This window comes from Aedes albopictus, chromosome 2 (genome assembly GCF_035046485.1).
Source record: "Aedes albopictus strain Foshan chromosome 2, AalbF5, whole genome shotgun sequence".
NCBI classification, from domain to species: domain Eukaryota; kingdom Metazoa; phylum Arthropoda; class Insecta; order Diptera; family Culicidae; genus Aedes; species Aedes albopictus.
In genome coordinates this window covers 86,527,415-86,599,503 of record NC_085137.1, presented here as the reverse complement: position 1 = coordinate 86,599,503, position 72,089 = coordinate 86,527,415, and the positions used below count along the sequence as shown (strand labels likewise).

General features: G+C 41.9%; 3 protein-coding genes, 1 long non-coding RNA gene and 1 other non-coding gene across 5 annotated transcripts; 3 read left to right on the top strand and 2 right to left on the bottom strand.

The window, feature by feature from the left end:
- Positions 1-4,229: 4,229 nt before the first annotated feature.
- On the top strand, positions 4,230-5,737 carry LOC115264733 (uncharacterized). Its single transcript, XM_062854901.1, has 2 exons — positions 4,230-4,961; positions 5,124-5,737. Exons 1-2 carry the CDS (start codon positions 4,684-4,686, stop codon positions 5,215-5,217), a joined length of 372 nt encoding a protein of 123 aa, XP_062710885.1. The 5' UTR covers positions 4,230-4,683; the 3' UTR covers positions 5,218-5,737.
- A 4,319-nt stretch (positions 5,738-10,056) lies between these two features.
- On the bottom strand, positions 10,057-10,264 carry LOC115262471 (small nucleolar RNA U3). The gene has a single exon (XR_003895284.2). It is a non-coding gene; the product is annotated as a small nucleolar RNA U3 (small nucleolar RNA).
- An 11,490-nt stretch (positions 10,265-21,754) lies between these two features.
- On the top strand, positions 21,755-48,454 carry LOC109428139 (acidic amino acid decarboxylase GADL1). Its single transcript, XM_062850029.1, has 8 exons — positions 21,755-21,944; positions 22,007-22,197; positions 22,259-22,384; positions 22,455-22,551; positions 45,183-45,434; positions 45,509-45,763; positions 45,956-46,198; positions 46,261-48,454. Exons 1-8 carry the CDS (start codon positions 21,831-21,833, stop codon positions 46,441-46,443), a joined length of 1,461 nt encoding a protein of 486 aa, XP_062706013.1. The 5' UTR covers positions 21,755-21,830; the 3' UTR covers positions 46,444-48,454.
- On the bottom strand, positions 34,978-40,379 carry LOC134287655 (uncharacterized). Its single transcript, XM_062850028.1, has 3 exons — positions 40,276-40,379; positions 40,114-40,199; positions 34,978-40,038 (listed from the first exon to the last, which is right to left on the bottom strand). The coding sequence occupies exon 3, from the start codon at positions 39,766-39,768 to the stop codon at positions 34,993-34,995; it is 4,776 nt and encodes a 1,591-aa protein (XP_062706012.1). The 5' UTR covers positions 39,769-40,038; positions 40,114-40,199; positions 40,276-40,379; the 3' UTR covers positions 34,978-34,992.
- LOC109422922 (uncharacterized) lies at positions 40,086-40,368 on the top strand. The gene is made up of 2 exons (XR_002133121.3): positions 40,086-40,215; positions 40,268-40,368. It is a non-coding gene; the product is annotated as an uncharacterized LOC109422922 (long non-coding RNA).
- Positions 48,455-72,089: the final 23,635 nt, after the last annotated feature.

The following is a 72,089-nucleotide window of genomic DNA, read 5'->3' as shown; positions in this document are numbered from 1 at the left end:
GTCAAAAAACGCAGTAGGCAAGACAAAGTTTGCCGGGTACAGCTAGTATATATATATAAATGTAGTGGCATACGTGGGACCGCGCATAACTTGCGAACGGAAGGTCCGATTTTGGTCGTGTTAGTTTTGTTCTGTTAGATTCCACCCAAGGAAGGTTTATGAGATAAAAAACATAGAAAAATTTAGAGGTTTTGATAATCGTTATTCCATACATTTTGAACGGGGACTTGGTCTTGGCTAGAGACTTGAAACGTCAAAAAACGCAGTAGGCAAGACAAAGTTTGCCGGGTACAGCTAGTAAATTATAAAAGAAATACTTTAAATTATTATCCTGAGCTTTGCGATCCATTCTCTTTAGTTGAGTTAAATCTGGCTTTAACTTTTACAAAAAAATACAGCTCCTGGTATTGATAACATTAAATTTATTGTTTTAAATAAATTACCTGATGAAGGAAAACTTCATTTACTTTCAATATACAACACTTTCTTGTCTCAAAATATCATTCCTTCTGAATGGCGTTCCATTAAAGTAATAAGTATCCTTAAACTTGGTAAAGATCCTTCATTAGCTGATACCCTCGCTGATAGCAGAAGGCCTATCAGTTTGCTATCATGTTTAATCATGTTTACGTAAACTTATGGAGCGAATGATTTTAAATCACCTTGAATTTTGGGCTGAAGGAAACAGCATTTTTTCTACTTCTCAATTTGGATTTAGAAGAGGTCGTGGAACCCGTGACTGTGTTTCACTTTTAGCTTCTCAAGTTCAACTTGAATTTAATAAGAAGCAAGACGTAGTAGATACTTGTTGAGAACCACTGGATTGGATCTCATGCTCTCGTCGTTCTGCGTGCTCGCCGATAGCATTGTAATATGCCTTCGGCCGATGCACAATCGCAGAGATTAGATTAGAAGAATTGTAACCGCCGTTTTGTCTATACGTGTCGTCTTGTAATGTATTTTATAGTGTAATAAAGTATATTTTAATTTGTTATTCGCTACGCCTGGGAGTTTAAACAGACTGCTATGTCTCCCGGCCACCCCGATCTCGAGGATGTAACAGTGGCGACGAGAAATCCGTGCGTGCAGTGAGGACCCGCGACACGTTAAGTTTTCCGCGGAGGAGAAGATGGGCGACGGCGACACGATGGACATCGGGCGGAGTGATGAAGCACACCGCCAGCATTCGGCTTCAATGGCTGGACAGGATCTGCACCAGCGTCAGGTGGATCAGTGGCAACACTCGCCGGTTCTGAGGTCAGTATACCAGGACCAAAATGCTCCATTCCCATCAGTGCCCGTGGAAATGCATCCTCAGCAGCACCAGTTCATCGATCAACCCTCGCATCAAACCCCAGCTGGAATCAATGAATGGCCCATTGATTCGCTATCATATGATGGGCAGTCAGCGGTACAAGCACCACCGCCGCCATCATCGTCAGGCCGGTTTCCACTCGATCGAGAGCAGTACCTCGAAGAACAATTTCGGCAGATGCGAGAAGCCAGCGATAAATACTACAGCAGTATGAATCGGCTGATAGAGCTCCAATATCAAGCGTATGTGGAGCGGATGAAAACATTCAACCAGCAGACTCAGTTGATGTTTTCTCTATGTTGGGCTGCTCGAGCACTGCAGCCAGCATACGAGTCACCAGAGTCTTCCCCGATCAGCACACAACAGCAGGAAACACAACACCAAGCACCGTTTCCAAATGATGCCGACTCTACGGCGGCGGTAATAAATGAAGAGCAACCGCGGCAGCCACGAGTGGATCAGCTGTTTGTTCCCGTGTCGACGTTTCATCGTGACGAACAACAGCAGCAGAAGCAAGCAATTAAAAACCCTATAGACGAGTGCACCGATGAACTGAATTCATCGCGGTCCGAGAATTTTGACACTACAGCGGGGTCGTTCCCAATCAGAATTGTTCAATTCTGATTGGAAATCTTTCACTTCTGATTGGAAGCGACCCCGCTGTAGTGTCAAAATTTTCGGACCGCGATGAATTCAGTTCATCGGTGCACTCGTCTATAGACGAGTGCACCGATGAACTGAATTCATCGCGGTCCGAGAATTTTGACACTAGAGCGGGGTCGCTTCCAATCAGAAGTGAAAGATTTCCAATCAGAATTGAACAATTCTGATTGGGAACGACCCCGCTGTAGTGTCAAAATTCTCGGACCGCGATGAATTCAGTTCATCGGTGCACTCGTCTATTGTCGTACCTGCACCACACGACGACAGTAGTGATGAGGTTTTCAAACACGCTCAGCAGAACGAGTGTGCGGCAGAGGTGTTCAAGTCGTCCGTTGTTGGATCACTTCGGGAAGAAATCATGATCACCGATAAGTGCCCACCGATCGGCGCGATCGAGTCGGATCGAAAGTTCATGCAATACTTTCTGGATCGACATGGGCGTCGGATGGATTTGGCACGTGGACGTGCCTCAGTGTTCAGCGACGTCTTTGAGTGGATGATCAACCATGGTGGAGTGAGAGTCAAACTGCGTGTGTGCACCACAGTCCTCCTCGATAACATGATCACCGGCCACGCTTTCACCACTGTCCACCATCATCGCTCTTCCTGTGCCAGAAGACCGCTGTAATGGTTTATCGCCAAACCAATTAGAGGGGGAGATGTTGAGAACCACTGGATTGGATCTCATGCTCTCGTCGTTCTGCGTGCTCGCCGATAGCATTGTAATATGCCTTCGGCCGATGCACAATCGCAGAGATTAGATTAGAAGAATTGTAACCGCCGTTTTGTCTATACGTGTCGTCTTGTAATGTATTTTATAGTGTAATAAAGTATGTTTTAATCTGTTATTCGCTACGCCTGTGAGTTTGAATAGACTGTTATGTCTCCCGGCCACCCCGAACTCCAGGACGTAACAATACTTTTCTTGATGTCTCTGGAGCTTATGATTCTGTGCTTATTGATTTGTTGTTCAGAAAAATGAACAATTTGAAAATTCCAAATATCATTGCAAATTTTATATGTAATTTATTCTCATTCAAAATTATGCATTTTTATCACAATGGTTCTTCAAAAACAATAAGATATAGGGGTAGGCGGGGCATAATGAGCAGGTGGGGCATAATGAGCACCTTGTATTTTCACTGTAAATCTTCAAATTAACAAAACAAGTTGCTTGATTGTAGCCTTATTATCTAAAATCCAATGAGTTGATGACAAAACATTAGTCAAAAAATCCGTTTACCTTGAAATATTAATCAAAATGCGTAAAGTGGCCATATAGTGGGAAAATATTATAAGAATCAGGTGACCTAAAATAAGGTTTTGGGTATCGAAATCACAACTTAGTGGGCCTCTATCGATTTTCTTGATATTCCCTAGGCCAATGAAATGTCTTTGTAACACTTTTGAACTATTTGTTTAATTATTTTGTTGAAAAAATATGCTTCAAAGAGTTGGTAGTAGGGTGGGGCAGAATGAGCAACTAGTGAAAAAAATAATGAAAATGGTAAACATCTTTTAATTTTGGTTTTCTCTGTTTTGATGCATATAGTAAGGTTTTGTCTGTAACTTTCAATTTATTAGCTTTAAAATCTCAGTATCTGTATATTATCACCGTTTAAAAATTCCTCAATAGAAGACTCATTGGAACCCCACAGTTCCCAACAAATTAAACCCCGTAATCCCTTCAAATTCTCATTGATGGTTGCCGGTATGCTTTATCATTGACAAGAATAGTCAATTAGCATTTTATTGTGTACAAAACTGATATTGATCATACTGCCCCACCCAGGGTGCTCATTATGCCCCACCCCCAAAACGCAACTCGCGATTTTATACGTTTTTAAAAACATAAAATTCTACAACATTTAAAACTTTATTCGGAATTTCAACGATTAGCTTTTGTCAGTTAAGGTTCAAATGAGGATTGAACGATAAAATTACACATTGGTTGCACTTAATTTACTGGATTTGGTGGCAAAATGCTTAAGCTGCTTATTATGCCCCGCCTACCCCTAGTTATTTTGGTCTTCCACAGGGTTCATGCTTGAGCCCTTTTTTGTACAATTTATTTACTAGTGACATCGAATCCATTATTCCCAATGGATGTTATTTACTTCAATTTGCAGATGATAATGTTCTTTCTGTTTGTGAAAAAAACAGAGACGTTCTTGAACATTTTATGCAATGTGCCTTGGATAATTTGGATATGTGGGCACATGAAAATGGATTTTCATTTTCAGTCGAGGGGGGCGACATTTATCCGCTGTGCCTTGACTATGCCGCATTTTTATTGAAACAATGCATTTTATATTCATTTTCGTGATTTCAGTATTTTCAATCGATTTAATCCGATTGTCTCGGATAATGTCGGATTTCTTCAATTTTCATTCGCTAATTTATTTTCAGTGCATTTTGTTCCATGCGTTACACACGTTACACACGCACACACATAATCGTCAAACAAATACTTATAAATCAAACGTCAAAACAAGTTCACTCTGTTTACGTTTACTCTGCGCGCACCAAATTCTCGTCCAAAATCTCGCAATTATTTCTGTTTAGTGCTAAAAGTGGCGAAAATATGGACTATTTTTGGAGAGAATTGAGCAAAGTGGTCGGTCCGATTCCAGTAAGTATCAAGGTGATACTGGAGCAACTGCGGTGGCCTTGCCTACTTAAATGATCATGACGTTATAAACGCGATGGAGGAGGAAGTCAAACACCTTCCAGAAACAACCGGAAAATCAGATCGTGAATGGCAGAAGATGATTGGCTTCAATGTGCCTTTGAAAAACTTCCGCTTCGTGTTGGGAGAGCGGAGCTTATTGAAGGTGATATCCAATATAGTTGAGAAGCAAGGCATTTCCAAATTCACGAAGAAATTGATCAAACAAGACTCCCTTGGAAAATCTGAATCGGCCCCCGAAACACAGACTGAGCAGTCGATGAGGCAGAAAGTCATCGAATTTTACACAAAGAAGTAAGTATTTTTGATTGATTGGTATATGAGACTCGGGCCTGCAGGCTTCGGATCGAAAGTCGGTTTTTATACCCACCCATAAGGGTAAAAAGCTTTGTTCCGGGTTGATGGGATAGAATTTTATTTTTTTCATACAACGTTTACCCACTCTACTATTTTCAGATGCAGCAATGGAAGCAACACCGAAACATACTTTTTCGATCAAATAGCATCCATGAAGGTCGACATGATGAAGCTGGCACGAGGGCGGTCCTAAAGTGTCCTTTCTGCGAATTCGCATGGAAAAATCTGGCAGCTGGAAAATATCTAACTTTTCTTCACATGTTCGAGTTAAGCATGCCGAATACGATATTCCCGGTGATTTTATCTCACAGCAGCCCAAGAAGCGTCCATGTGACAGTCATCTGGAAACCACTCCGGAAGATACTCCATGGACGGCAATGGCAACACCTGAAGCTTATGAAACCGAATACCTGGAAATTAGTCAGCAATCATGTTCTCAAACCTCGACGGTCGCTGCAGTACTGACAAACGAGAACGATCGGGAAGTGAGGCGTACTTGTGAGGATGGACCTCCGACCTACGTATTGCAGCATCTAGTTGTAAAGCGAATGAAGTATGAGGACAGCGATCCATTTACCGATGATGAAGGCAATCAGTGTAGCTTCGTGATTATCATAAAGTTGTGCAATAAATGGTCATTTTTAGAATCATTTCCTTTTTTTGTTTTTTTCAATTCACAGAATACCCAATGTTTCTATTTTCAAATACTCGACTTTTATTGCGCCCAAATTGTGTCATTGTGATCACATATTGCCACACATAGAGATATGTTTTACAATTTCATTGATGCACCTTGATGCTCGTCTTGATCATATAGTTTCACGGGATTAGATGTATGTTCATTCCTTTTGATTCCCCTTTGCACACTAAACGTACGACAAGTACATCCAATAACTTTTTGGATAAGCTGACAATCAGCATTAATAAGACCAGCCTTTTTGATGAACATCACTCTAGGTACCGTCGTTGGGGTGACATTGGTCCGCCGATCACACGGATTCAATATAAGTCAGAGAATACGACGGTGGGTTCAAAGTATCTCAGAATTATGTATCCTAGTATAGTATAGTTTAGCACACAATATGCATTTCCGTCGTATTCTAAACGTATAAAATAGTCCAATGTCACTCTACTTTGGCCCAATGACACCCCACAAAACGGTACCGCCTTGCTTTCTGTTCCGATCCTGCAAGATAGGATGATGCTGATACTTTTTGGTTTCGAGCTCCAATCATTCTCAATTCGATGGCTTCCTTGAGTAATAGGGTACAAGCTGGCTGTAAATACATATATGGTTGTTTGCATAAACATGTATTATTATGCTCATGATGAAAAATATTTACCTGCATGTTAAATATTGAACATAACACAGTTTTCAGTCTCTGGCTGCAGGCCTGAATATATTTATGAAATATTTATGAATACGTATTTAGCTGTCATGGTAATTGGCGAGTAACTAAGTTAACTAAGTCTCAAATAAATTTTTTCCTAATATTAAATACACAAATGCAACCAAAGTTTGGAATGTTGTTTTGAATTCTAACCCGTGCATGCAAAACGTGCACAACACACTCTTACGTGACAGTGGTACTAGTTGTCATAATGACAGAATAAGTCAGTTCTATTATTAAAGATGTGGATGGATATTCTTACGATAAAGGGGATATGAACCATTCAGTCCGATTTGTACTGATTAATCATCGGATTAATCGGATTTCGCATCAAATTCAGGAAAAAGCTGTTTGTTTGGTGATTAAGTCTAAAATCCGGATTTATCTTGAATTGTCACCCCCCTCGTTTTCAGTTCATAAAACAAAATTCATTATTTTTTCGAGAAAGCATTCTCCCATAAGTATTAATTTATATCTCAATTGTATTGAAATAGAACAAATTTGTGAATATAAATATCTTGGCATTTGGTTTGATTCTAAATTAAATTGGAACACTCATATTATATACATTCAAGAAGAATTAATTTTCTTCGCACTATTACGGGTACTTGGTGGGGTGCAAATCCTTCTGATTTGATTACGCTTTATTAAACCACTATTCGTTCAGTAATGGAATATGGTTGTTTTACTTTTGGTAGTGCTGTGAAAAAATACAATTCCGTTGTTTAAGGATTTGTTTAAAATTAATGAATTCCACTCATACTCAATCCATAGAAATACTTGCTGGTATTATTCCACTTAAAATTCGTTTTCAGGAGTTAAATTGTAAATTTTTGATTAATTGTTTTGCAAATAATCATCAAATCATAAGCACTTTAGAGTCGTTGTACCAAATAAATCCTACGAATAGAATATTGAATCCTTTTATTCATTGTTTGAATCAAAATATTTTACCTGTGCATTCCAATGATTTCTCTGTTCACAAATTAATGATTCATACATATGAACCATTGATTGACTTGTCCTTATTTTATGAATTGCAACAAATACCAAAATTTCTACATTCACAATTTGCAAATTTACTATTTAAACGAAAATTTGAGGGAATTAATCCTACGCAGTTTTATTTCACAGATGGATCTTTGATTGATGGTATGGCAGGTTTTGGAGTATGTATATAACTTATTTTCAGCTCATTTTCATAAATTGAAATCTCCATGTTCTATATTTATAGCTGAACTGATTGCTTTGTATTTTACATGTAACTTAATCAAAGATTGCCCTCCAAACTTTTATGTGATAATGCTCTGATAGTTTCAGTTGTCTGAGTGCTCTGAATACTATTAAATTTATAATTTCAAATCACATCATATAATGTTGATGTTAAAAAAATATTATTTGATTTGCATGCTGAAGGATTTGTTGTGAAATTTATTTGGGTTCCTGCTCATTGTAATATTTATGGCAATGAACAGGCGGATTTACTTGCTAAATTTGGGGTTACTCGTGGTAAAACTTATAATCGTGATATATTTCCTTCTGAATATTTTCCTAATCTGAAAAGTCATTCTCTAGGTACATGGCAATCTAATTGGAATTCTAGTGATAAAGCACGATGGTGTCATTCAATATGCCCCAAAGTCAATAATTTTCCTTGGTTTAGAAATGTATCTGGGAGTAGAAATTTCATTTGTACTTTTTCAAGATTGATGTCCAATCATTATATTTGTAATAGTCATTTGTATCGCATTAACATACAAGATTCTAATTTATGTGAATGTGGTGTTGCTTATGAAGACATTGATCACATAATATTAAATTGTTCTCGATTTATCGCTCCAAGGATAACATTATTTGATAGCATAATTGCATTAGGTCTTCCAATTCCAATATCTATTCGGGATATGTTGGGCTTAAAATATGAACCTATATTAAAGCATTTATTCAAATTTCTTAATGAGATTTCCTATTTTGTTTGATAGGGGATTCTGGGGTAATACGCACCACTTAAGGAAGATGCGTCCAAATGCAAATAAAAAGGCAATAATTTATTAGTTTAATGCATGCATTCATTGCATATACTTTCATTCTAAGAGAAACCAAACAAAATTTCAGCCTTAATACAGTTCAGCTCTTGAAAATAACGTTTTTTGTAAAGACTAACATTACGGCTTCGTATGTTTATGCGGGGCAGTATGCATCCTTGCTCGGGGTAAAATGCACTACAACAATGGGGCAGGATGCACTCAAACAAAGAGGCAAGACGCACCACAACATTGAGGCAAGATGCACCGTCGAGTTTAGAAATCTTTTTACTTCTTAGACAAAATGCATGTTTTATAAGGTTTTAAGACAAACAATAGCTCAATTTAGTTTGCGATTACTTACAGAGCACTCATAGATATTATTACAGCTTGTTTTCTATAGGTGCGTTTTGCACCAACCAATGGAGTTATTGGTTGAACATATTGCCCCAATCAATAGCAAAAAATAAAATAGTTTAAAACATATAATTTACGTAGATTACTGTTTAAGTTATTTTTCCTCTGCTTAGCATTGCCCTCAATGAACTGAATAAACACAACAGCATTAGATGTTTTGTCGGTTTTCACCATCAAATCATTCGACAAACGATTTGGAAAATTGCATCAGAATCGTGCTTTTTAATTTTATTCATTTTTCTCACTAATTACGTAACGCAGATATGTAAAATTTTCCAGATGCTCATTTATTAAGACGTTCTATTAGACTCAGACGCGCCAACTTGGTCAAATTATTGGGGGGGCAAAGCTTGGTTTTTCGGATTTTTTGTATGGGAAAATCGAAAAATCGATAAAAAATCGTCAAATATTGGGGGGGCAAAACCATGCTTGCCCCCCCTAAGTTGGCGCCTATGATTAGACTGATAAGGTTTCAAAGCTCTAAAACCGATAATCCCTGAAAAACAAAGGGGGTGCGTTTTGCCTCGACAGTGCGTATTACCCCAGATGCCCCTACTGTTCGGTTTCCTTTTGGTTTATCTATTTTCAGCATTGACCCGAAATTTGATGTCCCCCTGACCCCACCTACCTTCTGGATTTTTGGAGAAGATTGACGATTCGCGATTTGGGTTGCTTCCCTTTTTCAAGACTACGGCTCTGCTATGGTTCACTTCCGTGTGAGCCTTTAGTTTTAAGTGATCATTATAATGTTTTGAGAAAAGATTAAGAGGTTTTGTGCCTTTTTGAGAAAGATTTCGTTTTTGGAATATTGAAATCAATTTTAAGTTAAAATAAATAATAATAGTAAGGAATAATCATAAATTCACTGAAAAAAGTAGCAAAGTAAAGAAAAATATAAAACAAATATATATTTGCAATAAAATCGTAAATAACTTTAACCCAATTTCGCGACATTCCGCGGAATTCTTCAAGTTTCGCGGCCATAGCCCAATTTCGCGGCTTCCATTGGAACTCGCGAATTCCATTGTCCCTACTGATTGTGTTACGTGGGAGTGGGAGTGCCTTCAAAGGAAATTTCGTTCGTTTCTCTTTTTAATACTTAATAACTCTGTCATGACTACAAATTCAAGAAACGCTTCTCATTACAGCTATTTTCTCATACTTCCTTGTTATTCGTTGCTTTTAAAAATGATCAAAAACACCACTCAGAATGCGTCCAAGCCTTGCGAGAGAGCCGATCTTCAAAGGAAGGGCGACCCATCTGAATCAGATGCATCAAATCCCGACCAAGTTTCACGCTCCAGGCTGGACACTACATCTCCTCATCGTGGGTGGGAAATCTTTTCCTTTCGGAAAAAACTTGTGGTGAAAACTTGCCTACAGAAATGATCCTGTGAAGCACAGTCTTGCCGGAAAGAGCGGCAAGCTAGTCAAGTCATTCGAAGAGGACTTGCTTCGCTAGCGATGAATGGATTTTATTTGATAGAATGAGAGCGCATGTCGTCGTCGCCGGGTGGAAAATTAATGAATCATCCACTCCACACAGATCCACCACAAACCATCTCTACGGCAACAGAAGCATGCGAATCGTCTCGATGAGAATGAAGGCTCCCCCAGACCGACGCGGCTCTTTTCCAGCGACACGACTTTTTGTCGCTCTGTTTTTGTCGCGAAATCGCTGCGCATTGATTTGAAGGGGACCTTCCACACTGCGACGACGTCGTCGCAGGCGACAAGCGACAGTGCAGCGATTTTTGTACTTGTCGCCGGTGTGTCGCGGCGCTGGTCGCTGCATGCACAGTTTTCGTCGCTGTCGCGGGGCGACTAAGTTTTGTTTGTGACTAGTTTTCGCGTTGGTGTAGATAATTGATGCGACGCATTTATCGCTGTAGTCGTTGAGAAAAATCGCGGCGATAAAAAATCGTGTCGCCGGAAAAGTCGCCTTGGTTTGGGGGAGCCTTGAAGCGGGTAAGTATTCGGGGTTGGGTAACCAGACAAGCACGTGTTTATGTTTACGTTTTTTGTTTATTTATCAGTATGAGTGGGACGAATTCGATGGTGCGCTTGGTGAAGTTCATTCATAAATTTGCATGCAACCTTCCATGGGACAAATGACTAGATAAAAAAATAATCAAGATGATTTAAGTTTGACTTAAGTTACGGGTATTAAATCAGGAATCCACATTAAAATTTTTTTTATGAAATTTACGAAATTTAGGATGTCTTCGTTGTAAACATAGGGTGACATTGGGTATTCGTATTATCGACAGATTTCTTCTCTTCGTTAGGGCGGTAATTTGTTAGCCAAATTGCTTGAAGCTTAAGTCGTAAAACAGCTTGGCTGGGAAAGTTGTGACGCGACGCCATTCAGGGTAGCAAGGCTAATGCTGCAACAAGACATTCATTTGAGTGATTTCGTAGATTATCTGGTGGTTATAACTGGAAAAAATGAAATTTTTCAATGTTGTACGTTATGGACTTATCCACCGATGAACCGAATTCATCGCGGTCCGAGAATTTTTACACTACACTGAACGAAAACCCCATCCCGAAATTGACTGATTTGTCCGACCATCCAGTCCAAATTACCAAAATCGTGTTTTCGAATGACGAATCAGTCATACGGCAATCATCCTAAAAAGCGGATGACGATCATCTTATTCGCGTATGAGTCGACGCACGCTATGTGAATGAATATTAGTTGCAGAGCGAAGGCCACACAGATGCACCGAAATTATTCATCGATAGCGTAACAAGTTCCTTGATCGTTACACCCGGGACGTTGACGATTTTACGTCGCATGTCCTATCCTGGACATGTCATATTTTTTGAAAAGGGTGCCCGCAAGGGTACCCTGGCCACTAAGCACATATTTTATTGGAGAAAGATAGCGGTGACATTATTGTTATCAATCGCTAAAAAACAAAGTTGCTCGACCATATGGTCGACATTCTATTTTCATATCACTGTCATCCGGTTTTAAGACACTGAGCGAAAAATTCACTTAAATTCTACTGGAAATCTGAAGTAGATTTTTTCCATCTAACTTAACATTTGAAACTTAAATGATTAGTAAGTGAAAATATTCTACTGTAAAAATCCTTTAAAATTTAAGTGAAATTTTTCACTGCCAAATCATATGAATTTAAAATATTTTTTAGTATAACTTTACTAGTTTTAGCTATTATTATTATTTTATATTAAGGTAAATTCAAAAATTTGGTTCGTCTCCATGCCATCCACTGAGAGGAAATTTCATTTTGATTTCACTGGAAAAAGTCAAGTAACCGTTCAAAAAACAATTTTTCAGTGAGTTCACATGAGTTAAGTGAAACCCGCTTGAAAGTATAGTGAATCTCCAATGGAAAGTTATTGGAAATTTCGCACTGCATCGTATTATAAATTGTATATGGTTTTCAAGTGGATTTTACTGCAGTCGAAAGTATGCAAAATAGAAGCATGTAGCTGTCAGCCATCACTAACGAACCATGCATGAGTGTGATGATGGCAATATGTTCTGTGACTTCGGGTGTTTCCTCTTTAACAAGGGAACCATTTGGTGGTCTCCGATAGCACGGAGATGAACCAAATTTTTGAATTAACCTTCATATAAAGTAATAATAAGAGCAAAAACTAGTGAAATAATGCTAAAGAAATATTTTAAATTTATATGATTTGGCAGTGAAAAATTTCACTTAAATTTTATTGGATTTTTTCAGTAGAATATTTTCACTTACTAATCATTTTAGTTTCAAATGTTAAGTTAGATGGAAAAAATCTACTTTAGATTTCCAGTAGAATTTAAGTGAATTTTTCGCTCAGTGTCGGAGACCACCAAATGGTTCCTTCGATAAAGAGGAACATCTGAATTCACAGAACATATTGCCATGATCACACTCGTTAGTGATGGGTGACAACTACATGCTTCTATTTTGCATACTTTCGACTGCAGTAAAATCCACTTGAAAACCATATACAATTTAAAATACGATACAGTGCGAAATTTCCAATAACTTTTCTTTGGAGATTCACTATACTTTCAAGCGGGTTTCACTTAACTCATGTAAACTCACTGAAAAATTCATTTTCGAAGGGTTACTTGACTTTTTCCAGTGAAATCAAAATGAAATTTCCTCTCAGTGGATGACATCATTCGGTCGGCAGGGATGCCACATATACAGATTTTTCTGTAATCATGCAGATTTTCTTGCAGCTTTTTATACAGAATTCTGTATACCAATATTACAGATTTTTGGAAATGATACAGATTATACAGATTTTTCAGAAACTTGCAGAATTCCAAACAGATTTTTCGCGAAATATTACAGATTTCATACAGATTTTTGACAAAAAATGGTGATACAGATTATAAAGATTTTTGACAGGCAAAATACAGATTCAAATGTGGCAACACTGTCGGTCGGTGGACCATACGGTTCACGCTAACTCACACCGACACAGCGGCTGTGTTGGTCGCTCTCAAATCGACTCTCTTTACATGCCGCACATTTTGTGTGTTGCATGGGCCTTACTCATTCATGTGCTGGGGGGGTGAAGGTTTCACCATGTGTGGAAAACACACATTCTGTGGAACGCCTGGAATATGGAATCCGCTCCCATATTAGGTTTTGTTTTGGGAAGTTGAAAAAAAACATGCAATTTTCATGATTTTCAGAGATTTTTCGCATCGAATAGCTGAAGCAGTTGGAAATGCGTCAAAACATTTCCATTTCCATCTGCTTTCCAGCTCTTCGATGGAAAAAATCTCGAAAATCCTCCTCATGTTTACACTTGTCAAACTGTTTGACTGCGGCTCGGGAGACGATTGACTGTTCCGTTTCCACCGAGCCGCACAAAAATGAGTATAAGGCCGGGAACACATGGAATGTGTGTGGCGCGCACACATTTTAAACACATTCGGTCATTTGTGCATGTGTTGCAGCGCTCTGTGCGTTGCCAACATAGCCGATGAGCGAGAAAAAAATAGCGTGTTTCCGACCGAATGTCGTTAAGGGGCGTGATCGTATCGCCTCTCAGTCGATCTTGGGCGGGGGGTTTCGTTCAGTGTAGACCGGGGTCTGTTCCAATCAGGATCGTCCAATTCTGATTGGAAACGGCCCCGCTCTAGTGTCAAAATTCTCGGACCGCGATAAATTCGGTTCATCGGTGGATAAGTCCACACTGAACGAAACCCCCCGCCCAAGATCGACTGAGAGGCGATACGATCACGCCCCTTAACGACATTCGGTCAGGGATGCCACATGTACAGATTTTTCTGTAACCATGCAGATTTTCTCGCAGCTTTTCATACAGAATTCTGTATACCAATAATTACAGATTTTCGGAAATTATACAGATTATACAGATTTTTCTGAAACTTACAGAATTTCAAACAGATTTTCCGCGAAATCTTACAGATTTCATACAGATTTTTGGCAAAACATGGTGATACAGATTATAAAGATTTTTGGAAGGCAAAATACAGATTTAAATGTGGCAACACTGCATTCGGTCGGAAACCGTATGGTCCACCGACCGAATGATGTCATCTTAAAACCGGATGACAGCGTTATGAAAATAGAATGTCGACCATATGATCGGGCAACTTTGTTTTTTAGCGATTGATAACAACAATGTCACCGCTATCTTTTTCAAAAAAATATGTGCTTAGTGGCCAGGGTACCCTTGCGGGCATCCTTTTCAAAAAATATGACATGTCCAGGATAAGACATGCGAAACAAAGTCGTCAATGTCCCGGGTGTCACGATCAAGGAACTTGTTACGCTATCGATGAATAAATTCGGTGCATCTGTGTGGCCTTCGCTCTGCAACTAATATTCATTCTCATAGCGTGCATCGACTCATACGCGAATAAGATGATCGTCATCCGCTTTTTGGGATGATTGCCGTATGACTGATTCGTCATTCGAAAACACGAATTTGGTAATTTGGACTGGATGGTCGGACAAATCAGTCGATTTCGGGATGGAGTTTTCGTTCAGGACGAGTGCACCGATCTTGGCACCAGGGTTGCCACATTTAAATCTGTATATTTTTCGTAAAAAATCTGTATATCTGTATTTCAAAGCAAAATATCTGTATTTTCAATCTGTATCAATACTTATTGAGAAAAAAGCAAAAAATCGACTAAGAAACAAAGAAAATCCAAATATTTATATCTCTAACTGGGATTGTCACGCAATTTTTTTTATGTTGACAGCAATATCCAAAATTTGTATTTTGACTTTGGCTCAAAAATCTGTATAAATCTGTATTGTTTTTCAGAAAATCTGTAAACATATCTGTAAAATCTGTATAATTTCTAAGTTTTCAAAAAATCTGTTATTCTGTATATACAGATTCTGTATCGGAAAATTTCCGCAAAATCTGTAAAATACAGATTAATCTATATGTGTGGCAACCCTGCTTGGCACCGATGAACTAAATTCATCGCGGTCCGAGTATTTTGACACTAGAGCGGGGCCATTCCCAATCAGAATTGTTTAATTCTGATTGGAAATCTTTCACTTCTGATTGGAAGCGGCCCCGCTCTAGTGTCAAAATTCTCGGACCGCGATGAATTCAGTTCATCGGTGCACTCGTCTATGGACTTATCCACCGATGAACCAAATTCATCGCGGTCCGAGAATTTTGACACTAGAGCGGGGTCTGTTCCAATCAGAATCGTCCAATTCTGATTGGAACGGCCCCGCTCTAGTGTCAAAATTCTCGGACCGCGATGAATTCGGTTCATCGGTGGATAAGTCCATAAGGTAATCTGGCGTTCATCACCCTTCTCTCTCAAGCAGCAGCAGAAGATAGCAATTTTTTGTTTTATGTTTTCATAGGAAAACGTTTCCCTATGAAAACAAACCTATCCTCCTTGGGAGCCAAAAAGAGAAAGGTGATTAAACGTCAGATAGCCTTATAGACGAGTGCACCGATGAACTGAATTCATCGCGGTCCGAGAATTTTGACACTACAGCGGGGTCGTTCCCAATCAGAATATTTTATTTTTCTTCATTCGTGCCGCGGGCCGCACAAACAGTCCTCCGCATCCGGCCCGCGGGCCGTACGTTGAGCAGCCCTGCCCTAAAACGCCTAAAAGTATACAATGCGTTTACAGCCGTACATATAAAGGCTCCCCCAGACCGACGCGACTCTTTTCCAGCGACACGACTTTTTGTCGCTATGTTTTTGTCGCGAAATCGCTGCGCACTGATTTGAAGGGGACCTTCCACACTGCGACGACGTCGTCGCAGGCGACAAGCGACAGTGCAGCGATTTTTGTACTTGTCGCCGGTGTGTCGCGGCGCTGGTCGCTGCATGCACAGTTTTCGTCGCTGTCGCGGGGCGACTAAGTTTTGTTTGTGACTAGTTTTCGCGTTGGTGTAGATGGTTGATGCGACGCATTTATCGCTGTAGTCGTTGAGAAAAATCGCGGCGATAAAAAATCGTGTCGCCGGAAAAGTCGCCTTGGTTTGGGGGAGCCTTAAGGCAATCTAGCGCTCATCACCCTTCTCTCTCAAGCAGACACAGAAGATAGCAATTTTTTGTTTAATATTTTCATACGGAAACGTTTCCGTATGAAAACAAACCTATCCTCCTCGGGAGCGAAACAGAGAAAGGAGATCAAACGTCAGATAGCCTTATAGACTGCCTTGAACCGCATATCAGTCCCATTTGCATTTTCGATGGTTTTGAGATTTAATCACCAATGGCTCTAACTTTTATTGTACGTGCAGTTGAAACCCGGAATTTTCGACTAGCGAAGTTGGATTTTTCTCCAAATCCGTGCGTCGGAACTAACTTCGGAAGTGGTGCGTTGTATAGCGGACCAGGTTTGCTATACAGCGCACCACTTCCGAAGTTAGATCCGACGCACGGATTTGGAGAAAAATCCAACTCCGCTAGTCGAAAACTCCGATTTTCAACTAAATTGAGAATACCAACGACTATTTATGTAGACAACTAGTTATTTCACAAAATTTATGAAATCATATCAAATCAGTTTGTACCATGTGAAAGGGAATCGCATATCAGTCTTATCAAGTTAACCTGACGTATTTTGAGCACTCAAATTTTGATGTTCATACACAGGGTCTTGTACCATCTGGGCAGGTGTACCTATTTTGGGCACTTGCCGCTATAACTAAGTCAAATTCAAACCGATTGACTTGAAATTTTGTATAGAGTTAGGCACGTACAGTATCTAACTCTGTACAAAAATTCAAATCAATCGGTTTGAAATTGACTTAGTTATAGTGAAAAGTGCCCAACATAGGTACACCTGCCCAAATGATACAAGACCCTACATACACACAGTTATTTGTTCAACATAACATTTAAGACAAGACATAATCAACAATAGTACGCCACAATACTCGTTTTGTGGCAGCTGCTCTCCATCCTCGGTTCCGCCCAATGCTCGCCAGGTCACGCTCCACCTGGTCCATCCATCGTGCTCTCTGCGCTCCACGCCTTCTTGTGCCAACCGGATCAGTAGCAAACACCAGCTTTGCAGGGTTGTTCTCCGGCATTCTTGCAACATACCCTGCACATCGTATCCTTCCGGCTTTGGCCACCTTCTGGATGCTGGGTTCGCCGTAAAGTACAGTGAGCTCGTAGTTCATCCTTCTCCGCAACACACCGTTCTTCTGCACACCGTCGAAGATCGTCCTTAGCACGCATCGCTCGAAAACTCCGAGTGCTTGCAGGTCCTCCTCGAGTATGGTCCATGTCTCGTGTCCGTAGAGGACCACCGGTCTTATTAGCGTTTTGTATTATTGGGCCGCCACCAAACCATTTCGGAAGTAGTGCGCATCTATCTCCTTGTCATTAGCAAAACAGCGCACTAGTCGCGAAAAAGTTGCGACACTTGTAGACCAAGAAACAGGCAAGTTTAAATTGAATGTCTGTCCCGATTCCAATCGGATAAGGACTGTTCATTTTATAAAGAGGACAACTTTGCAAGGCTATAAAAAGAAAACGCGTAGTTCAAATTTGAGCAGCCTTGGTTAGTTGTTCAGTACATTCACAGTAAAACCGCTCAGCACTAAAATGTGTAAGCCCTACTCATAAGTGCATATTTTCCAGACCACACAAAAATGTGTTACAGTTACACATTCTCAAAAACAGCTCGTACTCTCGTCTAGATGCGAAATGTCGATATTTTTTTTTTGTTTTCCGAGGTCATTAGTAAACCTAGCTAGATTGCTGTACAAAAATATTTGCGAATTTAACGATTTTGCGGACACAGGAGTTGATTTTGTGAATGTGCAAGGGTTACACATTTTTGGTGTAGTCTGGAAATTATGCACTTTAGTGCTGAGCAGCGTTAGCGTGTTATATTAGCAGATAATAACCATAAATAAATTGGGTTAAAATTATTGAACTTCATAGAAATGTGGCAAAGTGTTTCGAGAGATCAATTTTTCAATTCCCAAAAACTAAAGATAAACACAAAATTTCTGTAAAACATCGGTGTATCGTTTTTAATTGCATAAAAGTGTTTGCCATGCTGCAGCAGTTTGAGTGATACATATTCTGGCAAAATATAAATCTAATCGGAATAATGGTTGTTGAGATATTAAAGTTACAAGTTGGACTCGATTTTCAGAATAAAATTTATTTGTTAAACAAAAATGTATAAAAATATTAAATTTTGAATGTTTTCAATGAATCTAGTCGAAAGTACTAATAATGCAATTTCAAATGCAGAAAACCGCTTCTTGATAGCATTGTTGGCTTGGTTACTGTGCTTCATGGCAGTTACCGGAGATAAAACCGCCTCGTTCTTTGAAGGTTCTTCTAAATAACGATGTACTCTATTGCAAATACAACTTAACAATGATGTCGAAAATAAAAATTAACATGTAGTTATTTTCAAATAAGGTATATATTCTCACATAGGGTCAGACCTTGCTGAAAATAAAAAATAATAAGCTTCTCTAGAATCAAAAACTTGCATTCATGGAGCAAAAAGTATGCAATTTTTCATTATGGCCATCATTAAGTATTAAATTTATGATGAAGAATGTACTTTAAAGCATATTTTTCTTCGGTATCATTTAGAATGCGATTCTCTTCTATACTGGACACATTTTGAACTGATTCCGTAGTGTTATTGCATCACTGGACTTAAATAAGTATTTTTTATCAATTTCATTAATAACAAGGCAACTCACTATATCAAGCTGCATAATGCTTGGTGCATTATTACTGACCAACTATTGCACTCTACCTTTAGAAGAATAGTATTAGATCCCAACACATTGAAAAGTTTATGAAAATTTTTAAGTTATGTATGTGGAAAGTTGTGTAGAATTTAGGGAAATGGGGTTTTATTGAGTTTTAACGAAAACCGCTTCAGTTCCATAACTAAGGACAATTTATATAATGTTTTATTTTTCCTACACTGTAGAATAGCTATGGAAATTTATGCAAAAAACCGATAATGATTTTATTGAAAAATAAAAAAGATATCACACAAATAAGGTGTCCTCTTTATAAAATGAACAGTCCTTATACAATACATGGAGCATTTGGTGCGTGGGTGAATCTTTGTCGACCGCAGTTTCCTCTGGGGCCCATAGTAGGGCCGACTTTCGCTGATGATGCGCCTCCGAATTTCACGGCTCACGTTGTTGTCAGCCGTCGGTAAGGATCCGAGATAGACGAATTCCTCCACCACCTCGAAAGTATCCCCGTCTATCGTAACATTACTACCCAGACGGATCCGGACGTGTTCAGTTCAGCCTACATGTACTTTGTTTTTGAGGCATTCACCACCAGTCCGACCTTTGCTCTGCCAAAATGTTCTGGCCGTTCCGAATGTTCTGGCAATAATGTCCATGTCGTCCGCAAAACACACAAATTGACCGGATTTTGTGAAGATCGTACCCGGCTGTTGAGCCCGGCTCGTCGCATCACCTTGATGAGTTCAGCTGCGATACCATCCTTACCAGCTGCTTTGTTGGTTTTGAGCTGGTGAATGGTATGGTATCCTTAACTTTCCTCAGTGTGTGAGTTGGTTCATTTCCGTTCTCCACTGCACTGGCGTCGTCGTTTCCTCCGTTGCCGTGGTCTCCAGTGCCTACGTTCTCCACGCCATTCAGGTGCAGATCGAAGTGCTGCTTCCACTTTTCGATCACCTCACGTCCATCCGTCAAGAGGCCTCCGTCTTTATCCCTGCATATTTCGGCTCGCGGCACGAAGCCGTTGCGGGATGCGTTGAGCTTCTGATAGAACTTCCGTGTTTCTTGGGAACGGCACAGCAGTTCCATTTCTTCACACTCCGCTTCTTCCAGGCGGCGCTTTTTCTCTCGAAAGAGGCGGGTCTGCTGTTTCCGCTTCTGTTTGTGACGTTCCACGTTCTGTCGGGTCCCTTGCTGCAGCATTACTGCCCTCGCTGCGTTCTTCTCCTCCAAAACTGTTCTGCACTCTTCGTCGAACCATTCGTTCCGTCGATTCCGTTCCACGTACCCGATAGTGCTCTCGGCTGCGTCGTTGATGGCTGCTTTCACTGTACTCCAGCAGTCCTCTAGAGGGGCCTCATCGAGCTCGCCCTCGTCTGGCAACGCGGCCTCGAGATTCTGCGCGTATGCTGAGGTGACATCCGGTTGTTTCAGTCGCTCTAGGTTGTACCGTGGCGGTTCATCACCATACAGTGGTCGGAGTCGATGTTGGCGCCAGGTGCTGACGTCGATAATGTCGGAGAAGTGTCGTCCGTCAATCAAAACGTGGTCGATTTGAGATTTCGTCTGCTGTGGTTATCTCCAGGTGTAACGATAAGGAAGGCTGTGTTAGAAAAAGGTGCTACGTATGGCCATATTTTTGGAGGAGGCGAAATCAATGAGTCGTAGACCGTTTTCGTCTGCTGGTGGGCGCTGAACTTACCAATCGTCGGTCTGAATTCCTCCTCCTATGATGATCTTGACGTCGTGGCTTGGACAGCGATCGTACTCGCGTTCGAGCTGCGCGTAAAATGCATCCTTGTCATCATCAAATATTGAATTAAAATAAAATTCAGTAGTGTTCTTCCGGGATGTTGCAGCTTTCATTTGGTGGAGAGACGAACCAGCCAAGGGCTGAAAGTCTCTTTAATAAAGACAAATCAATCAATCAATTCATTTGGTGCTATGAGAACTGAAATCGGCAGATAGATGGCTGGGAAATTTATTATGATACAATTTGTCAACAATCTCTCAAAAAGTTAAGTTGAGTTACTCCTAAGTACTCTTAAAAAATATCTCAATAACCAAATGTTCAATCGAAATGAAATTCAATAGCATTTAACTAAGATCTAGCATAGTTTTAATTTTGTGCTAAGAGAATGCAAATCGGTTGACAGACGGCTGAGAAACATGAATGATGGTTTTTTTAAAACACACACACATACACACATCCATACATTTGCCCAGTTCGTCGAGCTGATTTGATTGGTATATGAGACTTGGCCCTCAGAGCCTTTAATCAAATATCGGACTCCCATGCGGTATTTATACCCCTTCATATGTTCATGTGTTCTTGGGTGTAAGAAAGGTAAAAAGGTGTCAATGATCGTCGAAAAACCATCCCGGTGTAAATTTCTGGCTTCGCAACAGATCCCTATTGTTATCAAATAACTAGTAATAGTATACTAAGGGTTTAATAGGACATTTACCAGTAATGAAAACTACGATTTGCACAAAAGCCTAACAGATAATGTCAGAGATCAGTTGAATCTTTTTTAGGTAAAGCCATAAAAGACACACAAAGGGCTATAAAAAACGTTCCGTTCAGCGCTCAAAAGTGTTGCATGGCACCTCTACCAATTTCGCAACGCGTATCATAAACAATTATCGCGTTTTTATTATACGTTTGCGATACATTTTCCGCAGAGATATAATGTCAAATTTGCCAACAGATTTCGATTTGCCGTTCAGTTCAGTTCGCTTTCGCTGTAGTTAACTAGCTCGCGTACCGTTTCCACAATGCAGGATCTCGAACTGTTGTCTAAAGTGTTTGAAATACTGAAGTCCGAAAAAGTGTTCGATTCATCGTCCGAGGATATAATTTTTCCGTTTAAAGATCCTGATAGTCTGAAGGTACAAATAAGTACACGGATTGTGCACGGCTTCTAACCATACCTTCAAAAAATACCATACAGAGTATCCTGAATCTGGAGCTAAGCAATGGTTCACCAAAGCTGAACTCCTCTACCCAGGAAGATGTTTTACGGAAAATCGTTCGCTACTCGATTAAGACCGCTCACCCAAACTATCACAACGAGATGTACGCTGGGCCGGATTGGTTAGGGTTGGCAGCCTCGTGGGCAACTGATGCACTGAATGCTTGCCAGTTGGTATTACGTTGAAATGCGTGTCGCAACCGAAATTGATAATCTCGATTCATATCACAGGTTTACCTATGAAGCCGCACCGGTGTTCTCGTTGGTGGAATCGTTCACCTTGGAATACTTTTTGAAACTTTGTGGCTTCGATGGTGGCGAAGGAGTTTTCTCCCCTGGTGGATCGATGACCAATATGTAAGTTTGAAATTGCTTCATCAGTAAAGGGGGAAAATGTGATCGTGATCATAATCTGCAATCTTTTTAGGTACGCTATTGCTATGGCAAGACATAAGTTAGTTCCTGGTATCAAAAGGCATGGAATGTATGGCCAACAAAAGTTGATAGTGTTCACTTCAGAAGACGTAAGTATTTGTTTAGTTGAAAATATTATTCGATTACTTACATGTTTTGGAAAGCCTGAGGTAATACAACAAAGTTCGTAGTAGCCATATAACCGAAGCAGTAAACGCATCAGGCTCCGGGTTCGATTCACGCATTCACGAGATTGGACATTTTTTTTACTTTTCTGAGCATAGACTAAACGATGACTGTTATACGAGATACTAATCCAAAAATTGTCAGAAGAAACTTTAAATTAATAAGTGTCGAAGTGTTCATAGGAAAAACATGTTTTGTCCCAGTCAGTGGTGACATTATGCCAAGGAAAAGAAAAGCTAAGGAAGAGAAAGAGAAAACACAGACAAACAGACGTCTTACTCTACCCACTTCCCATAGTTTCTCTTTCTGACGGACTATTCCAATATATTGTAGTTCGCAAATGGCGCTCATGGCACTCGCATCGTTTTTGCTGCTGTTTGTCGTTTGCTCACTACCGCCATCTACTCAGTGGGTTTACGAAACATTACGTAATTAGTTTCAAAAAGAATTCCACCAGGAATTTTTCTAGAAGTTCTTGGAAATCTTCAGTAAGAGTCAATATTCAGGAGTTCCACTGCACTGGCAATTCCTTCTTTTACTAGACACACGCTATGTACAAAGGGAAGTATTATGAAGTATCTTGGGTTTTTTTAGTAGTATTTTTTAAAAATTTTTTCCTATTTTTCCTTACAAATGCCGAAAAAAGTCATTTTAAGATCAATTTCAACCCATATAAAATATTAAATATTTGGAAGAAAAACTCTAGATGAAATATTTTAGATGGTACATATTCTGAATCTAGAGATCCAAATACGGTACTAGCGGAAAAACTTTGAGGTTCATTTTTTTTAGTAGGCTGAAAGTCTCTATCTCTCTCTCTTCTTGGCGTAACGTCCTCATTGGGACAAAGCCTGCTTCTCAGCTTAGTGTTCTATGAGCACTTCCACAGTTATTAACTGAGAGCTTCCTCTGCCAATGACCATTTTGCATGTGTATATCGTGTGGCAGGCACGAAGATACTCTATGCCCAAGGAAGTCAAGGAAATTTCCTTTACGAAAAGATCCTGGACCGACCGGGAATCGAACCCGTCACCCTCAGCATGGTCATGCTGAATACCCGTGCGTTTACCGCCTCGGCTATATGGGCCTCTGAAAGTCTCTATAATAAAGATAAATAAAAAAAACTTTTTATAATATTTACCTTTGGATATAGCGTGAGACATTTCTCTAGAAGTTTACCGGAAATTTATGTAAGATTTCCACTGGGAATTCTTTCAGAAGTTCCACTTGAAATTCACCGGGAATCAATCTAGGTACAGATCGACTGAAAAACATAATAGGAGTTCCTTTCGGAATTTCTCTCGGAATTCCTCTGAGACTTTCATCTGTAATTTCTCTGGGAGTTCTACCTGGAATTCTTCGAGGAGTTCCATTGGGAATTCCAATAGGAGTACCACTAGCAGTCCTCTAGGTCTAGACATAGCATTCCAAACAACGATTCGCGACACCCCAACCACTTGCTGGCACTCTTCGAGTGTTCAACGACAAGCGGGGCGACGACACAGTTAGGGGTGACGAGAGCGAAGTTTGGGAACCATGCTCTAGGAGTTCCACTGGGAATTCTTCTAGATGTTCTACTGACAAATCCTCTATGAGTTTCATCGGGAATTCATCATCTACTGAATTTTTCTGGTAGTTTCACCCAGAAGTTCCACCAAAAATTACTCTACGAGTTTCACTGATAATTCTTCTTGGACCCCCATCGGAATTCCTCTAGGAATTCCACCGAAAATTTATGTAGGAGTTTAGCTTGGATTTTCTCTAGGAATTCCACTAAAACTTCTATGCTAGTTCCAAAGAGTGTTCCACAGGGAGTTTTTCTAGGAGTTCTATTAGATTTGCTCTAAGAGTTCCACTAGAAATGTTTCTAGAAGGTCCACTGGGAATCCCTCACTAAGTTCTACCGTTGTTTCTTCTAGGATTTTCACTAGGAATTCCTCTAGGGATTTCACTGAGAGATCTTCAGTAGTTCTTCCGTGATCTATTCCAGAAGCTCCTTCAGAAACTATTCCAGAAGTACAGTAGACGTTCGATAACTGCAACATGTTTACGTTTCACTTAGCGAACAAAATTCGATAACTGCAACGTCAGACAGGCGTCAACAACCCGTCAATTGTCGTTAAATGAACGTAAAATTCATTCAACTGTTCAATTGGGCTAACTTGGCGCACCGGTTTGACGGAAAGCGGTGCGATAACTGCAAATTTGTTGCACTTACCGGACTTGCAGTTAAAAAGCATTGCAGTTAAACCACTTGCAGCGACCGAACGTCTACTGTATCACCCTGAATTCTCTCAAAAATTCCATAAAGAATTCTTTATTGATTTGCTTCGCCAATTTTACGAGAATCGCTTCAGAGTTCCTGGTACTCTTAAGGAGAAACATCAAAGAATACCAATATGGCTGCCACAATGGCCGACTTAGACCTCTACTCACGTTTTCAAGAGTACCAATCTTGTATATTCGTAAACAAATGCGCTCGATTTCGAAAAGCTGCCACTGTTTGCAAGTGAGCAAAGCCAGGATAAACAAGTGCGGCTTGGTTCGAGGCCTCGTTCGTTAGATTTGTGCCTCTATAGTTTGTATGCAAAATTGCAAAGAGATTTGTTGATGTTTCACCTTAAGGACATATATGAGCGAATCCAAAGATGGCCGTCACAATGGCTGCCTTGCAAATACAGAAAGCACGGATCTCGTCATCCAAGCAACAAGCAGAGCTAAAAAAGCAATGAGTACCCTTGCTCACTCATGGTAAACATTGAGTAGCATTGCCGTTTTCGAACATTTTGTGGATGACGAGATCGGTGCTCTCAAAAACGCGAGTCAAAAATGCACCTGGACGCGCTCCCATTTCACCTTAAAGAAGCTTATTGGAGGATTTTAATCATTTTTTTCTGGGAATTGTATCAAAATTTCTTCTGAAAGTTCTCCTGGAAGTTGCTCTTCTTTAAGTTTCTCCACGGAATTTTTTTTTCAGGAATTCTTTAGGAATTCTTCTGGAAATACATTTGGGAATGTATCCAGAATTTTCTACAGAAATCCTTCAGTTAAAAGTTCCTCCGGGAATTTCTCATGAAATTTTATCAGAAATTTTCCAGGATATTTTTCTACGAATATTTTGAAAGTTTCACCGGAACCTTTTGGGCAAAATTCTTTGGAAAGTTTCCAGAACAATTTTGCCGATAATTCGGCTATCGAAAACCTATTCAAACTACTCTTGATTTTTTTAAGCCTTCTCCGGAATTTTATTTGAAAGTGGCTTCAGTTTATTTCAGAAGATCATTTAAAAATTCTTCCGGAAGTTTTCTGTAAAATATCTCCACCAATTTTCCCAAAATTTTCAATTCGAGAAATTTTTCGGATTTTTTTCTGCAAGTTCCCAGGAGAGTTCTTTTGGAAGTTTCTGCGAGAATTCTTTCGGAATTGCCTAGGAAGTCTTTCGCCATTCTATCCTAGAATTTCATATAGATTTTTTCTTAAATTCAAAATTTCGAATTTGAGAAAAAATCCATATGAAATTCTAGGAAAGAATGTCGAAAGATATCCTAGGCAATTCCGAAAGAATTCGCGCAGAAACTTCCAAAAGAACTCTCCTGGGAACTTGCAGAAAATATTTTTGGAAAAATTGGTGGATATATTTAGAAATTCTTACAGCATCGACATTGACATTGCTTCGACTTTTTTCAGAAGTTTCTCCAAAACTATTTCAGAGTTTTCACCGAGTATTCATCCAGGAATTTCTGCACAAGTTCCTTACAAAATTTGAACCATGGCTTCTTCAAGGATTTTTTTCGAGATGTCTCACAAAAGTTCCTGGGGGAACAAATCTTGAAGCTCTACCGTCACTTCTTCCAGTAGTTCCTCCGAGAATTCTTCCAGAAGATGAGGACTTCTTCCAAATGTTGAGGAATTCTTTCAAAAGTTTTTTTTGAATTCTTTCGGAATTGCTTCTGGATTTCCAGCAGAAGTTCCAACAATATTTTTTAGGAGTTTCCCACGGAACTTATCTAGAAGTTTCATTGGAAATTCCACTAGGCGATAAACTTGGGGTTCCTCCATAAGTCCGACTTGGCCGACTGGACTGTGCTTCAGAGAATTCCGCGATTATGTTTGGGAACCGCTGTGATTGATGTATTGTATTGAAATGTATTGAAATGTTGATCTTTTCTAGTGCTACCGTTATCCTCAATGTATTCAGAATCTGTGTCATAATTTGTTCATTTATGTGTGTTGAATGATATTTGTTAAGTATATATTAAGTTAAGATGTTCAATTAGACCTTGGAAGTCCGTTGAACTAGAGAATAAATAAATAAATAAATAAATAAATAAATCACAAATTGTCATAATGTCCACAGTGACTTCGTAGTAATTTAAAGAGAATCGAAACAAAAAAAGTCTCTCTTTTGCAGGTTGGACCTTTAGATATAAGTAAAAGTAAAATCGTGTCTGTTCCTTTGAATTCCACTAAGAATTTGCATCCAATGACAGATACGTATTTCGACCTCAACTGTAAGGTCGTCTTCAGTGTCTTGTACTTGACTCGACTGCAAGACACTGAAGACGACCTTACAGTTGAGGTCGAAATACGTAGCTGTCAAAGGATTCAAATTCTTAGTGGATTTCAAAAGAACAGTACCTAACACGATTTTACTTTTACTTACAGATATTCCCCTAACAAGCCCAGGTTCACCATCAACCTTTAGATATGTTTGTCGCCATTTATTTGTTAGAAGTAAGTCACAGTGACTTCTACGCAACAAAAACCTGTGCCACCGTGACTCTTCTGTGACAAGTGTGTTACTTGGGAATCGGGCGCCAGTTCAACACACACCGTTTGAAAGACGCTGTGGTGAAAAGGTCCTTCATCGAGAAGCAAGGATATTCCGGAAGGTGGAAACGTAGAAGATCAATGGAGCGCTATCAAGAACGCCTACATCACCACCGGCGAGAATAATTTGGGTGAGCTATGCACCCAGAGAAAGCAGTGGATCACAGATAACACCTGTAGGAAGATAGGGGAGCGAAGGAACGTCAAAGTGGGGCAAGCGAAAACACGAGGAGTCAAATCCGTAGCGCGTCAGCGCTATTTGGTTTACGCGAGAAGGAAGTGAAGTGCTCATGTAGTCGGGACAAAAGAGCGTGGTCGGACTCCCTGGTCGTCGAAGGCGAGAAAGCCGCAAATACCGGCGACATTCGTCTCCTCTACGATGTCTCACGTCACCTTAGTGGGACTAAGATGAATACTACAATGTCCGTGAAAGACACATGTGGATAGTTATTGACCGAACTGGCTGACCAGCTGATACGCTGGTTCGATCACTTAAGAAACGACGCCATCAACATATCAACATGACCCACCAAGAGTTCGACGCATTACCCGTGTCAACACCGAAGCTCCATTATTGCAGGAGATATCTACATATAAACATCCATTCGTAGCATGAAATCGAACAGGGCTCCGGTTGTTGATCGCATATCAGCCGAGATGCTTAAAGCTAACCCCATAGTATCTGCACAACTTCTGCATCGATTATTCTGCAACATATGGAAAACCGCGACGTTTCCGGTCGACTGGATGCAAGACGTCTTAGTAAAGGTGCCCAAAAAGGGCGACTTGGCTGTATGCGATAATTGGCGGGGTATCATGTTGCTGTGCAACGTTCTCAAAGTTCTCTGCAAAGTGATTCTTAACCGAATACAGGAGAAGATCGATGCAACTCTCCGGTGGCAGCAAGCAGGATTCCGCGCCGGACGATCATGTGTGGACCATATTGTCACGCTCCGTATCATCATGGAGCAACTCAATGAATTCCAAGAATCTCTGTACCTGGTGTTCATTGTTTACGGAAAAGTTTTCGACCGTCTTTATCACGAAAACAGGTGGGGAGGCGCAAGGGTATCCCTGAGAATATCATCGGCCTCATTGAAGCACAGTACAGAGAATTTTAGAGGAATTTTAGGGAATTGCAGAGTACTGCACAACGGTGTCTTGTCTGATCCAATCGGGGTCGTTGCTGGAGTGAGGCAAGGATGTATACTATCTCCGAGAATGTTCCTCATCGTAATCGACCAGATCCTGGTAGGGTCGACAGATCGTAACTTCGGACTGACGTTGCTCTCTTAGCTTAACGACGCTCTGGTGGCTCTGATATGCAGAGTAAGCTTGATGATCTTACCGATCGCTTCTCAGCTGCAGGTCTCACCATCAACGACAACAAGACCATATCGTGAAATCTGTGCTGCTGTGTACGCCAGTAAAACTTGGTGTGTATCAGGGAAGAACAGTCAACGGCTGTAGGTCTTGATCAATAGATGCCTGCGGTATATAATTCGTGGCTTCACAATTGGATCGCCAATGTAGAGTTTCATCGTCGATGTCATCAAAAGCCGATAGCGACAAAAAAATTGGGACCTAAGCGAAGATGGGTTGGTCACACTCTACGCAGGAGCGGGAACGAAATCTGCAAACAAACGTTAAATTGTAACCTATCAGGACATCGCAGCAGAGGCAGACCCAGAGGCTCATGGCGGCGCAGTCGGTTGTCGGCTGTTCGAGTCCGTATGAAGTTGATCATCAATATTAACTTCTTTTCTCGATCAGCCTAGATAGCTGTGTAGTGTCGGTAGCGATTGTCTCAATTGGCTAAGAATAACACTACGGACCGCCTGTTCCGGTGGTAAGAATCCACCAACAGGTGACCCCTAATTCATGGTGTGATGCGGCTTTATGCTTACCGTGCCTAGGAATGAATGGCTAGGGGGGTCTAATAAAAACCTAACCGCTAACGGAGCCTGTGGAGTACCAGGGCGCCCTCCACAGTATGTAGCCCTTACTGCGCTAACCGGAGCAATGGTGCAGTGGACCTTGTGTTTCTCCGAGACAATCAGCTGCCCTTCTTTAGTCTCACTTGAGGCTAAATAAGGGCGGGATTATGAAGATGTTGTTAATTAGTTTAAATTTTCACCTATATGGTTTCGCATTATGCGATTTACACAGTGTATTCTGTGTATCCTCGCCTTTGGCGTTTTCCAATCGATACCGATTTGGTTTTATTGTTGCTGTTCTTTGTTGTGCTGTTGTTGCGAAGAGTTTAATCTTACCTAGTTTGGGTAGTGGCTACGGTTAGGATAGCTCAGATCAATCTTCAGCATAAAAGAACAGCAACGATCAATCTTTGCAGACTTATGCAAAATGGTACAGCCCAAGTGGCCTTGGTACAAGAACCTTACTTTCGTAAGGGAAATTTCTATCTAGGAAACCTTGTGAACCCGGTGTTTGCCACTTTCAGTAAACATGAAATGGCAAACTCGCGTGTCATGCCTCGAGCCTGTGTGCTTGTCAACAACGCAATAGTTGCTACACTCATCTCTGAACTAACCACCAGAGATGTATGTGCTATCACAATTGATGTATCTGTTGGAAACCTCAACAGGAAATACGTCTATTGTTCTGTGTATTTACCACATGATGAACCATCCCCTACGGATGCTTTCAAACAAGTCATCGCATACTGCACTTCAAAAGGCCTTCCGCTAATTGTTGGCAGTGATGCTAATGCTCACCATATCATCTGGGGCAGCTCAGACATTAACTTGAGGGGCTCCAGTTTGATGGAGTACTTAAGTAGTACAGATCTTGCATTACTTAACATAGGCAACCGCCCAACCTTCATGGTATCTGCTAGAGAGGAAGTGTTAGATATAACGCTATGCTCTAGCAGAATTAGTCACGAGCTGACCAATTGGCATGTGTCAGATGAAGAATCTTTATCTGACCATCGCTATATCTTTTTTGAACATTTAAATGTTACTTCGCAAACATTGCGTTTCAGGAATCCTCGGTCAACAAACTGGGATCTTTATACTGATTTGGTTGCAGCCAAATTTCATGGATATTCACCATCCATTGACACTCCAAGTGATTTAGATGATGCCGTTGATACTACAACGACCTTCATCATGGAAGCTTTTGAAGAAGCATGCCCTCTACGGTCTGTGAAGATCACAAGAGGAACCCCTTGGTGGAACTCTGATCTGGCGAAACTCAGGAAACAATGTAGAAAGAGTTGGAACAGACGACGTTCGGCTGGTTCGGAGGCTTTCAGGTCGGCTCGCAAGGCCTACAGGAAAGCTCTCCGGTCTGCTGAACGATCCGGCTGGAAAAACCTTTGTACAAATGTTTCCAGCTTGAGTGAAGTCAGTCGGTTAAACAAAATCCTTGCGAAATCTAAGGATTTCCGGGTGAACGAACTTCGTTTGCCAAATGGCGATCTGACTTCCTCTGATGAGGAAGTTCTGGAATGCTTATTCAGCACACACTTCCCTGGATGTGTGGATATTACATCTTCGGATGATCCTGATGTCTTTTCTTGTAGTTATGATTCTTTAGCTTCGGCTCGGAGTATTGTAACTATAGAATCGATTGAGTGGGCTCTTAATAGCTTTGCTCCTTTCAAATCTCCTGGGGCAGATGGGATTTATCCTATTTTGCTTCAGAAGGGATTTGATTATTTCAAACATGTTTTGAAAAAACTACTTGTTTGCAGTTTTGCTACAGGGTATATTCCCAAATCCTGGAGGGATATTACTGTAAAGTTTATTCCGAAAGTGGGTCGTGCGTCGTATGAAGAAGCAAAGAGTTTCAGACCTATCAGTTTGACCTCTTTTCTTCTGAAATGCTTAGAACGCATTGTGGATCATCATATCCGTGATGTTCATCTGGCCAACGTGCCTCTTCATGTGAACCAACATGCCTACCAATCTGGTAAGTCCACTGTGACTCTTTTACACAAGGTTGTTTACGATATCGAGAAAGCATTCGCTCAAAAGCAATCTTGTTTGGGTGTTTTCTTAGATATCGAGGGTGCCTTTGACAACGTGCCTTTCGATGCCATATTGGAAGCCGCACGGAGTCATGGTATATCTCCAATGATTTCCAATTGGATTCACCAAATGCTCAAAAACCGATATCTCTTCTCGACATTGCGTCTAGCAGGGATTAGGAAATTGAGTGTTTGTGGATGCCCCCAAGGGGGAGTCTTATCACCGCTTTTGTGGAATCTCGTAGCAGATACGCTATTGAGGCAACTCAATAATAGCGGTTTTCCTACTTATGGTTTTGCCGACGACTACCTAACATTGTTAGTTGGTATGTGCATCAGCACCCTTTTCGACCTGATGCAAAACGCCCTTCAGGTAGTTGAGGGTTGGTGTCGCCAATATGGCCTTTCGGTTAATCCGAGTAAAACATCTATTGTTCTTTTCACGGAAAGGCGAAACCGTAATGGCGTTCGACCTTTGCGTCTCTTTGATTCTGAAATCGATGTGACTGAACAGGTAAAGTACGTTGGAGTCATTCTTGATTCCAAGCTTTCCTGGACACCTCACATTGAGTTCAGAATCAAGAAAGCTTGTATGGCCTTCGGGCAATGCCGGCGTACTTTTGGTACAACTTGGGGTCTAAAACCCAAGTATATCAAATGGATTTACACAACTGTGGTTCGGCCAATATTGGCTTATGGATGTCTTGTGTGGTGGCAAAAGGGTGAAGTGAGAACGGTCCAATCAAAATTAGGCCATCTCCAAAGGATGTGCTTAATGGCGATGTCTGGAGCGTTCTCTTCAACTCCTACGGCAGCGCTAGAAGTTCTCTTTGACGTTGCCCCACTACACATTCATCTCAAACAAGAAGCCCTTTCTTGCACTTACCGGTTACGGGTACTCGGTCTACTAGAGGAAACTCCTGTGAACCGCAGTTCAACACACACCTCGTTGTTTCCACTTTTGGTGAATTGGGACAAAATTGTCCTTGCTCCAAGTGATCTTACAATTGCTTGTAATTTTCCATATAGGACATTTTCCACGAAATTCCCTTCCCGGGAAGAGTGGACATCTGGTTATCTGGAAAGAAGTATTTCAGACGGCATCGTATGTTACACTGATGGCTCCCTTCTCGAAGGTCGAGCAGGTGCTGGTGTTTATTCTCGTGAGCTAAGGCTGTATCAGTCTTATTCACTTGGTAGACACTGTACCGTTTTTCAGGCCGAAATCTTTGCTCTTATGTGCGGAGTGCAATCAGCACTTAAGCAGCACGTAATGGGCAAAGTAATATACTTCTGTTCAGATAGCCAGGCTGCTATTAAAGCACTTGCTTCGGCCAACTCCAGGTCGAAGATAGTTATCGCTTGTCGAACTCAAATCGAGGAGCTGAATTCAGCAAACGCTGTTCACCTTCTATGGGTACCTGGTCATTCTTCCATCGCTGGAAATGAATTGGCTGATGAGTTAGCTCGCTCTGGAGCATCACATGACTTCATTGGCCCTGAGCCAGCTATTCCGATATCGAAGTGTTGGATTAAGCTTCAGATTCACACCTGGGCTGTCACTCAACACAGACAATATTGGAATAGTTTGGAGTCATGTCGTCAAACCAAATTGTATAGTGCTGAGCCATCTCTACGGGTGGCGAAGTATCTAACTAATCTGTCTAAGCAGAATTGCAGCATGCTGGTCAAAGCATTGACTGGCCACTGCCGACTCAGCTATCACATGGCGAATGTTCCCGAAGGGAAACCAAAATTTCTAGAGCGGCTCAGATTTTGTAGCAACGCTTAAAACTGCAATTTATTTAATCATTCAATTAACATTCTTAATCTATTCTAGTACAAATACTCACAAGAAGTGGTTTCCAATTCTATCTTGGGATGATAATGGGTGCAGTTACCCTAACTTGATTTAGTGTGAATCTGTAGTACGGTAGATAGTAAATGATAAATAAACACTCAAACCGTTTCTGCTACTATCTACGTGTAATTACTTACAGCGAATGTCGCCGGAATGTGGACACCTTTCCTATTCCTATTACCGGTGATTCCCAGGTATCTGTCACGGATCGGATTGGCAACAGCTACGAAATAATCTTGGTGAGTATTCACACAAACATTTCACGGTCAACACTAATTAATTTCTTTTCAGGTTCTTACCGTATTGCTGATAATTACAACCGATTTTTGGAAGTATTCTCGCCCCGAATTCACTACAATTTCAATAAAATAACGCACCTTTGCACAACTCAACTAATTTGCCTTATCTATTTACTGCAATGGCGAAATATCTGCCTACCGCGCCTACCGTCATAATCATCGTCATTCCCATCATCATCATATGGTTTTTATTTACCTTCTCGCTCATTGCCTATCACACTACTACTACCACCACACGCAAGCTGTCATGCTGCGGTGGTTATGTTGCGGCTAGACCGGTACATGTTTTAGACCGGTCCAGAAAATTACAAAAACTTATATCCCTGCGGCGTTGTAACACCCCAGCCCGTAACATCCGGCATTCCCGGATTTACCTTACCTCCAATGCCGCTAAATTTACCACGCCTCGTCGCTGTACCTTACCGTCGGCGGTCCTAACGTCTACCTGTCGGACTCGGCCATCCGAGCCCTGGATGACTGCCTCGATGACGCCGCGTCTCCAGCACTTCCGGTGTTTGCCGTCGACTACGAAGACCAAGTCGCCCTCTTGGAGCGGCTGTCGATCGTCGAACCATTTCGACCGTCGGTTGATCGTAGGAAGGTACTCCCTGCTCCACCGTTCCCACATGCGGTCCGCAAGAAATTGGGAACGCTTGTACAAGTTCCGCAGAGCTTCTGCGGGTGTAGATGATTCCTCCACCTTCACGTCCGCACCAGACACCGTTCCTCGTAGGAAGTGGTTCGGCGTCAGTGCTTCCGTTTCGGTCGAGTCCTGCGGCAAATATGTTAGTGGCCGCGTGTTGATCATGTCGGCCGCCTCCGCCAGTGTTGTCGCCAGGATCTCGTCCGTCAGCCTTCGTCCATCGTCGAGTGCGCGCATGGCTTCCTTCACCGACCGTACCATCCGCTCCCAGACGCCACCCATGTGCGGAGTTCCGGGCGGAATGAAGTGCCAAGCGGTAGTTGAGCTGCCGACAGTCTCTGCGCACTCTTGGTTGATCTTCTGCATCTCATTGTTTGCTCCCCGAAAGCACGTGGCATTATCGGAGAAAATGTTGCTCGGTTTGCCGAATTTACTGCAGAAACGAGCGATGGCCATCCGACACGACTCCGTCGTGAGACTGTGGACGACCTCAAGGTGCACCGCCCGTATGGCCATGCAGGTGAAGACTGCCACCCATCGCTTCTCCTTTCGCCGACCGACCGCAACTTCTACCGGACCTAGGTAGTCAAGGCCCACGGAGCTGAATGGCCGAAGGTGGGACGTTACTCGTTCCACTGGAAGTGGAGCCATCCTCGGAGAAAGCGGCCGGCACTTGTTCACCTTGCACCAGACGCACTTGCTCACAACCTGCTGTATCGCCGGTCGCATTTTCGGTATCTAGAACCGCTGCCGCATCTCGTTGAACACGGTCTCCGAATTGGCATGTCCGAACTGCTCGTGATAGTACTGGATCAGCTTTTGCGTTACTTCATGGGACCGGGACAGGATTATAGGATGCCTTTTGTCGAAAGAGGTCTCATCCGCGTTCGCGAGCCGCCCGTCCATCCGCAGCACACCTTCATCGTCCAGCACCGGCGAACTCTTGAAGATCGGACTGCATTTCTTGACTACCGATATTGGGCCGCCCGGCTGGCGCTCCAGATTGTTTGTGAGCGCACTCATTTCGTCCGGGAAACTGTCCCACTGTGCTTGACGCCATAGGATTGTCTCCGCCCGTCGAAGCTCTTCTTGGCCCAGTGGGGCTTTCACCGATGGATAGTTGGCCGCAACGTGTTGGTTTAGCTGCCGCTGTTTTGCCGTAGCCCACGAGGTCACTATCGGCTCTCCTCTACATTTTCGCCGGCAGTTGTCGATGAAGCGCACCACACTCGCTGTCACCCTCAGCAACTTCGTCCAACGGGAAATCGGGTTGACGTCGATCGCTCCGTGGAACAACACGATACCTCTGGCTTCCTCGTCAGTCTCCTCAATGGACGCTTCTTGGGTTGGCCACTGCTCTTGCGGCCGGTACAGGAACGCTGGTCCGTTGAACCATTCTCCGTCGCTCTGCAACGGCGGACCTTGTCCCCACTTCGTCAGCACATCGGCGATATTTAGTTTGGTCGGAATCCATCGCCAGTCCGCTACCCTCGTCAACTCTTGTATCTCGCCGACCCGGAAGGCGACGAATTGCTTGTACCGATGTTGATCGGCATTGATCCAACTGCATACGGTGCGCGAGTCTGTCCAGAAAACGGTGCGGTTGATTTGATAGGAGTGCGTGTCCAGAACGGCTTGGTTTATCCTGGCCCCCATCACCGCGCCCATCAACTCCAGACGGGGAATCGATTGCCGTTTGACCGGTGCCACTTTAGCCCTGGACATCATCAGGCTGCAGTGGACGTTCCCGTCGATGACTGCTCGCAGATATGCTACGCAGCCGTATCCGTGTTCGCTGGCATCGGTGAAGATGTGGAGTTCCAACGAATCGACTTCGATGGATCTAGCGTCGCCAAGATAGCAACGTGGAATCCGGATAGCTTCGACCTCCGGTAACAAACTCGTCCACCGCTTCCACAGCTCCCAGGAATTGGGATCGATTTCCTCGTCCCAGTCGCACTTGGACCGCCACAGATGCTGGATGATGATCTTGCCGTGGATGGTGAACGGCGACAGCAATCCGAGCGGATCGAAGAATCCCATCACACAACTGGCGACTAGTCTTTTCGTCGGTCGCTTTCCCTCGTGCAGGTACGGCATCAACCCCTCGCGGTGCGTCGTAGAAAACGCAAACTGGTCCGTGTTCGGATCCCAGATCACTCCCAAGACTCTCTCATTGGCCGTCTGCTTGTCTCGGCTGAAATGCACCGGCGTCGCCGGCTTCTCCTCTCCAAGACTGCGCAGGACTATTTGCGAGTTGGAAACCCAGTTGCGAATTTCGAATCCGCCCTGTTTGTGGACGAACCGGACTTCCTGCGCCAGCTTCACTGCTTCTTCTTCGGTGTCGACGCTGTCGAAGTAGTCATCGACGTAATGCCGACGTATTATGGCAACCGACGCTTCAGGATACTGAGCGGCGAACTCTTCGGCGTTCCGGTTCTTAACGTATTGAGCCGAGCAGGGGGAGCTCGTCGACCCAAATGTCGCCACATCCATGACGTAGATTTGTGGCGGTTCTTCCGGATCTTTTCGGAAGACGAAACGTTGTTTCTGCTTGTCCTCGGAGCGAATCTGCAGCTGGTGGAACATCTCTTTCAAGTCTCCACCGAAGGCAATCCGCCATTCGCGAAAACCGCAGAGCACTTTGATGAGTGGGACGAGCATGTCCGGTCCTGACAGCAGCTGTGAGTTTAGGGAAACTCCTTGCACGGCCGCCGCCGCGTCCCAGACTAGACGAATCTTCTCGGGCTTCTTGGGATTTTGAACGACGTTGATCGGCAGGTACCACGTTTGGTCGGCAGGAGTACCGGCCAGTTCTTCGGTGGTAGCGAGATGTGCGTACCCCTTCTGCTGGTACTCGTCGATCTGCTTGCAGACGTTCTCCTTCAGCTTCGGATTCTTGTCGAGTCGCTTCTCCAACCGCTTCATTCTGCGCACCGCCATCGGGTAGCTGTCCGGGAACCGTGGATCGTCCGTTTTCCACAGCAGTCCGGTTTCGAAACGATCACCGACGCGTTTGGTGGTTCGCTCCAGTATTTCCCGGGCGCGTTTCTCCTCTGCTGTTTCCTGCGGGATTGCCACTACTGACTCTTCCAGCGCGTAGTGGCTTTTTAGCAGCTCGTGCAGGTCCTCGTTGGTAATCTGCTGGTGGTAGCCGAGATAATTACCGGCCGCCGCCGAGGTTGTTTGCCGCGGCCCATACACCGTCCATCCCAATTTAGTGCGAACCGCTATTGGTTCCATGGGCGTACCCACCTTCGCTTCTATCGGCGCGAACGAGTGGATGTTGTTCGCCCCAATCAGCAACTGCGGCTGTCCGTCGTACGACTCAATGGGCAGCCCTCGCATATGTTCGTGCTGTGCGGCAAGCTCCTGCGAATCCAACTTTTGGTGCGGCAGCATCAACTTTCCCACAGTGTGCACCGTGTGCAATCGCATCTTGCCGGCGGCTGCGCCTGTTCCCGACGCCCACAGGCTCATCCTTCGGGAATCCTCCACTCTTGACATGTTTCCCGTCCACCGGATGGTCAATCGCTCTTGTACTCCGACCGCGCCCAGACGGTCGGCGAGCTTTTTCTCCACCAGTGTGACGGAAGCACCTTCGTCCAGGAACGCCAGCACTGACACCGTTTTTCCACCGTAATGCAGCTGTACCGGAACGATCCGGAACAATACCGTGCAGTTTGTCCGGATGTGTGCACTCAGCCCGACCGTGTTTCCGACCGGGTGCATCAGCGGATTGTGGAAGTCTCGACAGTCACCGATGTTGCAGCGAATTTTGAATTTGCACTGCCCTCCATGTTCATTTAGACACACGTGGCACAGCTTCTCCCGGTTCACCAGCCTCAGCCGATCCGCATACCGCAGTTTCTTAAACTCGCCGCAGTGTCGCAGCCGATGATCCGTCCTCCTACATTGTTTGCAGGGCTTCAAAACCTTTTCCTCGCCGGCGTTGGCGGCCGATCCGCTGGCTTCGCTGTGGCTGTATAGTCCACCTCTCTCCTTCGGCATCTTTTTTCTGGATGGTGGAATTCCTTTGGACGGCGGAGAGGGCACGAACTCGACATCCACGTTGGCTTCGCAGGCGTCTGCGACGATGTCCATTAAGAAATCCGTCAGCGTTCGCAAGGTTGTTTCCCCGTGGCCCCTCCGGTAATGGACCCATTCCCGCTTCTCGCGATCTGGTAGCTTGGCGACCAGGCTTTTGATCAACAGCGGGTTAACCAGGTGCTGCTTCAGATCCGCGGCCTCCAGATGGCCACAGAGTTGCTCCACCGTATTTCCGAATGGAACAAAGCTCCTCAAATTGTCCGCCCTCGGGGGTTCCAGCCGGTTCACTTTGTCCAACAGGCTTTGGAGCAGTTGTTCCGGGCGGCCGAAGTGTCGGCGCAGCTTCTCGATGACCTGCGGGATGGATTCGGGAAGCAGTAACTGCCCAGACACCAGTTCCAGAGCGTCACCTTCCAGCGCTTCCTGAAGTCGCATTAGATTCTCGTGGTTCATGTAACCACAGGCCTCATTGGACGCTTTGTAGGCCGCGAAAAACAATGGCCACTGCGCTGGTTTGCCGGAGAATTTTGGAAGTTTATATGTTAACCCCTTCCTCGCGGCCAGCTGGGCCTTCGTCGGTCCGGTCTGCTGCTGCCCCAGCCCGTCTTGACTGACACTTCCCACTTTCTTGTACGTCTTCAGTTTCGCCTTGCGCTCCATCGACGAGTCCGAACTCTGGCTCTGCAGATCCGAATCACCGGAATCGTCGTCCTCCTCATCCTCTTCGGAGCTTTCGTAGCTTTGCGCTAGTTTCCTCACGTTCGCCTTGCTCAGCTTCAACACATTTTTGTCGACTTTGCCGGAATGGCCCGCTTTTGAAGCACCCGCGACTACTTTCGGCTCCGGTTTGGATTTTTGAGCCGACAGTTCCGCCAACTCCTTATCCATGGCTGCCATCTGCAGCTCGAACGAGTCTTGGTCCGCCTTCATCTGCCGAATCTGTTCCTTCTTCTTCTGGAGCATTTCCGCTTGCCAAGCTCTTTGCTCCTCTTGTTCCTCAGCGCGCATCTGCAGCTCTAATTCCATTTTTCGCTGCTCGAACGCACGCTGCATCTCCCTTTCCTTTTTCTGCAGCAGTAGCTCCGCCTCCATCTCCTCGTATTGGCGCTTCTGCTTCTCCTCTAGCGCTCGCACCTTCGCTTCCACGCTAGACGAAGCTAGGCGAGAGCTGACGCTGGATTTGTCAGACTCGTTGCCGTTTTTCCGGGTGCGAGCCTGCTTCTTGGCGTCCTTCTGCTTCTGGTGGTACTCCTGGGCCTTCTCCTGGCAGGCCTTGCTTTGGCAGTACCACTTCTTCGGCAGTTTGCCCTCCTCGATGCCCACGCAACGGATGTGGAACCATTCCGCGCATCCGTCACATCCGACCATAACTTCGTCGCGCGTAGACGGGCCACAGATGGCGCACGGAGTCGCCGTCAGGTCCATGATGGTTTGGTCGTGGGTGGATTCTGCATCGGAAGCCATCTTGCTGCAGGTTTTCACTCCTCACTTGACACTTTTCACTACGCGGGAATCACTTCGCGGGTGTCACTTCTTTTTTAAGAATGTTCCCGAAGGGAAACCAAAATTTCTAGAGCGGCTCAGATTTTGTAGCAACGCTTAAATCTGCAATTTATTTAATCATTCAATTAACATTCTTAATCTATTCTAGTACAAATACTCACAAGAAGTGGTTTCCAATTCTATCTTGGGATGATAATGGGTGCAGTTACCCTAACTTGATTTAGTGTGAATCTGTAGTACGGTAGATAGTAAATGATAAATAAACACTCAAACCGTTTCTGCTACTATCTACGTGTAATTACTTACAGCGAATGTCGCCGGAATGTGGACACCTTTCCTATTCCTATTACCGGTGATTCCCAGGTATCTGTCACGGATCGGATTGGCAACAGCTACGAAATAATCTTGGTGAGTATTCACACAAACATTTCACGGTCAACACTAATTAATTTCTTTTCAGGTTCTTACCGTATTGCTGATAATTACAACCGATTTTTGGAAGTATTCTCGCCCCGAATTCACTACAATTTCAATAAAATAACGCACCTTTGCACAACTCAACTAATTTGCCTTATCTATGGCGAAATATCTGCCTACCGCGCCTACCGTCATAATCATCGTCATTCCCATCATCATCATATGGTTTTTATTTACCTTCTCGCTCATTGCCTATCACACTACTACTACCACCACACGCAAGCTGTCATGCTGCGGTGGTTATGTTGCGGCTAGACCGGTACATGTTTTAGACCGGTCCAGAAAATTACAAAAACTTATATCCCTGCGGCGTTGTAACAGCGAATATTCAGCAAGCTGATTCATTTGCCTGTGATAGCTGTGAATCCGATTATGGAACTTCGTATCATTTGATATGTAACTGTCCAGTTTTCGCGCAACTGCGTTTCCGAGTATTCGGTAAACACTTATTAAGTGAAACTGACTTCAGAAACCTGAATCTTCAGGATATTCTGTTGTTCTTAACCCGCTGTGGTAAAGAGCTATAGGCTCTCTTTCGCTTTATGCGTTATTACAGTGCCCTTTTCAGGGCGCTGTTTGAACCCATTGTGGTACGCTTGTGCGTTAGTACCCTCTTCCAGGGTATTTTTCCTATTTCCCTACCTGTCCCTATCCCCATCCAAATCCTTTTTCCTTCCTTTTCCCTCAGGTAGATGATGAAATAGGCTGTTATTTTGGCGATGGCACAAATGTCCCAAATGGAGGATAACGTGCCTCTGGAGCCGGCCTTCTGATACCTGATACCTGATAGAGGCTCATGGCGGCGCAGTCTCAACAAGGAAACAAAAGAAGTCGACAGAGATTTGGTCTGACACAATGCAAAAGAAATATGACATTGATTGAAAAAAATATTTTTTGGAAAAGTCTCTCAAAAAAATTCAAGATTCACTTTTGGAGATTTTCAGGTGATGCTTTTGGAAGCATTGCAAAAGGATATCTACAGATTATACCAAATGGATGGACAAGAGCTATATGCAGTGGCGTCTTGGTCGCGTCCTTTCCGCAGTCAAATTCGCAGGTTGTGAACAATCCTCGGTACCCACTTACGTAATTTAGGTTGAGTCCCTTACTGTCAGAGCTGTCAGATCGGTGTAACACGCTAAATATAATTTACACAAAAGGCAATTTACACGAAAAAATACACGGTAATGAATATTTATTGGGTACGGGACTGGACACAGAAAATTTAATGGTTTTCTTTGGTACATCGAGGTCTTGAAATTAGTCTATGGTGCATGTTTTCTAAGTGATGATGATGTGAATCAACAACACATTACCCCAGGTAACCAATAAGCATTTGAATAAGCCGTATTTCTGTTGTATATCTGCATTCGACCTACTTACTGTATTATAGCAGTCTGACTGCTAAACTGCCCAGTATTAGCAATTGAAATGCTACTCAAAATCTGACAGCAGTTATGTAGCATTTCAGATGCACGGTATGTATTGGTCAACAAGCAGAATAACTGCTACTTGATTGCCATAAAACTGCTTAGTAAGATGAGTGATGCTAAACCCACAATACATTTCCATTTTCTAATTTACGTGCCCCGGCTGTAGATGCCATTATCATTTGCGTATCCTTTCATTTATAAAATAGCAACTTGAAAAACAATGAGAAAACATGCTTTGGCAAATAAATTCCTTGGTTTTGATTAGCTTCCTATGCTGAAATTAATTATCCTCAAATACCGACCCCATAGCATATCTAACGAAGAAACTGTCATGTTCAAGCTTTAAATACAGGGGATACTCAAAATAACTGAGACAGGTAAAATTTTCACTTTTCAAAAAATGTTCAACTAGCTTTTCAAAAAATGTTCAACTAGCTATAAGCTATAAGGCATCAAATATTCTCAAATTTTTACTGGAAAGTCATCAACTAGTTGTGTATCAGCGGAAAATTTGGAAAAGATCGGGCTATTCTACACGAAGTTATAATGGTTCTAAAAAAAGGTATAATTAATCGATAGCCAACTTTGAGCTGTAATATCTCCGGATTCAATGAACCGAATGCAATGAAATTTTGTTCATTTATGACTTATGTAATGAGCTATTAAAAACTTTTGACATAACTTAAAATTCTTTACACGAAAGAAAATTATAACGATTAGATTATTTTTCTAATATAACACCAATTTATCCAAAACTTCATCTTCGTTTCAAAATTCGAGATAGAAATTATAGTTCATTTTTATTCCCTCTAATTGACTTGAATATGTTTATGTTTCAAAGGAAAGCAACCAAATAGCTGGAATTAAATTGAAAAAGTAATGGGATGCATATGAAAAATAGATGAATTTACTAAAAAACATAGAATAAATGAAATCGCTATAACTTTTTTTCTTATTAATAATTTCAAATTTAGTCAACTGTTTCCCAAAGTTCATTATATTAGTAATAAATGAGCAAAATTTCATTGCATTCGGTTCATTGAATCCAGGGATATTACAGCTCAAAGTTGGCTATCGGATAATTATACCTTTTTCTAGAAATTTAGCGACCTGTGCGATTTTCTGCGGTTTGAAAATTCTGGTTGTCTTCATCTTCAGGCGCCGCCCTGTAAAGGTTAGTGACCAAAATGGGAAATTTTTTAATTAACTTTTCAGAAAACTAGCCCATTTTTTGTTATTTGAAGATTTTGAGTCTTCTATAGGATTTTCTTGTTTAATTAAATATGCACGCACGGTGTGCCTGATACCGCTATTAACAAATACAAATGTACTTCAAACTAACACCCGGCATTCGAAAGATATACTAATCTAGTATATTCTCAGAAAATTTAAAAATGTTTTATCGAGGGAAACCAAAGTTTTTACTGTTTTAAGATTTGAAGAAACCAATTCTATAAACGGCGTTGAGATAATTGCATATTCTAAATCTGAATTCCAAACTGAGCCTAATTCCAAATTTTCATAACTTTCGGTGCCCGGGAACTTATTTAAAAATCAATTTGAAGTTTGTATGGGAGCTATTTGTCGAATCACCCCTCGTCGCATTTTGTACTGGGCGCAGCTGTCAAGCAGTTGCTCAGCTGTCAAAACATGATTTCAAAAAATCTCTTTGAAATTGATTTTAGGTACCAAAATAAAATTCTAAAAATCTGAAAAAAAAATCATAGTGGCTCAGAAAAAGGCGCTCTTTCGTTTTAAATCAAAACATCAATTCATTTTATACAATTTTAATTAAGTGGCTCATATATGGGAATATTGCCATACGGTGCTCTTCATATCATAATACAATAATAACACTGCTCAACAAAATTGTAAAGAAAGCTAGTATCATGAGATAAAAAAAATAACAGGATTTTAGAACCCTAGAAGTGTCACAGTGAAAGAATTTTCGAAAAATATTGGAACAGGGCTTCACAGTTCAAGACCGAAGTTTGAATTGAGAACTTGGGGTGTTCTATTGATATACGCATTAGGGTTTCTAGGGTTCCATACCCCTATTTTTTTCTCATCCCATAATGCAAACTAGTGTTGAGCGGTGTAATGAGTTTCACAAATTCCAAAAGTACAATATTCAAGCAACTTCTCTGAAAATTAGACAACATTTCATTGCTAGGAATGTCAATTACCGTGGTGTGAGAATCTAATTAATGTTTATTCCGTAGTTCTACCTGCTACTCGAATATAATTAAAAATGTGGTACGCCATGAGCGTTGATTACATAAACTTTCCAAGAGTTTGGCACCCTTCTTTTTTGTTTTTAAGCGCGTTATATGTTGGTATCTTGTCGGTGAATTTGAAAGAGTTTCATGGTGAAACGAGAGTTAAAGTGAATTAACAGCAAAAGGTTTTGGTATTCCTTGGAAGCTTCGTAAATCGTTGGTATAATGTTTAAGATATTGAAGCTTTTAAAGCAAACCTAAATGCTAATCGTTTTCCTAGCCAGGTTTTATACGTCATGTTAGTAACGTGTTTAGAAATATTTCATTTGAATGAACATCAGTAACAACAATATTAAGCTTTAATTTCAATTTAATTGGAGATATGGAAACTATCGCTTTTTTTATAAACACGTTAAAAACAACTACTGAGTTTTGTAACAGTATCGCAAAAAATGTGATATATAATCAAAGTTTTAGATGAATTACAAAATATATCTTCATTGCGAGGAATGATTAACAGATATTGAAAGAATATTCTATGAAGTTACTACATTTTTAATATATTTTATCATATCTTATATTTTCAAACCCCTGTAATTTGCGATCGTTTCAATGAAATTTTGTCAAATTTTCAGAGAAGTTGTTTAAATGTTGTATCTTTGGAATGGTGTTTGTGAAACTTATCAATATTTATTTATGATTTGAAGAGCCAATGAAACATCCTATGTCATATGAGCTAATTCTATGAAAATAGAGGTAAATCTTTAGAAAACAGTGAAAACTTTCGTTTCCCTCGATGAAACACTTTCAAATTTTCGGAGGATATACTATAGTACATTTTTCGAATGCCGGGTGTTAGTTTAGAGTACATTTTTATTTGTTAATGGCGGTATCATGCACACCGTGCGTGCATATTTACTCATATAAGAAAATCCTAGAAATGGCTCAAAATATTAAAATAACAAAAACTTTAGTTTCCCTCGATGAAACATTTTCAAATTTTCAGAGGAGATACTAGAACAGTATATCTTTCGAATGCCGGGTGCCATTTGGGTGGACATTTTTATTTGTTAATAACGGTTTTTGGCACACCGTGTTTCCATATCAGCGTTCCACGGTTATATATTTTTTTTAAGAAATCGGTAGCTTCCATTTTGCAAAACAATATTCCCAAATACATGTAAATTCATAATTTTTATCTCACTCAAAATTTCAGCAGCTAATTAATTGAATGATTCACGATAAGTCTCACTACAGTGTCACGAAGAGCGTCAACTGGTTGGGCCTGGGCGAGGAGAACGTGCTGAAAATTAAAACAGACGACACGTCCCGTATCGATACGGTCGAGCTGGAAGCGGCAGTTGTGGCCTCGATTGCCGAAGGATCGAAACCACTAGTCGTGTCGGTGACGGCCGGGACCACGGTATTCGGTGCGTTCGATGATTTGAATCGCGTTGCCGACATTTGCCAGCAGCACGGGATCTGGCTGCACGTTGATGTATGTGATAGCATGCGACGGCACGAGCGCACCATTAATTTGGTTAATCCTTATGCTCTTCTCCTGGCCAACAGGCATCGTGGGGTGGCGCAGCAATTTTCTCCGAACGTCATAAACCACTGCTCGCCGGGCTAGAGCGTGCAGATTCCGTATCTTTGTGTCCGCAGAAGATGCTCGGAGCTCCCTTGCAGTGTGCGATGTTCCTGATGAAGCACTCCGGATTGCTGGTGGGTTGTAACGCGTCGTGTGCAGAGTATTTGTTCCAGATCGATAAATACTACGACATCTCGTATGACACGGGTGACATGAGTGTTCAATGCAGCAGAAAGGTGATAAGATAATGATGTTTTTTTTTTTGATAATTTACCAACAGGAAACTTATGCGTAAACATTCTCGAACAAACAAACAGTCGTAACTTTCAGAGCATGTTGGTATAAGGAAAAAAGGCCATGTAACGTCTGTTTGTCTGCTATTCCTGTCCCCTATTGGAGCTTTATGTTAATTATCCAGCTGATTTCAGATTGACTCGTTCAAATTATGGTTCATGCTGAAGGCACGAGGCTCCAACTGGTTCGGTGCTTCCGTTGACAATGCGATGAGTTGTGCAGCGTATTTCCATGCAGCGATCGCCACAAATATCTTCTTCAAACCCGTCCGTTCGGAGTATCAATTTACAAATGTTTGCTTTTGGTTCATTCCGAAACGACTCCAGTTGAGCTCTCCCGCTGAAGAAACCAAGGAGTGGTGGGCTGAAGTCTACAAGGTATAATCTTGAAGTGTTATGGGTGTATTAGAATGAAAAAAAAAATGATGTATCAATTTTAGGTCACACTGGCTTTGAAGGAGAAGATGGTGAAGAAAGGAAGCTTAATGGTTAGCTATTCATCTTATCCTCAGAAGAATTTGGGAAACTTCTTCCGACTGGTGGTAAAATGCGTTCCAGAGCCAACAATTGCAAGAATGGACTTTGTCATCTCGGAAATGATAGCTCTGGGCTATGATATGTAAGGCAGCGTCCATTTATTACGTAACGCTAAAATCGATATATTTAGACCCCCCTCCCCCCCTCCGTAACGCTTTTTTGTATGAAATTCTTAATTTTTTTGTATGGACCGTGACGCTTGGTCGTACTCCCTCCCCTCCCCCTAGAGCGTTACGTAATTTATGGACGGCGCCTAATGTACGGCTAGAACATTATTTGCACATAAGTGTGAGCTGAATAAATCACTTATTCAGAACCATGAGCGCTGACCTGCAGCGATTGATTGACCTTTATCGATATTCTATTTTGTTTATATCAGTGATCCCTAAAATGGGTGAAATCATCTTCTAGGGAAGCAACCTACATCGAAGGGAGTAAAAATTCAAAAAACTCGTAATTGTGGGGCAAAAACTCCAACAAGGGATCGATTCCAAAAACCTGTGAATAGTTGAAACCCTTAGAGCTTTAGGTTGGAAGTTAAACATAAATAATAAGTAAATGATGGAAATGATTTTTGTGTGCAAATAGTTTTGGGGTCACTAACTTGTAAAATAATGAGAACTGATTTTCACGCGATTTAAAAGATTAAAATGTTGTTTTGGAAGCCCATACCCTGCTCAAAATATATTCCGAGGGCAACATCCGCTTGCCTGTGAGTTCGAGCTCATTCTCACAATTCTTCGGCGCGTACTATTTTTAGCAGGCAATAATATCATAACGGATTTGTTTGTTTTGTTTACCATCTTCGAAGGCAAACTAGTCATTACGCAATACCAATGCATGTAGGTATGCGCATAAATTGTAAGCACATAAAATCCGACGGTAACTACACTAGGTCTCAACCTTGTCTCTCATACCTATGTAGCTTTTACATCTGTTTCAGTTCGTCTGTTTAACTACTTGTTGCGTTCCGAGTTCTTTACTCGTTTGTTTTGATTATGGTCCCCACCCACATTCAACGACTGCTGTTCGCTAATGAACCCTACATCCCGACATAAACAAAAACCGGCGTCATCATCCTGTGGGTCGGCGCGGCGGGTTGCTCCCGTCTCTTAGTGATTGGGTGTTTGAGTCAACCATAATTAGTACCCTTCACTTAGTTCAAATATGTATAGTATAAGTGGATGTAAGGATAGCGGAATATGTTTTCTATGTTCGTCTTTGGATTTTGAAACTGATGATTATCTAATTGAATGATACTGTTCCTATTGTATGTCTATTTTTTGTGAATGTAATTTCAAATTCTGATTTTCACGTTTTAATCCTATAAAACCATATTATACAGATTTTTATTATTCCATACCATTATGAGAACTCAGCGAAAAGTGATAAAACAATGGAAAATAGACATAATACAATGGTACAATCAAAGTTCCAGTTCAAATGCAATCCTCGGTATAGTTTTTGTTTGTCATTTTATTTTGCTTGGGATAGTGTATGTGCAGAAAGGAAAGGAGTTGACCATTGGGTTGCCTTATGTATCGACCAGCGAGGTTAAGCACAAGTAGCTACTTTTCTTTCGTCGTAAGTTGGAGATGTGTCTGCGCAACTCCCCACAATATGTGTATGGCGAACAATGTCGATTTTAGCGTTATGTTATGTATTAAATGTATGCAGCCCAATAGAAGAAATTCGAAAAGTTAAAAGTTGGAGGTTTTTTAAAGAGGGAGTACGAAGTGGACTACAGATCTCTGCCGTTTTTTGTAAATAGAAGATTGAGTCACCTACGTTGTCTCTATATCGGCTGAAACGCGATGCATAGGAGGTCCACGATACTATGTGGATCAACCCCAAGTACTCCAAACCACAGGACGAAATTAACGTTGAGGTAGTTGCGGTTAAAAGTACCATGTGTCTCCATTTCGTGCGCCAACCCAAGGTGGCAGTTGAGGATAGCAGTGGTGCAGTGCTGCAGGAGAAGTGCTCCTACGATAAGGTTAGGTTAATAATCTAGGTCAGGTTAATAAAGGAGGTGGAGATAGAATTAGTAGAACGAGAAATACAGATTGTAGCACCGAATAATGTGTTGTACGTGAAGAGCTGTTGTGTCTTATTTTTGCGAGTGAACGTTCTCTGTCCGAGAATTCCGTCAGGTGAACGTGCCGACCCCAAGGATATTAATTCGGGGAGTCTCTGTACTGCTTCACCACACCATTATTGTGATGCAGATGGCTGATCGCCCACCCTGGGCGATTGCTCGTTTGAGGTAGACCACTAGCTTCGAGATTGAAAAGATAAGTGTTGTCGGTTTAACAGTCAATTTATTATTAAATTTATTTTACATCGATCGTTTCTGTAGCTACTGTGTGTACATCAGTGCTGAAAATGTCATTTCGAAATATCTAAATTCATCCACCTGCAGCTCATTTTAGAAGCTGAACCTGAGAATATGGTGTGTGAAAAACTTGTGCGGCTAGACCAGCTCTACAAGAAAGTCACGGAAAACCCGCTCTTTTTCGAATATTTAACGTAAATGTCACGGACTACCTTCGATAAATGTCGATTGAATATCAATTGCGGATAATCCAGCAGTCCAACAGTGGTGTCAACAATGACAAAACATCGGAAATGTCAAGCGTATGCTTTGCTGTTAATTGATGAGTGCGGAAAAGTTTGCACACTTGGCAAAGCGTGTACTAAAGGCTTTTGGAAGGCTATCCAGCTACCTTATGTGAACTTTCAAGTTCCAAAATTACTTAAAAATTAGGCTGCTTAGAAGGCTAAAGATCAACCTCGAATAAGCTACTTAGCTTGTAAAGTACCCTCTTATCTAAACTTTTGGTTACTTGGGGCAATCCGCTACACTACTCCCCCTTTACTTACCAAAATCTACGAATAAAGATGCATTATCCCCAGAGATGGAAAATGATGAAGATTGCAGCTGAGCAGACACAAACCAAAACAAACATACTCGTGAAGCACCGGGGCCCGAGAATACTCGCACTTCTTTATTCGTGAGTAAACGAAGCTGGCGAGCACTCGCATGTGATTCGCGAAGCTTCGTGAGTTTTTTGCATTTTGACGAAAAATGCATTTTAACGACTAGCAGTGCTGCTTTTCAGGAACAATGAAGCATAAAGCCTTAGTTTATGTTGGATAATCACTGGATTTGCTAATATAATCACAATAAAATGCACTTCCCGCATCTGCACTAGTTCTTCACGAATAAAAACTCATGAGTGTTTCTGTTTTGTTTTGCTTCTTACTCACGAAGCAGGCGAGTGCGAATAAACTCACACACTGTTTACTCTCGGCAGCGTGAGTAAACCTTGTGTTGGCTATACACTCGCGAATTGCTTCACGATCCTACCGACTGCGCCATTGTAGGATTTCACTATCAAAAGTAAATAATAAACACCATTTCTTTTTCCAATTTATAAATATATTTTTTATCACTTCTAAAACACTCCATTCACTACAACATCATTCTTGAAACTGAATCCTATTCAACTCGCTCAATCGTTCATGTCAATCCTCTCTCTCTTTCTTCCCTTTTCTCGTTCTACTTCGTCACGGTCTCTTTCCTTCACTCCCGTCAATCAGCGCTCAAGCTGAGAGTAGCATTTCCAAGCTCGCTTTTCGGCTGTCACAAGCATTGAAGTGGGATTTCGGTATGCATGCAAATGTAGGATTTCACTATCAAAAGTAAATAATAAACACCATTTCTTTTTCCAATTTATAAATATATTTTTTATCACTTCTAAAACACTCCATTCACTACAACATCATTCTTGAAACTGAATCCTATTCAACTCGCTCAATCGTTCATGTCAATCCTCTCTCTCTTTCTTCCCTTTTCTCGTTCTACTTCGTCACGGTCTCTTTCCTTCACTCCCGTCAATCAGCGCTCAAGCTGAGAGTAGCATTTCCAAGCTCGCTTTTCGGCTGTCACAAGCATTGAAGTGGGATTTCGGTATGCATGCAGTTTCCCAACGCACGCACTGATAGAAATTGTTATGTGTCTTCCAAATTGTCAATCATTTAAATTTTATGATTATTCACGCCCTACTTCTACATCCTTTCCCTCTTCTACTCCTGATTAAGTTTATTTTAACATGAAAAGCAAATATTTACTAAATTATTCTACATATTGCGCACGTGTAATATGACGGAAAAATTCTAAAAAGATAAAAAAAAATTAATAATGTTAATAAATACTTACCATAGATTTCTTTCATTACGATTTTGTGCTATTATTCGTATTGACCTGAAAAATGGAAAAAAAAATCCCCAAACAACACAATGAGGAAAAAAACCTTGACGAGTTCAATTCAAATTGCACATTGTCACGTAACAAACACATTCCAATTATCCACCCAGAACATAATGGAGCTTGTCAGGCTCCAAATGTTACTTTCAAACGGTCATATCAGAAATAAATGATCAGCCAGCCAAATTCAGTACCTCTTTACATCAAATAATCATCTTCAGTACCTCCATGTTAAAAAAAATGCTTTCTTGGATGGAGCTTACCAGCCTGCAGAAGATTCACACAAGCAACAAAATCAGAAAACAACTGCAACAAGTTCAATTCAACATTGCTTTACATATTCTATCTTTCCAATAATTTTTAAATTCAATGTCACTTTACCCATTCAATCTTTCCTGCCTGGACACAACTGATTTTGATCAGGCTTTTTTTGGATGGAGCTTGCCAGGCTCCAGAAGATTCCCGCCAGCAACAAAATCAGAAAACAACTACAACGAGTTCAATTCAACATTGCTTTACATATTCTATCTTTCCAATAATTTTTAAATTCAATGTCACTTCATCCATTCAATCTTTCCTGCCTGGACACAACTGATTTCGATCATGCTTTCTTGGATGGAGCTTGCCAGGCTCCAGAAGATTCCCACAAGCAACAAAATCAGAAAACAACTACAACGAGTTCAATTCAACATTGCTTTACATACTATATCTTTCTAATAATTTATACATTCACTTTCACTGCACACATTCAATCTTTCCTGTCTGAACACAACTAATTTTAATCATGCTTTCTTGGATGGAGCTTACCAGGCTCCAGAAGATTCCCGCATGCAACAAAATCAGAAAACAACTACAACGAGTTCAATTCAACATTGCTTTACATATTCTATCTTTCTAATAATTTATACATTCACTTTCACTGCACACATTCAATCTTTCCTGTCTGAACACAACTAATTTTAATCATGCTTTCTTGGATGGAGCTTACCAGGCTCCAGAAGATTCCCGCATGCAACAAAATCAGAAAACAACTACAACGAGTTCAATTCAACATTGCTTTACATATTCTATCTTTCTAATAATTTTTAAATTCAATGTCACTTTACCCATTCAATCTTTCCTGCCTGGACACAACTGATTTTGATCATGCTTTTTTTGGATGGAGCTTGCCAGGCTCCAGAAGATTCCCGCAAGCAACAAAATCAGAAAACAACTACAACGAGTTCAATTCAACATTGCTTTACATATTATATCTTTCTAATAATTTATACATTCACTTTCACTGCACACATTCAATCTTTCCTGTCTGAACACAACTAATTTTAATCATGCTTTCTGGGATGGAGCTTACCAGGCTCCAGAAGATTCCCGCAAGCAACAAAATCAGAAAACAACTACAACGAGTTCAATTTAACATTGCTTTACATATTCTATCTTTCTAATAATTTTTAAATTCAATGTCACTTCATCCATTCAATCTTTCCTGCCTGGACACAACTGATTTCGATCATGCTTTTTTTGGATGGAGCTTGCCAGGCTCCAGAAGATTCCCGCAAGCAACAAAATCAGAAAACAACTACAACGAGTTCAATTCAACATTGCTTTACATATTCTATCTTTCCAATAATTTTTAAATTCAATGTCACTTTACCCATTCAATCTTTCCTGCCTGGACACAACTGATTTTGATCATGCTTTTTTTTGGATGGAGCTTGCCAGGCTCCAGAAGATTCCCGCAAGCAACAAAATCAGAAAACAACTACAACGAGTTCAATTCAACATTGCTTTACATATTCTATCTTTCTAATAATTTTTAAATTCAATGTCACTTCATCCATTCAATCTTTCCTGCCTGGACATAACTGATTTTCATCATGCTTTTTTTGGATGGAGCTTGCCAGGCTCCAGAAGATTCCCGCAAGCAACAAAATCAGAAAACAACTACAACGAGTTCAATTCAACATTGCTTTACATATTCTATCTTTCTAATAATTTTTAAATTCAATGTCACTTCATCCATTCAATCTTTCCTGCCTGGACACAACTGATTTTCATCATGCTTTTTTTTGGATGGAGCTTGCCAGGCTCCAGAAGATTCCCGCAAGCAACAAAATCAGAAAACAACTACAACGAGTTCAATTCAACATTGCTTTACATATTCTATCTTTCTAATAATTTTTAAATTCAATGTCACTTCATCCATTCAATCTTTCCTGCCTGGACACAACTGATTTTGATCATGCTTTCTTGGATGGAGCTTGCCAGGCTCCAGAAGATTCCCGCAAGCAACAAAATCAGAAAACAACTACAACGAGTTCAATTCAACATTGCTTTACATATTCTATCTTTCTAATAATTTTTAAATTCAATGTCACTTCATCCATTCAATCTTTCCTGCCTGGACACAACTGATTTTGATCATGCTTTCTTGGATGGAGCTTGCCAGGCTCCAGAAGATTCCCACAAGCAACAAAATCAGAAACAACTACAACGAGTTCAATTCAACATTGCTTTACATATTCTATCTTTCTAATAATTTTTAAATTCAATGTCACTTCATCCATTCAATCTTTCCTGCCTGGACACAACTGATTTTCATCATGCTTTTTTTGGATGGAGCTTGCCAGGCTCCAGAAGATTCCCGCAAGCAACAAAATCAGAAAACAACTACAACGAGTTCAATTCAACATTGCTTTACATATTCTATCTTTCTAATAATTTTTAAATTCAATGTCACTTCATCCATTCAATCTTTCCTGCCTGGACACAACTGATTTTCATCATGCTTTCTTGGATGGAGCTTGCCAGGCTCCAGAAGATTCCCACAAGCAACAAAATCAGAAACAACTACAACGAGTTCAATTCAACATTGCTTTACATATTCTATCTTTCCAATAATTTTTAAATTCAATGTCACTTCATCCATTCAATCTTTCCTGCCTGGACACAACTAATTTTCATCATGCTTTTTTTGGATGGAGCTTGCCAGGCTCCAGAAGATTCCCGCAAGCAACAAAATCAGAAACAACTACAACGAGTTCAATTCAACATTGCTTTACATATTCTATCTTTCCAATAATTTTTAAATTCAATGTCACTTTACCCATTCAATCTTTCCTGCCTGGACACAACTGATTTTGATCATGCTTTTTTTTTGGATGGAGCTTGCCAGGCTCCAGAAGATTCCCGCAAGCAACAAAATCAGAAAACAACTACAACGAGTTCAATTCAACATTGCTTTACATATTCTATCTTTCTAATAATTTTTAAATTCAATGTCACTTCATCCATTCAATCTTTCCTGCCTGGACACAACTGATTTCGATCATGCTTTTTTTGGATGGAGCTTGCCAGGCTCCAGAAGATTCCCGCAAGCAACAAAATCAGAAAACAACTACAACGAGTTCAATTCAACATTGCTTTACATATTCTATCTTTCTAATAATTTTTAAATTCAATGTCACTTCATCCATTCAATCTTTCCTGCCTGGACACAACTGATTTTGATCATGCTTTCTTGGATGGAGCTTGCCAGGCTCCAGAAGATTCCCACAAGCAACAAAATCAGAAACAACTACAACGAGTTCAATTCAACATTGCTTTACATATTCTATCTTTCTAATAATTTTTAAATTCAATGTGTTAGCCCGAACAAGCTATACCCTGCTTAAGCCGATACACGGATAAACGGTCACCCGGTTGCGAGAAGGCTACTGTACCAAACAGCGCCGAACAATGAGAGGTGATGGAAATGACAGCAATGATTTGGCACAAATGCACAGGAAAACAGTAAAACTGTGAACCATACTCAGTTCGATAAATTTGTAAAATTATTATATTCGGATATATTTGGAACGATATTTGTCAGAACTTAGTTAACGATTAAGTGTAGTTTGCATTTATTGATCGTGAGTTTCTCGAGATATTTAGTTATGCACATAAATTGTTATTTTCTAATGTATTCTGTACCATAATTTAGGTTACGAGCAGAAAGTGGATAGCACATAATTTTGCTATTGTAATTCTCCTCTGTTCACAAAACCGTTCGTTTCGTAAGTAGTTTTCTACATGCTATATAAAATCAAATGCACTGAATTCAACCGTGTTTATAGGAATATCGCAGTATTTATCCATTTGTTGATCGACCAGGGGTAGCAGAGAGTGAGAGAGTTTACCGATAATGTAAGAATACCGAAAATATGCGTTATGGAATGTATACGTTAGACTAAAATTGAATTTGTTATTCCAGCTTTATAGCGTTTACAATAAACAGAACTGCTGAAAGAATCGTAACTTCTTTACTGCTACTCCGACGTGACAACAAAATCTATAAAGATTATCGCCGAAACATCGATTGTGTCCAGGCTTCAGAACGAACACTGGAGAGATAGTTCACGATGGCAACCAGCACGGATTGGCAGAACTGCATTGCCTGTAACAAGCCAGATCGGGAAGAGAATTTGGTAGCCTGTGATGCCTGTAAGGATCGGTACCATTTCTCATGCGCTTCGGTGGACGACGGCGTCCGAGATAGATGCTGGTCATGCAGCAGGTGTGCTTCTGCCATACTCGTGGATGAAGTGTCGAGATCCGGTCAATCCAGCAAGTCCAGTAAAAGCAGTCGGTCGTTGAGGATTAAGCTTCAGCTAATGAAGATTGAGGAGGAGCGTAAGGCCGAAGAGAAGCTCATGTTGCAACGGCAAGAGCTTGAAAAGGAGCGCCAGGAAAAAGCTCTGCTCGAGAAAGCGTCCATGGAGAAGAGGTACCGTGAAGAAAAGTACGCGCTGTTGATGGCGGAAGCGAGCGAAGACGACGGTGAAAGCGTCAAAAGCCGTAGGAGTCGAGTGAGCAGCAAGGACAAGGTCAATAGGTGGATAAAGGACCACGCAGGTATTCTGTCCGAGGGAGACGGTCAGCCTGATCTGGTTGAAGAGCTTCCCGCTAAGCCATCATCGGATGTGAATGCGAATGGCGCGAAGAATCACGAAACACCACTAACATCGTTGGGCGACAAAGTTGGTAAACCACTAGGCGCAGTACCAAAAGAAGTCGTTTCGATCAAACCGGCCACACAGACGTCGACTCCGACCCAGAAAGACCATGTAGGACCACCAGAATCGTTTTTGCAGATGCAAACGATAGCCGAGCAACCAAACTCAAAGCTGGTTTTCGATCAACCCCGTCAATCGATTTCCCAACCAGTTGTCAGAGGACTAACGGTACCTCGAGAGATCCAGCAGCAGGTTCCGCTAGCGACAGTCTGGCCACCGAATCACCATTCTGGTTCGTTTCCGACGGAGCAACAACAACTGTACCCGCAAATCCAGAATCCTGCGTTTGGCCCACGGCCCGATCACCAGCGTGCACCAGCGGTGAATCATTCTCGATCGCCACCGGGGATTCACCATTCCACGATTAATCCAAACCAACTAAACGGTACGCAATCGTTCCAACCCGATCAATCTCAAGCAGCGTGGGGTCAGTTTCAGCAGCAGCTGGCCGCCAGACAAGTGGTACCGAAGGAACTTCCGGTGTTTACCGGAAACCCGGAGGATTGGCCATTATTCGTGAGTAGCTACAGGAATTCGACAGTGATGTGCGGCTACTCAGATGCGGAAAACCTCATGAGGCTGCAGAGGTGCCTCAGAGGCAGCGCGTTGGAAGCTGTCCGCAGCAACCTACTGCTGCCGTCGTCCGTTCCTCAAGTGCTGGCTACGTTAGAAACGCTCTTTGGCAGTCCAGATCGACTGCTACAGACCATGTTGAACAAGGTCCGTAATGTTCCAGCGCCAAAAGCAGACCGGCTGGAGACTTTGGTCAATTTTGGCATCACCGTTCAGAACCTCGTGGGGCATCTGAAAGGCGCAAACCAGCAGGCACATCTGATGAATCCATCGTTGCTGAGCGAACTGGTGGAAAAGCTACCGGCTAATATTCGATTGGACTGGGCACTACACAAGCAGCGCGCCGGCTTCGTCGACTTGGGCACCTTCAGCGAGTATATGATGGCGATAACTTCGGCGGCCAGTGATGTCACGCAGTTCAGCGACCACGATGCCCATCGAGCCAACCGCATCGAGAGACAGCGTCCCAAGGAGAAGGCGTATATGAACACCCACTCTTCGGCAGATGTTCGTAAGTCTGATAGTTTTAGAGGTAAGCCAGAAAGTTTAGCGAGACCGTGCTATATTTGCCAAAGTCTAAAGCATAGAATAAGAGATTGCTCTAGATTTAAGACATTGCCTATGGGAGATCGCTGGAAAGCAGTTAGTGCACACCAACTGTGTAAAATTTGTTTGGTGCCGCACGGTAAGTGGCCATGTAAATCCAATAAAGTGTGTGAAGTGGGGGGCTGTTCTAAGGGGCATAACACGTTACTCCACCCGGGCCATCCTGACGAGTTTCCACGTTCCGGAACCAGTGCGCCGGCAGTCGTTTCTGTGCATCGCCAGCTTCAGAATCCCATTTTGTTCCGCATTATCCCAGTGACGCTCTATGGGAAAGGGACGCAGATAACAACCTTCGCCTTTCTGGATGAGGGGTCATCCTTGACTCTGATGGACGCCGATATCGCGGATCAACTGAACATCAGCGGCGAAGTGCATCCATTGTGTCTTACATGGACAGCGAACATTGAGCGGCGGGAGGCAACATCACGACAAGTTAGTCTGCAAATCTCGGGTTCATCGAACGACACCAAATTCGTATTGGGCGACGTTCGCACAGTGGAAGGCTTAGCTCTCCCAACGCAAACTCTTCAGTATGGAGAACTAGCCAGACGGTACCCACACTTGGAAGGACTTCCGATCAAGGACTACGAGCAAGCGGTTCCGAGGATTTTGATAGGCATGGACAACGTTCATTTGTCTGTTCCGTTGAGAAGAAGGGAACGAGGAACACGAGAACCAATTGCAGCGAAGACAAGATTAGGTTGGACGGTGTTCGGCTGCGTTGGTGATCCTTCGAAAGTCTCTGTTTCACCTTCGTTTCACATTTGCGAATGCGTGGAGCTGAATGGAATCCATCAGCTGGTTGAAAGTTTTTTCTCCGAGGAATGTCTGGGTATTGCAGCAGCACGTACGCTGGAAGGAAACGAAGATCGCCGCGCAAGAGAGATCCTAGAAACTACCACCGTACAGCGAGAAGATGGGCGTTTTGAGACTGGTTTACTGTGGCGCAACGACGTCGTGGAGTTTCCTCCAAGCTACGCTATGGCTGAAAGGAGACTAGCTTGCCTTCATCGTCGACTGAAAGCCAACCCGGAGCTGCTAGCGAACCTGGAAACCCAAATAGCTGAATACCAGATCAAAGGATATGCGCACAAGGCTACAAAGCAAGAGATCGAAGAATTCAATCCCAAGCAGACATGGTTTTTACCGTTAGGGGTTGTGACCAATCCAAGAAAACCTGGAAAGGTCCGCATGATTTGGGACGCCGCTGCGAAAGTCAACGGCGTATCGTTTAATAGCATGATGTTGAAGGGGCCGGACCTGTTGACGCCATTGCCGAAGGTATTGTTTCAGTTTCGCCAGCGACAAATTGCAGTTGTTGGAGATGTGCGTGAAATGTACCACCAGTTCTTCATCCGTGACGCAGATCGTTCCGCTCAATGCTTCCTGTGGAGCCCGGAGCCCTCTCAACCGCCGGAAGTATTCATCATGGATGCAGCGACCTTCGGCTCCACCTGTTCTCCGTGTCAGGCACAGTTCATTAAGAACATGAATGCGAAAAGCTGGGCGAATGAATTTCCGGAAGCAGCAGTAGCACTAGTAGAAAACCACTACGTGGATGACTACTTAGATAGCAGGGACACAGCAGAAGAAATGGCAAAATTGGCGACAGATGTTCGAACGGTGCACGCGAAAGCACGGTTCGAAATAAGAAATTGGCAGTCGAATTCGGGACAGGTGTTGGCGCATCTTGGGGAACAGCATACATCTCAAAGTAAGGAGTTCACTAGCGATAAAGCTAGTCTCATTGAACGTGTGCTAGGGATGGCCTGGCTTCCCAAGGAAGATGTATTCACCTTCAGAATATCTGTGTCGGAGGATCTGCAGCGATTAGTATCAGGAGATTCAGTGCCTACGAAGAGGAAGATCTTGCGGTTTATTATGAGCCTATATGATCCGATTGGACTAATCTCTCATGTGCTGATACATGGGAAAACCATCATTCAAGATCTGTGGAGATGTGGAGTTGGATGGGACGATCCAATCCCCGAAGAAGTCAACGAAACATGGAGAAGATTTGTCAGCGTGTTCGGCGAGCTGCATCAGGTTCAAGTACCTCGCTGCTACTTTCCAGACTACGAAAATGGCATCTATGAAACGTTGGAGCTGCACATGTTTGTGGATGCGAGCTTGTCTGCTATGGCTTGTGCGGCTTTCTTCCGTGTAATCGACCGTGGACAAGCACGATGTGCGTTGGTGGCTTCGAAAGCGAAGGTTGCTCCGTTGAAACCACTGTCAGTTCCGCGTTTAGAGTTGCAAGCGGCTGTTATGGGAAGCCGCTTAATGAAGACCATTGCCGACAGTCATTCGATAAAAATCCAGAGGAGATTCATCTGGACCGATTCCAACACTGTTCTACTGTGGATTCGGTCGGACGCTAGAAAGTACCGACAATACGTTGCTGTGCGTGTAGGCGAAATTCTGGACGAGACCAAGGTGCAGGAATGGAGATACGTGCCGTCGGGGCTAAATGTGGCGGACGATGCGACCAAATGGAAGGGAGCTCCGGATCTACGGCCAACCAACCGTTGGTTCTCTGGTCCAGATTTTTTGTATGAACCGGAGAATCAGTGGCCACAGCAGAAAGTGCAGTACGTCGAAATTCCAGAAGAATTACGCGCAGTTCATTTTCACCGAGAAATTACCAGTGTCAGCTTCATCGATGTTCAACGGTTTTCTAAATGGGAACGTCTCTTACGGTCGGCTTCGTTCATCTTTAAGTTCATTAGGCGATGTCGCAACATACCGGGATCATCTCAGATGTCAGAAGGATTGGATCAGCAAGATTTCAAACGTGCGGAATGCGCCTTGTGGCGATTGGCGCAAGAGGACGAATACGCAGAAGAGCTGAAGCAAATAAGAGCTGAAAACGAAAGTGAAGTAAAAAGGAACAGTCCCTTAAGGAAGCTGTCTCCGTTTATCGGAGAACATGGAGAACTTCGCTTGGGAGGTCGCATCGGTGCTTCACCCTTCACTGCGTACGATGCGAAGTATCCAGTGATCCTGCCGAAAGGACACCGTATTACCGAACTTGTCATCGACAGCTACCACAGATTGTTTGGGCACCAGAACGGAGAAACTGTGGTAAACGAATTGAGACAAAAATATTACATCTCCAACATGCGAGCGGAAGTGCGCAAGGCTGCTAAACGTTGCCAATGGTGCCGCACCTACAAAGTTCAACCGCAGATTCCAAGGATGGCGCCACTGCCGGAAGAGCGCGTGACACCGTTTGTCAGACCGTTCACGATGATCGGGATAGATTATTTTGGTCCTTATTTGATCAAAATTGGCAGAAGTTTGGTGAAACGGTGGGTTGTCCTATATACTTGTCTCACTATAAGGGCGGTCCACTTAGAGATAGCAGCATCCTTATCAACCGAGTCGTGTATGCTGGCGCTTCGTAGATTCATAGCCAGACGTGGAGCGCCGCAGCAGATTTACACCGACAACGGGACCAACTTCGTCGGTACCGAAAGGGAGTTGGCGAGGCAATTACAGGACGTGAACCAGAAGATGTCTGAGAGCTTCACGAACGCAAACACCAGGTGGAATTTCATTCCACCAGCCTCTCCGCACATGGGCGGTGCGTGGGAGAGGATGGTCAGGGCTGTTAAAACGGCTATGAGCTCCATGAACCACCCCCGGACTCCTACAGAGGAAGTGTTTCACACCGTTTTATGCGAAGCCGAGTCTATGGTCAACTCGAGACCATTAACATACATGCCGCTGGAAGGTTCGGATCAGGAGGCTCTTACACCAAACCATTTTCTCCTTCTGAATTCAGTGGGAGTGACGCAGACTGAGAAATCGTCGACGGAGGAAAGAGAAGCTCTACGCAGCAACTGGAGACTCTGTCAGCACATTTTGGATCAGTTCTGGCGCAGATGGATCCGTGAGTATCTGCCTACAATAACGCGAAGGACCAAATGGTTTGCGGAAACGAAGAGGATAGAATTAGGTGATGTAGTCTTCATTGTAGACGGAAATGTTAGAAATCGCTGGACACGAGGAGTGGTGACAGCAGTTTTTCCAGGCAAGGACGGACGTATTAGGCGAGCAGAGGTCCGAACTACTTCTGGAACGTTACGAAGATCAGTGGCAAAACTAGCAGTCATGGATATTCTTCCGGAGAGTAATGCTGCAGATTCAGAGCAGCTTTACGGGGCGGGGAATGTTAGCCCGAACAAGCTATACCCTGCTTAAGCCGATACACGGATAAACGGTCACCCGGTTGCGAGAAGGCTACTGTACCAAACAGCGCCGAACAATGAGAGGTGATGGAAATGACAGCAATGATTTGGCACAAATGCACAGGAAAACAGTAAAACTGTGAACCATACTCAGTTCGATAAATTTGTAAAATTATTATATTCGGATATATTTGGAACGATATTTGTCAGAACTTAGTTAACGATTAAGTGTAGTTTGCATTTATTGATCGTGAGTTTCTCGAGATATTTAGTTATGCACATAAATTGTTATTTTCTAATGTATTCTGTACCATAATTTAGGTTACGAGCAGAAAGTGGATAGCACATAATTTTGCTATTGTAATTCTCCTCTGTTCACAAAACCGTTCGTTTCGTAAGTAGTTTTCTACATGCTATATAAAATCAAATGCACTGAATTCAACCGTGTTTATAGGAATATCGCAGTATTTATCCATTTGTTGATCGACCAGGGGTAGCAGAGAGTGAGAGAGTTTACCGATAATGTAAGAATACCGAAAATATGCGTTATGGAATGTATACGTTAGACTAAAATTGAATTTGTTATTCCAGCTTTATAGCGTTTACAATAAACAGAACTGCTGAAAGAATCGTAACTTCTTTACTGCTACTCCGACGTGACAACACAATGTCACTTCATCCATTCAATCTTTCCTGCCTGGACACAACTGATTTTCATCATGCTTTTTTTTGGATGGAGCTTGCCAGGCTCCAGAAGATTCCCGCAAGCAACAAAATCAGAAAACAACTACAACGAGTTCAATTCAACATTGCTTTACATATTATATCTTTCTAATAATTTATACATTCACTTTCACTGCACACATTCAATCTTTCCTGTCTGAACACAACTAATTTTAATCATGCTTTCTTGGATGGAGCTTACCAGGCTCCAGAAGATTCCCGCATGCAACAAAATCAGAAAACAACTACAACGAGTTCAATTCAACATTGCTTTACATATTCTATCTTTCTAATAATTTTTAAATTCAATGTCACTTCATCCATTCAATCTTTCCTGCCTGGACACAACTGATTTCGATCATGCTTTCTTGGATGGAGCTTGCCAGGCTTCAGAAGATTCCCACAAGCAACAAAATCAGAAAACAACTACAACGAGTTCAATTCAACATTGCTTTACATATTCTATCTTTCTAATAATTTTTAAATTCAATGTCACTTTACCCATTCAATCTTTCCTGCCTGGACACAACTGATTTTGATCATGCTTTTTTTTGGATGGAGCTTGCCAGGCTCCAGAAGATTCCCGCAAGCAACAAAATCAGAAAACAACTACAACGAGTTCAATTCAACATTGCTTTACATATTCGATCTTTCCAATAATTTTTAAATTCAATGTCACTTTACCCATTCAATCTTTCCTGCCTGGACACAACTGATTTTGATCATGCTTTTTTTGGATGGAGCTTGCCAGGCTCCAGAAGATTCCCGCAAGCAACAAAATCAGAAAACAACTACAACGAGTTCAATTCAACATTGCTTTACATATTCGATCTTTCCAATAATTTTTAAATTCAATGTCACTTTACCCATTCAATCTTTCCTGCCTGGACACAACTGATTTTGATCATGCTTTTTTTGGATGGAGCTTGCCAGGCTCCACAAGATTCCCGCAAGCAACAAAATCAGAAAACAACTACAACGAGTTCAATTCAACATTGCTTTACATATTCGATCTTTCCAATAATTTTTAAATTCAATGTCACTTTACCCATTCAATCTTTCCTGCCTGGACACAACTGATTTCGATCATGCTTTTTTTTTTTGGATGGAGCTTGCCAGGCTCCAGAAGATTCCCGCAAGCAACAAAATCAGAAAACAACTACAACGAGTTCAATTCAACATTGCTTTACATATTCTATCTTTCTAATAATTTTTAAATTCAATGTCACTTCATCCATTCAATCTTTCCTGCCTGGACACAACTGATTTCGATCATGCTTTTTTTTGGATGGAGCTTGCCAGGCTCCAGAAGATTCCCGCAAGCAACAAAATCAGAAAACAACTACAACGAGTTCAATTCAGCATTGCTTTACATATTATATCTTTCTAATAATTTATACATTCACTTTCACTGCACACATTCAATCTTTCCTGTCTGAACACAACTAATTTTAATCATGCTTTCTTGGATGGAGCTTACCAGGCTCCAGAAGATTCCCGCATGCAACAAAATCAGAAAACAACTACAACGAGTTCAATTCAACATTGCTTTACATATTCTATCTTTCTAATAATTTTTAAATTCAATGTCACTTTACCCATTCAATCTTTCCTACCTGGACACAACTGATTTTGATCATGCTTTTTTTTGGATGGAGCTTGCCAGGCTCCAGAAGATTCCCGCAAGCAACAAAATCAGAAAACAACTACAACGAGTTCAATTCAACATTGCTTTACATATTCGATCTTTCCAATAATTTTTAAATTCAATGTCACTTTACCCATTCAATCTTTCCTGCCTGGACACAACTGATTTTGATCATGCTTTTTTTGGATGGAGCTTGCCAGGCTCCAGAAGATTCCCGCAAGCAACAAAATCAGAAAACAACTACAACGAGTTCAATTCAACATTGCTTTACATATTCTATCTTTCTAATAATTTTTAAATTCAATGTCACTTCATCCATTCAATCTTTCCTGCCTGGACACAACTGATTTCGATCATGCTTTTTTTTTTGGATGGAGCTTGCCAGGCTCCAGAAGATTCCCGCAAGCAACAAAATCAGAAAACAACTACAACGAGTTCAATTCAACATTGCTTTACATATTCTATCTTTCTAATAATTTATACATTCACTGTCACTGCACACATTCAATCTTTCCTGTCTGAACACAACTGATTTTGATCATGCTTTCTTGGATGGAGCTTACCAGGCTCCAGAAGATTTCCGCAAGCAACAAAATCAGAAAAAAAAAACTATAAGCTCAAATCCAACATTGCTTTACATATTCTATCTTTCAAATTCAATGTCGCTAAACACATTCTTTTCAACGCCCAATCAACGATCAACTTTCCTATTTAAGGTTTTTAGTCGTACTTCTTGACCCATCCGCGTCACAGTGCTCAGTTGGACACACTGACCAACTCCGATCTAGAATTGGATTTTAGACCTTCGTTTGATCCATCCGGATCTACGTCCAATGAAGCGACGACCAACTTTTCCGTTTCAGGTCTTAAGTTGGATTTCTTGACCCATCCGGGTCGCAGTGCTCAGCTTGGACACACTGACCAACTCCGATCTAGAATTGGGTTTAAGACCTTCTTTTGATCCATCCGGATCTACGTCCAATGAAGCGACGACAAACTTTTCCGTTTCAGGTCTTAAGTTGGATTTCTTGACCCATCCGGGTCGCAGTGCTCAGCTTGGACACACTGACCAACTCCGATCTAGAATTGGGTTTAAGACCTTCTTTTGATCCATCCGGATCTACGTCCAATGAAACGACGACCAACTTTTCCGTTTCAGGTCTTAAGTTGGAATTCTTGACCCATCCGGGTCGCAGTGCTCAGCTTGGACACACTGACCAACTCCGATCTAGAGTTGGATTTTAGACCTTCTTTTGATCCATCCGGATCTACGTCCAATGAAGCGACGACCAACTTTTCCGTTTCAGGTCTTAAGTTGGATTTCTTGACCCATCCGGGTCGCAGTGCTCAGCTTGGACACACTGACCAACTCCGATCTAGAATTGGGTTTAAGACCTTCTTTTGATCCATCCGGATCTACGTCCAATGAAGCGACGACAAACTTTTCCGTTTCAGGTCTTAAGTTGGATTTCTTGACCCATCCGGGTCGCAGTGCTCAGCTTGGACACACTGACCAACTCCGATCTAGAATTGGGTTTAAGACCTTCTTTTGATCCATCCGGATCTACGTCCAATGAAACGACGACCAACTTTTCCGTTTCAGGTCTTAAGTTGGAATTCTTGACCCATCCGGGTCGCAGTGCTCAGCTTGGACACACTGACCAACTCCGATCTAGAATTGGATTTTAGACCTTCTTTTGATCCATCCGGATCTACGTCCAATGAAGCGACGACCAACTTTTCCGTTTCAGGTCTTAAGTTGGATTTCTTGACCCATCCGGGTCGCAGTGCTCAGCTTGGACACACTGACCAACTCCGATCTAGAGTTGGATTTTAGACCTTCTTTTGATCCATCCGGATCTACGTCCAATGAAGCGACGACCAACTTTTCCGTTTCAGGTCTTAAGTTGGATTTCTTGACCCATCCGGGTCGCAGTGCTCAGCTTGGACACACTGACCAACTCCGATCTAGAGTTGGATTTTAGACCTTCTTTTGATCCATCCGGATCTACGTCCAATGAAGCGACGACCAACTTTTCCGTTTCAGGTCTTAAGTTGGATTTCTTGACCCATCCGGGTCGCAGTGCTCAGCTTGGACACACTGACCAACTCCGATCTAGAATTGGGTTTAAGACCTTCTTTTGATCCATCCGGATCTACGTCCAATGAAACGACGACCAACTTTTCCGTTTCAGGTCTTAAGTTGGAATTCTTGACCCATCCGGGTCGCAGTGCTCAGCTTGGACACACTGACCAACTCCGATCTAGAATTGGATTTTAGACCTTCTTTTGATCCATCCGGATCTACGTCCAATGAAGCGACGACCAACTTTTCCGTTTCAGGTCTTAAGTTGGATTTCTTGACCCATCCGGGTCGCAGTGCTCAGCTTGGACACACTGACCAACTCCGATCTAGAGTTGGATTTGACAAATTAGACTTTGTATACTTTTCGAACAACAATCGTGGCCGACATTTTTTACTATAAATGACGCTGTTCATTTAATACAGTTTTTTTTTTTGTTAGACATAATTCAAGTCATTTCATAAGTTGAAGCACTTACATGTTCTGAGGTAGGCATTTCGTTGAGAAATTCATCTTGATGCCACCAAGCCCATTAAAGCATCCAATTATCTAAACAATATTTTTTCGGCATTTCTCTAATACGGTTCAATGAAATTCATCTCAACATTATTTTTTTCGTCAGATTCATATTTTCAGGAATTTGCAATTGCAAAATCTACACTATATTATGTTGAATCGTGAATACCTTAATATTTTCAATCGAGCGATTAGCCCAGAAAAACTCGACAATTCTGAAAATGATGTAGATTACTGGAGATTACATGAAATTTGACTGCATACCACAAATAAATTTAAAATAATTTAAAAAAATTGTCAAATAAAAAAAACACATTTTCTTTAATTTTAAGTCTTGAGTTGTACGGTCGCTTCTCATACCTTGCAGTAGATGTCAAAACAACATTAAATTTGATCGGAGGAATAGTAGTAGACGAATATTATTCAGAACAGAGGAACTCTGTTTGCAAAAATATTGCCCGTTGTGAAGATTTATAGATTCCGACGCAAAAAAATGATTAGGCTCATTTTCAGCGTAGGTGCATTATAAATGTTTGTTTACGATACAAAACTATCACCAAATGTGTACCTAACAACACAGCGTAAAATATTTACCAGGACGTGGTCTGATTTTATATCGCAACTAATTTACGTGCAGGATTCTAACGGGTGGAATCACCGCAATATCTCTCACCTTTTTTTTGTCCTGGATCACAATAAAAATCAATATAGAAAATATAAAAAATTACCTGTTCGAAGTCATAGATCTATGAAATAAAACGATAAAAGACACGGATACCGTCTTCAGCCAGAGGCTGTACAGACTGAACGAAACATAACACTAGACACACGGGACATGCACCAGTGGATACGGAGAAGAAACTATTCTCACGAAAAGTTTCATCGCCCGGAGCGGGAATCGAACCCTCAACCCCACAGCATGGTGCGATTAGAAGCTTGGTGACCCTAACCGCACGGCTACGAGGCTCCTAAACACAGATATCTCAATCTCCTTCAACTTCATTCACATCATTCGGAACATCTATATTCTCAAATCTCTATTTATCACTTTATCTCTGTGTCCAAACATCGGCACTATGCGCGTAGTCGCACTCGTCTTGAAAACAATAAAATAAGACACCTTCGCTCCCCGGGTTGACTGAGGTTCGAAACTCACACCAAGGATCGCAAACGAAATCATCAACACAACGCTTCACAACCGACACCATTTTCCTGCTGCCGTCTCCGGAGGCATGCTCTTCAACTCGGGCACAAGGCAAACACCACTTCAACAATCCGCCCTTCACTGGAATTCCACACTTATTTTAATGAAACTTTCCACTTCATAACCTACCGTTATGCGCCATTGTAGGATTTCACTATCAAAAGTAAATAATAAACACCATTTCTTTTTCCAATTTATAAATATATTTTTTATCACTTCTAAAACACTCCATTCACTACAACATCATTCTTGAAACTGAATCCTATTCAACTCGCTCAATCGTTTATGTCAATCCTCTCTCTCTTTCTTCCCTTTTCTCGTTCTACTTCGTCACGGTCTCTTTCCTTCACTCCCGTCAATCAGCGCTCAAGCTGAGAGTAGCATTTCCAAGCTCGCTTTTCGGCTGTCACAAGCATTGAAGTGGGATTTCGGTATGCATGCAGTTTCCCAACGCACGCACTGATAGAAATTGTTATGTGTCTTCCAAATTGTCAATCATTTAAATTTTATGATTATTCACGCCCTACTTCTACAGATGAGAGTAATTCCATCACTGATTATCCCTCATGGCTTTAGTCGGCTTACTTGGTAGGTAGTTCAGTAGTTTGGATGTGTGCTGTTTTGCGGCGATCAACAGAGATAGCCTGCTTTCTGCCCTTGATGTCGATGATAAACACCTTCTTTTTTTTCGCACTCTGTAGGGGCCATCATACGGTGGGGTGGTGTAAGTTTATGGCTAGTTTCCACTTCGTACGTACTGTGCAAAAAGATAGGACAAGTAATGGTCAAGTAATGATTCCGCTTCAAAATTACTTGTGCAGTTCGCAGATGGCAAGTAAGGAAAAAAGTGTAACACTCGTAACGCCTTCCGTGCGAATCAAATGGAGCTGTCACTTTTCCTTGCGGAAAAATAGTCCGCGCTATTATTCCGTAAGGAAAAGTAACGTTTCTCCCCATACTAAATCAGTTGTCAAAATTACTTGCGGAAAAAGGTGGAATTTTACTTGAGCGCTCTACTTGGCAACAAGAAACTAAGCTTTAATTGCGCCAATTCTGACGAAAACGTGCGAGTAAGCAGCTAAATCTCTCTGGATGTAGGGCTAGTGCTTAGGCTGGTACTTGGAATGGTTGCACATCTTGCACATGGGTGTCGGCTGAAGTTTGGCCTTGGTCGTATTAAGATTCATAACCAACTCCGGTGTTAGTGGTGTCATTGGAACTTCGGTGAAGAGCACTCCAGGTGAACGAAGTGTCATTCCTTTAGTAGCTTCGGCTTCGGCTGACGATGCTCGAAGTTCTTCTCTCAGACAGGATGTACGACGAAGTTCTTGCTATCCCGCCGGAAAGACGGTCACACGAAGCGTTCTGCAACTAGCCAAACTGTTTCTCGTACTCCAGGGTAAGAGACGTGTTGGAGGTTTGCGATGATCGAGGTTCAAAATTCCTTTGGGACGAATGGTTTGATCGCTGTCGTCGAAACATCTCAGTACAATACACCTGGCAAAGAAGATAGAGGTGATTTCAGTGCCTTGAGTACCAAGCCGCAGCCTGGTGGTGGTGACTCCAAATACTGCTGCACCTCCGGATCGTCAGTTTGCCACGCTTCCATGAGATCGAAATCGATGGTGTTGGTAATCAAGCCGATGCTGCTTAGCATATCAGTAACTGAGGGGGGTTGCATGACGAATGTCGATTTTATGCTGGTTAGATGGCGTTGCGGTGTTGGTGTCGCTCGGTCTGAACCTGAACGCTGTTGGAAGGCAGTAACCAGAGGTTTGTAGTCGGTGTTGTAGATGCAACATTCTCTGGTGGTTATCAAATCTGTCAAGTATTTGATCGCCTTATACATAGCGAGAAGTTCCCGATCGGAGGTGCAGGCTCTTCGTTTGGAACCTAGTCCATTTTCGTCAAATTGGTGAAATACGGCTCCTATCGCAGTACCAGAGGATTTTCCCAAAAAGAAATGAGAATGAGAGAGCGGGGTAAAATGGGCCCAATACACTGATTTCCAGCATCGTGCGGCGAATGACATGCTCCTCATCTGAAACTATAGAGATTTTAGCAGTTTGTGCCAAAAGTTTATTCGAATCCATCCACTCCAAGCAGAGATATTAAGATATTGTGCGTTGGTTCTAATCTGAACACTTTTTAATTTGACAGCCGGTACTCTGCATATTGTCCAAACTAAAAATAATTCAAACTTCATTCTGCTCATGGAACGGACTGAGACAAAACGCCGAATTAAATCAAAACAGCAAAAAATGTTACCAGCACAGCGTTTTTCGATGCCCACAGGCTACCAGAAGTTCAAATTACAAACGAACCTCGTCGGTTTGCATGCCATAAGTTATTGTTCAAACGAACGCGTGTAGACTGTACTACTAGCACAGAGAACAGACATCCAGGCTAGAATAAATTTCAGTCGGAAAGTTATGTAAGGATTTGAATCCTTACTTGAGTAAGGGTGCAAACCAATGCACGACAAAAACACAAGCGCCGCCAAACACCATATTGCCACAGTCAGTGGTTAATTGAAACATTTCAAGTGATGAATTAAATTTGCATGAGAAACTTACCGATTGCAGTGCCACGCTATTGTCACTTGTGTTGCCGATGAAATATTCCTTACACAAAATTCAGATTGGACTTGGATGTCTGTTCTCTGCGCTACTAGTTGAATTACTTCCGAAATTTTTGGCGAAATTCTTGAAGATATATTCCTTGTAGGATGTTTGATGCTGTGGACATTCAACGCATTGAAAGCAGAGTTTTGAAATGACGGCAGAATTTTGGAACTGCTGCGGTGCACTTGTCAAGGCACCAAGTGCACCGCGGTGCTCGATCTGAAAACCCTTCTTTTAGAAGGATTCCTTATATAAACACATATCTTAGCACCGTTCACCGATAATAATCACTTTTAGGAATAATAGTATATGTTGGACCATTTAACCCCATTTTACCAGTGCAATTTGGGCCATGTAGCCGAGACAATCAGGGAGAAGCCGGTAACTGCGATTGAAGAGGATCTAAGAGCACTCAACGTCCAGCCAGCGAGTGACCCAGAATCGGGTCCAGTGGAGAAGGAATATTCAACGGAATGAATTGTTGTCCAGCAAGTATCCCAGTAAGAATTTTCCATTAAGAGGATTGTTTAGAACAGGGGTGTTTAGACCTTTTGCCTTGCGGTGCATTGTTTGGAAATAAACGACTACTTTTTCTTCTCTATTAGAAAGAACTATTCTTTTACTTTCGATTTTTAGCTCTGCATAAATCGGAAATGAAAAAATATTCGCCCGATAACACTTTTACGTGTTTTACGATATTTGATCATTTTTTTTTGTTTAACTCGTTGCTGTACTACGAGTAAGTAGAAGTAGACTTGAAATATATGCGTGCTGGAGAAATCATTGAAAATTTTGGAACAATATTCTTTGGAATGGTGGATGAGATCCTTAGCAGATTTATAGTACCAAATTAATTGCAGTTTTCGTTGGATTTATAACGAAAACATCGGCGAAATCATTGTTGATCTCTGGAAGATGTCTAGGGTGCCTGTACCAATTATGGCACTACCTAAGGAAAACTTTTCGTACAAAAATAACTAGAAGACCAACAAATATCACCAGTATGTTGAAAGATAGCTTAGTTTCCATACTTTACAGGAAAAATATATAAACGAACCCAAAACTACTTTTAGTATTTATTACAGCGTGTGCCAATGATAGGAACCCTGTACCAGTTATGGTAACATTTTTTAATTTCACACTATTTGCATGCATTTCTTATGGAGTTAGCCATAATTGGTACGCTATGGCGAAACAGAGTGCAAGGAAGCCGAAATTTTAAGGAAAATGATTTATTTCTACCATAATTTGAGCAAAATGTGGAGTTTAAATGAGTGCAACCATCTTTTATGAACGTGATCTGTTGATTAACATCGTTAAAGAGTGAAAATCAACTATGGCGAATAATTGGTACTATAGCCATAATTGGAACACTTACCCTAGTATGGTTTTGGTAGATGCTTTTTTCTTTAAAAATACTGAGAGATTCTTAGTAAATTTACTGTAAGATCAAAATAGATTGCTTCTCAGATCCTACATGAAACGATTTGGATTGCTACAGGGATTCCTTACAGGAGATATATTTGATGAATTTATCAGAAAATTTCTTTACTCCTTTCTACGTATCGAATGAAAATCCCAGGTTGATCGATGGCAAGTATTCTGATAGATTATTCCTGCCATTGTTTGATATTGGTACCTTCTTCTTGTTCGAATGTAGATATGTTCGATAGTTTTATTTAGTACCGTGAAACGGGGTATCATTGATTAGCGGGGTAAAATCTAATTTGCTTAGTTACTTAGTTATTCAATGACATGAAAAAAATGAATTTCATAAACATTGAAATAAATCTTTTCCTTAATCCTAGCGGGATGCTGGGGTCAATATGACCCAGATAGGCACGCTGGACGTGCTCTAAGGTGGTGCGAAAAACCTAACATCTTAGGAGGGTTAACAGTAGTGTTTCGTAACGTAATGAGACACATTCTCAAACATTCATGCTTGGTATGAATACTAGATACAATATTAGGTTCGAAATCACTGTATTACTTAAATATGATATCCTAGAGTTGGATTTAATAAACAATACATTCATGAAAGTGTTCTGTTTTAATTAAATAAGGACTGTTCAATTTATAAAACGGACAACTTGCTTGTGCGATATCTTTTTTATTTTTCAATAAAATCATTATCAATTTTTTGCATAACTTTCTATAGCTATTCTCAAATGTAGGAAAAATATAACATTAAGCAAAATGTACTTTATTGTGTAACTGAAGCGGTTTTCGTAAAACATCAA

Excerpts from the sequence above, each read along its gene's own strand:
- LOC115264733 (XM_062854901.1), top strand. The coding sequence starts at position 4,684 with ATGGAGGAGGAAGTCAAACACCTTCCAGAAACAACCGGAAAATCAGAT. Across the intron at positions 4,962-5,123 it reads ATCGAATTTTACACAAAGAA|ATGCAGCAATGGAAGCAACA; the intron begins GTAAGTATTTTT and ends TACTATTTTCAG.
- LOC109428139 (XM_062850029.1), top strand. The coding sequence starts at position 21,831 with ATGCAGGATCTCGAACTGTTGTCTAAAGTGTTTGAAATACTGAAGTCC. Across the intron at positions 22,552-45,182 it reads TAGTGTTCACTTCAGAAGAC|TCTCACTACAGTGTCACGAA; the intron begins GTAAGTATTTGT and ends ATTCACGATAAG. Across the intron at positions 45,764-45,955 it reads GTGTTCAATGCAGCAGAAAG|ATTGACTCGTTCAAATTATG; the intron begins GTGATAAGATAA and ends AGCTGATTTCAG.
- LOC134287655 (XM_062850028.1), bottom strand. The coding sequence starts at position 39,768 with ATGGCTTCCGATGCAGAATCCACCCACGACCAAACCATCATGGACCTG.